A 69,636-nucleotide genomic window follows, 5' to 3' on the forward strand; every position below is an offset into this window, starting at 1 on the left:
ATTTAACATACCTTTTAAATTTTATCTCCAATGCAAAATGCCAAAATAAATGTTAGAATTGTTTACTATGATAATTTTTTATCATTAGATTTTAAAAATTCAATCATATGCTTAATAATTTTTTTTTATAATATACTATAATCACGTACAGAAGTGATGCCCTTCGGCTCGGTAAATATGAAACAAATAATCTTTTTTATTTAATATAATAATAAATTCTTTTAAATAGAATACTTATGTGAATTGATGAATTATATACAAATAAAAAAAATTACAGATTATTCAATATGTTAGCGTGTGGTCTATAAATAAAAAATTTAATCAATAGAGATCGTAAAAATAAAAAAAAAGAGCATGAAATTTAAAGTAAAAATAAATAATAAATAAATACAAAGAAAACAATGGTAGAATTTTAATTAAAAATGAATTTTGATTGGTTGTTAAAATTTAGCATATACTATAAGAGCATCTCCAATGCAATGCTAAAATGAAGTGCTAATGCCATAATTTAGCATTTAATCTTAAAATACATCTCCAATGCAGTGCTATAGTTTGTGCTAAATTTAGCATATGCTATATCACGTGCTAAATTTAGCACGGACTATAGCATATGCTAAAATTCAATAACCAATAGCAATTCACTATTAATTACAATTTTACCACGGTCATTTTTTGCATTTATTATTTTAACCTACTTTTTTTATTTTATTTTACTTTTTTCATCTTAAATTTTGTGCTTCTATTTAATTTTACAACATCGATTTGATTTTTTAATAGTAGACAATACGTCAATATAATAAAAAAATTAAATAATTTCTTTTTATATAATTCATCGATTCTTTTAATTGTATCTTTTGAAAAGCTCATTATTAAATTAAAAAAAATATTACATAAATTTTAGTTTAAAATATTTAATTAAAAAAATTATTAAATAATTAGCAATTAATAAAATTAAGAGATAATTATCTTAATAAATAATTATAACATTTCTTTTTAACTTTGTGCATTGGAGTAAAATTTGAAATGCTATGCTATCTATAGCATTTTACCACTTTTTCATGCTAAATTTAGCATAAAAAGTAGCATCCCATTGGAGATGCTCTAATGGATGCTAAATTTAACATGCAATATAGCATATGCTAAATTTAGCATGGAATATAGCACTGCATTGGAGTTGAATTTTATGTTTCGATGCTAAATTATAGAATTAGCAAGTCAATTTAACATTGCATTGTGGATGCTCTAATATGTGTTATACATAGCATTTTATCTTATTTTGTGCTAAAAATAACATAAAAAAACTACATGCAATGGAGATGCTCTAATAAAGTTTTAATTTAAAATGTTTCAAAAAAAGTTTTATTCAAACATTTATAGTAAAAAATTACTTTAAGAAAAGTAACCATATGGAGTAAGCAGATAATGAGGATGACCAAAGTTAATGACTGCACGTGTGGCGCACGGTCATCAAAGATTCAGTCACGAGACTATATTATAAAAGCCTATAATATCACAATTCCCATTCTACCCTTTGAATTATTTTTAATTTCATCGTCACTCATAGATTATTGCACTAACACTTCCATCTCTGCTTCTAGTGTTAGCCACAGAAGAGAGAGCAAAAACAAAACGCTTAAACACAAAACAATGAAGCTAGATGTTGGTAGCGGCGGCCAAGTTCTCGATCTGGACACGGCCGTCAAAGACGGCATTTTAGGCGACAATGTCTCCGTCGGCTTCATTCCAAAATCCGACAGTGAAAAATTAGATCTGAAAACAATGATTAAAGAGCTGGAGTCAACAATAGAAGTGCCGTCCGTGTTCATTTGTCCAATCTCATTGGAAACAATGCAAGACCCAGTTACGCTGTGCACTGGCCAAACTTACGAGAGATTCAACATTGTTAAGTGGTTATCTCTTGGCCATTATACTTGCCCCACTACAATGCAAGAGCTTTGGGATGACACTCTTACTCCCAACAACACTCTCCACCACCTGATTTATAGCTGGTTTTCTCAAAAGTATTTGGGTTTCAAGAAAAGATCAGAGGATGTGCATGGACGGGTTACTGAGGTTTTGGATTCCCTCAAAAACAAGAAAATCAAGGGTCAGGTTAGAGTTCAATCTTTAAAAGAGCTTCGACAGTTGGTTAGTATGCATAACACTGCTAAGAAGGCTGTTTTAGAGAATGGTGGAGTTGTGTTTTTGATTAATTTGTTGGGTCCTTTTACTAGCCATGCCTTAGGGTCTGAGATTATTGGGATTCTTGTGAATTTGGATTTGGAATCTGCATCCGTGGAGAATTTGATGCAACCTTCTAGGGTTTCTTTAATGGTGGATATGTTGAATGAGGGTTCCATTGAGACTAAGATTAATTGTACCAAGTTGATTGAAATACTGATGAAAGGTAACGACTTTAATTCTAAAAATGTATCAAGTTTGAGTCTTTTAGTTGGTTTATTGAGGTTGGTTAAAGATAAGAGATACCCGAATGGGGTATCGGCCGGACTCGGTTTGTTGAAAAGTCTGTGTTTACATGAGTCTATTAGGAGTTCAGTTGTTAGCATTGGTGCAGTTCCTCAATTAGTGGAGTTATTGCCTAGTTTGAATCATGAGCGTTTAGAATTAGCACTTTATATTCTAGATGTTCTTTCAACTGTTACGGAGGGAAAATTGGCTTTGAAAGATTGTGCTAATACAATACCTAATGTGGTGAGGTTGTTGATGAAAGTTTCTGAGAATTGTACTCAGTTTGGTTTATCAATTTTGTGGGCAGTTTGTGAGGTTGCACCAGAAGAATGTGGTCCACTTGCTGTGGAGGCAGGCTTGGCTGCAAAGTTGCTTCTTGTTATACAGAGTGATTGCACTCCTGCACTGAAGCGGCGGTCGTCTGAGCTCTTAAAGTTATGTAGTCTAAATTATACTGCTACAATCTTCATTTCCAAGTGTAAGCTTACCAGGACAATACAATGAAGAGAGATGCTGATATGTTGATGCACCGCATTTGGTTTGCTTTTTCTCCCAAGAGGTGGAGGCCCTGGCAGATGTGGGGTGGGCTTCGGACGGAATGCAGCTCGGATGATTCTAAGGTAAGGTATTTGCATCCCTGTTTAAATTTATTGCATTGTTCAGTTACTAATCACTCACCCACTGTCTATAAGCTTTATTTAGCGAAATATTTAAGCACTAACGGAAGTGATAGATATTTAACCGGTAGCTAAAATTGGTATGTGCTTCCCCTTGCTGGAGTGTGTTAGAGATAGTAAAATCATAGTTGTTAGCCGGTACCTCACCCAATGACTTGAATTTTTGGGGAATTGGTTAGCAGATGTTTCATTGAGGCTGCATTTTAAGGCATCTACGAACTACCCTCAGGGCGCCATTGACCCTGCTCTCTACAATGTCTATATGTGGTTAAATATATTTAGTCCTACCATGCAATAAGCTTTCCTAAATGTGATTCTTACAAGATTTTGTGCTATAAAGTGATTGTATGATCCCTTTCAGTTAGCACCTCATTAAAGAGTCTTATGAGCTGCGTCATTGAATCAATCAAAAATGAGATATCGGTCTTGTTGTTGGATTTTCTCAGTTATATATTTATTATTATGAAAAGTAACATGCTCGTATTGTTGTATGCTACAGAACTGAAGGTGGCAGGCAGAGGTAATGAATTAAAATGGATAAGCAAGTTTGAAATTCATACTCTTAGATCAGCTCATGGAAGAAATGATGGCTATCTCCTGACAACTACGAGACAAACTCGAGTTTTTAAATTTCAGGTAGAGTAGTGTGAATTTATCCTTTTATGACCTGTTAGCTCAGTTGAAGTTTAGTACACAAGGCTTGAGCAATTTTGTCGCTAGTCTTAATCAATGTTTTCACCTGCAGGCATGTGAAAGGATTCGAGGTGCTGCTGTTGAATGTGGAAAAGCAAATGATGGAATTGAAGGTGAATCACTTTGGAGATCTAAGGCCAAGCTGTAGAGGGTAACTGTGCAAGGATTATGATATTTTTGACTGAGAGCTTAATTAGGATGCCCTTTGTTGATATGTTGCTAATAAGCAGAGAGCAAAGAAGCTGAACAAGCAACTTATGAATTATGTCTTGTCCAAAGCTGAAAATGTTAGTTATTTTTTCTAAAGCTCCTTGGAAGCTTGAGCTCTATTCTACGAATATGTGGGATATTCATTGGCAAAGAGGATTGAAATCTAGGGAATCATAAGAAACATCACATTCACATTCACAGACAAACGTGTGGCAAAGGAAAAGTGAAGCATAAGCAGAACAATATGAGCAATGAAGTATCAAAGGGGACAGCTTTTGTACATTATATCTTCTTTTGCCCTTTACTTTGCCTTCTTTATCATCTCATATTTTCTCTTATTTAGTCAAAAGAGTAGCATTCAGATTTAACATCATTCTTTTCCTTATCATTTACATTATGAAAGATGCAATCCAAAGTTTTCTCTTTAAACTCAACTTCCTCTTCAAGCCCCCAAAAAGAAATAAGATTAAACCCAAGTCGGATTATTTTTTAAAAGAAAAAACAGTAAATGATATTGATGATGATAGTAAAAAGAACATGAACAGCGACTCTTTAGCTAAATTTACCCAACAAAGAAAACAGAAAACGACATTTGAGAATGGCTTCACTGAGAACCATACTTGCTTTTTTGGTAAACCATACCTATCCATTATACGAACGTAGAAGAAGAGACTGGAAAAACAATATCAAATCAAAATTAAACTATCTTCTGCAGCTCTTCTCCACTCCCCTCCACTGGTATGTATACGTAGCTCTTTTTCTTATGTTGTTACCTTAAGTAGCAATTTGCCCCCTCAACTTGTAAGCAATGAACAATTAACACATAAATTAATTTTGTGGACAAATTAGTTATGAACTTGCTGATTATAGGCAATTAGCCCCATTTTTAAAAAAATAGCTTAAAATTTGATGGGGCAAATTGCCAATTGAGGGACAAATAACTTACAAATTTAGAGGGTAAATTGCCAAATTGGGGCTAATTGCCCATAATATGCAAGTTCATGACTAATTTGTCCACAAAGTTAATTTGTGTACATTGCTTACAACTTGAGGGGACAAATTGCTACTTAAGTCGGTACTATTCATTAGACATTAATTATTTCAGTTTTTTTTTTCAGATTGAGAGAATGACTATTATCTAGATATAAATATGATTCCTCAAAAAAAAAGATATAAATATGAAAAAGTATATCTTTTTTTTTTAAATTAACATAAAGATATTCCTAGTAATTCGGAATGAAACCAATTACAGTGTAAGATTTAGAATAAATTTGTAAATCATACAAACAAAATTAATTATTAAAAATAATTTTTAATTTAAAGTTAATTTATAAATGTATTACACCATAATATTAAATTAATATATATATATATGATGTAATTACAAGTTAAAGTTGATTATCTAATGTAGAATACAAGTATCAACGTAGTATAATGGGATTAATGGTTAAACGGGTCATCAACTAATACTACAAGTGTACAAGAAAGTTGACCCGATATAGCCTAGACTAGAGCAAACGAATTTGGTAAGTGTGCAGCACACGTGCAGTCATTTTAACCCTTTACCTCCAGTTTTGGATAACTGAAGATCAAAAAATATGTACATTTTTATTAAATTAGAAATTAAAAATTAATTATTACTATAACTATTATATTTAATGTTTATATAATGAACTTTCAAAAATATTGTAGTAATTTTATCTCTAATTAATGTTAAATATATCCATTTTTATATAAAATATTAAAAATAACAATTTCTATTTTATTTCATGGAATATAGAGCTTACTAGATATGGAATAAGAAAGAATTGCAAAAAGGTTTTATTTTGGGTCTCTTGCCTCTATGATGGGGCGCCCTAGACGCAAAGGAAAGGACACTAAGCCAGCCTGGTCAAATGGTCAAAAGGCTTAAATCGATGCTACCAGCAAGATTAATTATAATTTATAGCATGCACATTATTTTCGCTTTGATTTAATTAATTAATTGATTTAGTGCATCTAACTGGAATTGTAATTTACAGATAAAAATAATGCAAACTGTAAGTAAATTTTATTACAAATAAATTTAAAATATTTAAATTATAATATTTAATTTATCTAAATTTATTCATATCTATCTAAAATTTTATTTTAAAATTATATAATTTTATTTAATCTAAACTCTAATACAAAGTGTTAGATTCTTTTAATAATACCCACTATATCTCATATTTAAAAGAGAATAATGATGAGTATAAAATACATAAAAAAAATTAAAAAAATTAAACTAAATTGAATTTACTTTAAATATTGTATTTATTTATTTTATTTTACAACTACTTTTTAAAATATTAAATACAAAATTTCATTTGTAGATCAATTATATTTTAGGAATGATAGGATAATAATAAATCAAATAATAAATTAGTATTGAGTAATAAATATATATTATATATTTGTCCCATTTAGAAAGTTTCTTATTAAATTAAACATATTAAGAAGATGTAAATTTTTTATTTTATTTTATCCTTATTAATTATGTTTCAGAACTATATATATTACTTAGTTATCTTATAAGATATATTTAACTATTAAAATAGATAAAACATTAAATATTTTATGTTAAAAAGAAATAATAAAATATTTAAATGCCACAAAAATAATAATTTTTTTTCTCATTGGAATGAAGGAAGTATTATTTATATTTAAATTATATAAACTTTGAATGATGATTTCATATTCAATAATTAATTTAATTAATATGAATTGAATAAATATTTAGCATGATTTGCATAGTCTTGTGAACTGCTTTGGGATCCTTTTTGATGCAAGCACATTTTTATTTTTGGACTGAAAAGTCGCCCAAATGATGCTTAAAATGACAAGGGAGCAATAGTGCTTCTTGTTGTTTTGAGGAGAAAACGAGAAAAAAAAATCGATAGTGCTTCTTCCTTTTTCTATCATCTAGATCAATAAACCATTTACTTCAATCATATATATTGGGTAGAGATTTTTGCACTCCAACAGTTGATTTTCACACTCCAAATTGTTTTCTATTGACTATATTATCCTTTTCTGATTTTCATTAATTTGTCTTTACCCTCATTTACTGGTACCATCAAAAATTCAAAATCATATATGTAGGACTTTAGTTTATATTATTTGAAATGGCTGAGATGCCGTCTATTTATTTTTTAATTATTAAAAAATATAACATTGGCTCAAAATATAATTTCTGTCAAATTTTATTAGGATAATTTATTTTGGAGTTTCTTTAAATTATAATTGGTGAATTAAATTTTAGTATTCTCATTTGGAAGATTGAAAGATAACGGTTAAATTTTTATATTTCTTATATTTTTGTTATTCTTAATTAATTAAACGCTAATAACTAAAAAAATTAAATTCTCTATTTTATTGTTTTAATTTTATATCATATATTTATTATAAATATTTAAAATATAATTTAAAGTTGATATTTGACAGACAATTTATCTACATACAATTCCATGATATATTCATATTTAAAATATAAACTATTTTATAGCAGAAAATTAATAATTCTAAATTTAGTCAAATTAAATACACTCGTAGCAATGAACTAACATATTAATGCAATTTAAATTAACTTTTTTTAAAATCTCATTTTAATAAAAACGCAACATTTTGTTTTTGACAAATAAAAGTACATAATTTAAAAATTTCAATAAAAAATTTATAATTTTTAGTCTCTCTATTGAATTTAATCAAAATAAAAACAATTATGAATAAAAATATATTTATGTGAATTAGCAAAGTTGGTGATGAATTCATCCAATAAAGAAAAAAATTAAAAGTTGGTGGGTCGGGGATGAACAGTAGAAACAAAAGGATAAAATAAAGAGAGGGTAATATAGTCTATTTATAATAAAATGGAGTGCGGATATAAATGAAAGGAGTGCGAAAATCCTCACCCTATATATTTGAAAACTTCCATTATTATTTATGTTTTAAAAAAACTTCCATTAATCAATCATATATATTTGAAAACTTCAATTATATCAAATATATATATGATTATTATACAAAAAAAATTCATTTGTAAATGACTATAAGAAATTTTCTTATATCATTTTAGATGAGCTAAAAAATTATGTTTCAATAGTTAAGATTAAAAATGGTATTAGTTAATAATAGTTTTAAATACACATTTAAATTAAACATAAATCGTCGGTCAGTAATATAATTTTTTTTATTACAATGAAAAAAAAATACAAATTTAAATTTCTCATAAAAATTTAGAGAAAAATTGAGGAATACCCAACTTATACAACAATAATTTGAAAATTACGGGGCTGTCTTTTAAAATTGAAAAATATCATGTCCACCTTTTATTTTGCAAAACTAACTTTTCTAAATTAACAAAATACGAAATTATTGAATAAGGTAAGTCTCACTTGAAAATCAAATATTCTCACACAATCTCTATGAAAATAAAATTTTAAGAGTACAATTAAGATCTTTCCAAAAATTGAAGAATCTAGATTTCGCTGCCAAAGACGAAATCCTGCCGGCGCACAGATCACCGCCAGTTGAACAGAGTATGTTTGCCTCCGTTTCCAAAAAACCATCGTTGCCGCTTCCGCTGCGAAGAACACCATTGACGCTGAAGAGAAAACCAGTGCCGCCATGAATGAAATAGAGAGCCGCCATTATTGGAGATTCTGATTTGATTTTATGTTGTCTTTGTGGCTGCCAAAAATTTTAGATCTGAAAATGAATGAAACGATAGTGTTTTGGCTAACGATTCTAATTTTCAAAGTGTCACGACCCGATTCTCGGCATCGAGACCGGCGCTAGGGAATGGGAGTGGTTGCTCCGAAACCCGTAGCAAGCCTTAAAATACATTAAAAATCACTTAAAATTTTTCGCGGAATTCAAATCATTTTTGAACATTTTAAAATCGCAGTTTAAAACGTTCTTATAAAAATTACCATTTAAAACATGCACATAATTTTCTCTTTAATTATTGCATTTTAGTTTCAAAACCATTTCACTATGGTTTATCATGCATCTCATGTGCATACCATCTTACTATGGTAATTACTGCATTTCACTATGCAGGCCATTTCTCTAATGGATTTAACTGCATTTCACTATGCAGATGCGTTCGCCGCATTTTATTCAAGTGCAGTCGCTCGGACTTTCGCACAGCATTTACATATTACATATTATCAGAGTTTAAGCGTTATAAAATATGAAGCATAAATAAGTCCAACGACTACTAGGGTATCACCGTTCATTATTCTAGCTACTGCAACTCTAGACACATAAAGGAAAGTCATTCTCACTTTATTCAAGCCAGAGATTTCCGGAACAAGAAATTGGAAATCAACACGTCAAACTACTTGCCTGTAAAAATTATAAATTCAACGGGGTCAGTTATAAAAACTGGTGAATGCGTACAACATGTACTAATAAACATTAATATGAAAGCAATGCATTCCAGATTACCGATTCATATGAAACCCCTAAACCATGATTCATGTTCCTATATGCTTTCAACACAGAAAACATAAATATTCCATTTTTTTTTCATTCCATTCGGGTTAACCTTTTATTTTTCTTTGGCCGTATTTATTTTCTCTTTTTGTACTTTTAGCCAGTCAAATCCGATTATTCTTATTTTACGTATTTGAAAGTCCCAGACTCTTCTTACTATACAACGGATTTCGGCAGTATATAAATACTGTCGCCAATTTCATTTTTTTTTTTAATAAAAGGTTCAACCTCTCAGATCTCGGCAGTTTGCTGACTGCCTTTGGTCGTCTATATTCCGTTGCCTCTGAAGATCTGTTCACACAGAGTCTAGGCCGTCGCCTGACTTTCCAGGCCGTCGCCAGGATTCACACAGCACATTCACATGCAACCCATTCTAAATGCAATACCAGTGATCACACAGCACTATTGCCGCCCAATAGTAAGCATGTTTCAATGAATCTAAATCGGTTTCAAAACTATGTATAATAGTTCATGCGATTTAAATTCAAAATAAAATAAAGCATTTGCAAATCATGTAAAGCAGTTCGCAATATTTTTAATACTAATATTTAGCAGTATAAGTTGTAAACACACTCACAGTACTCGCTTATTCCAAATATAAAAATACCACCCGTCGAATATCAAAACCTTTGCTCGCCGGTTTCCGCGACAAAACTCGCTGGATCTAGTTTAGAGATTAAACATTAATAAATGTAATAACTCTAAATTCTAGGATATACTCTAGACCGACTCGATCAAATAAACCACATAATCACAAACCAAATTTGATTCCGACTATCTATTTCCGCGTCATCGTATTTCTATACGATACACTCTATCCACATATTTTATTTAATTCATAAATAAACATAGAATTATAATTCCATATAATTCTAACACACATTCAATTCACATAATTTTCTAAAATACACTTTTAGAAAATATCAACAAACATATCACAATTCAAAAATATCCAAAAATATTTTTCCGTAAAATATTTTTGACCCGGGGCTCGGCCCCCCCTTGTTTTCTGCCAAAAATATTTCGACACTAACTGCTGCCAAATGAGTTTAGGACTGAGCCAACATGCTCTATCCCCTCTACTCATACTCCGGTCACCGTATTCCGGTGGTTTTGGCCGAAAAACTCAAAAACGCTAAAAACGCTTAAAAATCCATTTTAAGCCATTTAACACCGAAATTCGTCAAAATTATTTTTGAACAGATTTTTAATCTCATCTTTTAAAAACAGCAGCCCATAATTTTTAAAATAATTATTTTCCATTATTTTAACCATTAAAACCGAAATATCAATTAATAATCAAAACCGATTATTAATCCGTCAAAACACTACACAAAAATCATTTAAACTCAACAAATAATTATCAAACACATTTCATAAATTTTTCATAAATATTTTCTGCCCAGAATTTAAAATGACAGTTTTACCCTTTTTAGAACAATTTTGGCCGAATAGAGTTATTAAAAATTAAACCCGATTATTAAACCGCTAAAAATTAACCATCAACTATTTAATTAACATCAACCACAAATATAACTCATACATGAACCAATTTATTTCCAGAAATTAAAAATTAATTTATTTACTCTTTTTAAGCTATTTTCAAGCTTTAAAACAATTAAAAATCGAAACCCAACTAATTAAATCAACACCCGAATTAATTAACATTTTTAATCCACAAAAATTTCACTTTAAAGCATATATAAATATAATCATTTAGATCAGCCCAGAAATTTAAATAAATAATTTAATTTTTACGGAAAAATTATTTTAAAACCGTAACCCATATAAACAATTACTAAAACTAGTTAATCAACCATCAAACACCACATTTAAACCATCCTATGCATGTTTCTAACACTTAACCAACATCAGCAACTAAAAGTAAGGTTTTGAGCTTGAAATTATACCTTGATTCAACATGCAAATACACCTACACGATCTACGCAATATTCCCGACAATTTTCGTGAAGAAAGTTTTGAGAGAAATTGTAAGTATAAAGTTTTGTGTTGGGAGCTATGGTGTATTCGGCACCTACAAAATGGAGAAGATGATGGATTAACTTGGGCACCAAGTTTAAGTAGAGAAAATATCTAGATATTAATTAGGTTGTTCATTTATTTACAAGTTTGCCATTAGGGGCATTCTTGTAAATAATTCGAACTCTAGGGGCAAAATAATTTAACTTTCCCAAACACTCAAAAACATTAAACCACATCATATGGACTGAGTTAAAATATTTTTGGGCCTTTAAAAATATTTAAAATAATTATTTTTACAGTTTTTAGTGAAAAATCACAAAATTCACTTTTAACACGTAAAATTGCCAAAAATCACATTTAAGGCAAACACATAACAAATCACATTTTCACCCATATAAATTCATCACGTGAATTTATTCACCATTTTCGAGGTCCTAATCAATTAAAATCGGACACTAGCGAAAATTAACACTAATAATTCTACAGGGTATTACACAAAGGCTTCATAATTGTCATGTGCATCTTAAAAACATTATTCTATAGAAAAATGAGTTACTCAGGTGTTTGAAGAAAGCGTTGTCAGTGGTGGTCTGATTTTGATGCTGCACTCTTGGTGTTTGAAGAGATGCTTATGAATATATGTATTGTTTCGGGTGTTGGTTAACCAAAGGTTAATCTTGAGTAAACTGTTGGTTAACTTGTTGGTAAACTTGAATTGTGTATTTTGAATATATCGTTAGTAAATAGTTGATAAACTTCCTTTTTTTTAGAGAAAATTGTTGGTAAATTCAATTGTGTATTCTAAACAAATTGTACCTTTTAAAAAAATTATTAATTTTACTTTTAGTCGCTAATAAATTTATAGTCTATTAATTAGTTATCTACTGGTCAACCAAACGATAACCAACTATATACTGAATTAGTAAATTGTTGGTAAACTTGAATCGTGTATTTTAAACAAATTGTACCTTTTTAAAAAATATATTTTACTTTTAGTACTCCATTAGTGAACTGTGAGTAAAACGCTAATAAATTTATAGTCTATTTAGTTATCCAATGGTCAACCAAACAATGACCAACTATATACTGAATTTAACCAGTTCATTAGTGTTTCAGAAGTTAACCAAAATCTGATCAAATATTATACATACTGAAAAACAATTTATTTATTGGTTTACCAATATAATACAAATTGTATAATTGATACTATAGAAGAATATGTAACTTAATAAAATATAATACAATAGAAAGAAAAAAATTCGTCAACACTTCATTATACCAAATAATAACCAACTGTGTACTAAAATATTATGAATTAGTTAACATACAATTTAATTAATTGAACTTCTCATTCTACGATGAAGACATATAGCTAACAAACTCAAAATATATTACAATCTGAACTCAATGCTACATTGCTATTTATAGTATAATGGTTAACTAGCAACAAAATAAAATTCAGTAACAGTTTACTAACGATTATAATTAATGATATATTCAAAATAAAAATTATTACAAGTTAACAAACGGTCCACCCAATGCTAACCATTGGTTAACCGATACCCAAAAAACATCAAATAAATATTCTCATAAGCATTTCTTCAAACACCAAAAGTGCAGGCTGTGCACCCCAAAAAAATCGAACCACCACCACATTACAACCGTTGTTCACAAAAGAAAAACAAGAAATGACTGAAACGAGATGACGACAATAGAACGGATCTGAAACTGAAACGGAGAAGAACATATTTGAACTAACTCTTTCTCCACTGCCGTCAATTGGTCCGGTTATAGCCGGAGCACCATCGATGTCGTCTGGAAGAGCGGTTCGTCGCTGTCTTTTGGAGGAATACCCACTATCGGAGCAGTTCAGTTGCCGTTTTATTTGAAAAGAAATAGAATTAGGGGGAGGAGATAAACACGCCGAAAATTTTGCCACAATCTTGACGCGCGAATCTTATCAACCACCCGGGATCGTATTTTTCCAATTTCAAAAGCATAAAAATAAAAAGGGGAAAGTTCAATTTTTAAATTAAAAAGTTTGTATTGTATATTTCAATTTTGAAAGTGAAGCGTATATTTTTCTATATAATTTAGATAATTACCGTGTTTTCTCTGATTAACTCAAAAATTTAAGGTGAGAATTATACCACATGTTGACATCTTTCAATAATATATGTTCATAAAATTAATACTTTACACCATTAAGATATAAAAATGATCAAGAAAAAATTATCCTCACATTAGACCATTACTAACCATCTCATTGAAAAAATAAATATTTTTGCCATCACATTTTATCAAATTTGTTATTGTCTTATCTCGCCAGTTAGTTCTTGATGGGAACCAAAATATTACGAGTTAAGTTCTATGGGATTCGCCTGCCGAGACGAATCTCGAGACTCGTTGAAGAATCAGAATATAATTTTTACCGAAAATAAAGGAGATTCTAGAAGACCAATTTTCTATATGAACAGGAAACACATTCCTAAATAAAGATATATAACCCTATTTAGAAGACTCATTCCTAAATAGATTTATATATCAAATATGAATCTTTTTTCTATTTGAATTGTTATGCTAAATAAGAATTCCTTTCCTATTTAGAATCTACAAGGTGTTCTCTCACTACCACTATATAAGGAGCTTGAGGTATGCCTAAAACACGATTCACAAATACATGATTCTCCCTTAAGCCTAAACTGACTTAAGCATCGGAAAACTAATCAGACTGTTTTACAGGATTAACGCCGTCGAGATGCCGGAATCCATCAGTTCTATTATTTGATCAAGTCAAAAGATTTAATTGTTAAAAATACAATTTAATATATTTGATAAAGTATAAAATTATATATATATATATATATATATATATATATATATTTGATTTTAAATTTTAATTGTTTCAATTTAAATCAATTCAAATTAAAAATATATTAAATATTAATTTCAAGTCGAATCGAATCGAATTAAAATATAAAAAAGTTTAGTTGTTGTTTTTAATTAAATAATTGTTGACCTAATTTCAAATAAAAAATATATAAAAAAATATGTTATTAATTATTCTTTTTGTATTGTTTTATAATTTTATATATTTTATTGTTTAAATTTTATAGTTAAATTAAATTTTATTTATAATTATTATTATCATTTAATTAACAAAAGAAGAAGAAAATAGCAATAAATTTTAGGGTTAATTGTAAGAATAATTATGACCTTTAGCGTATTTTATAATTGCTACGAACTTTAAATTTGGCAAAGTCAATTACCAACTTTTATTTTTTGGCAATAACACCGACCAATCATGGATTAACAAACAAGCTGAAGTGGCTGTATAATTTGGCGTCCACATTTTTTAATAAAAAATAGCTTAGTGTTCTGATTTGCTATAGCATATTTTATATAAAAAAATATTAAACAAAAAAAAGATGTGTTTATTATATATAAATTATGTGTAAAAATAATTTGTTATGAAACATTAAAAATAAAATCCAAAAGTTTAAAACCTGTGAAATTAATTAGTTAGTTATTTTAAAACCTTAATAAATAAAGAAGGAATTTCCAAAATTAAATTAAATTGTCTTTGAAAATTGGCATTAAAATTGATTACTGATTTTGTCAATTTTAAAGTTCATGTTGTAATTATAAAAATGCTAAAATTTATGATTTAATTTGCACTAAATCTTAAATTTTATAGAATAAAAAATAATTGATACTTTTAAAATTTTAAAAATTTATAATTACAATTTAATGTCAAGAAGGTTGGTTAGAAGGTTTTAATAATTTAAGATATACTCATTACAAAAGATATTCTGCATAGAAAAATACAAGAAGGTAAAGGATATGATAGAGAAGATTAGTTGGCCCATTGAGTGATGATAACTAATCCAAAGTGTGAATGAGATGCAAATCACATGAAATAAGAAATAATTATTGACAAATCATAATGATAGGAGTATAAAATTTTGAATATGATTAATGATTTTTTTTAGAATATGATTAAAATTAAAATAAGCAGATGCTTTTAAAAGATTCCATCATTAAAATAACAGACAACGAGAAAATTTGCAATAAAATAAAATAAAAGTGGGGAAGGGCGAAAACTGGAAAACCCGTGGGGTGGGACCCAGAAGAAGGAGAGCGTGCCTTTTGTTAAAGTGCCAGCTCATCGTTTGACCATTTTATTCTTGGGTCTTGAATTCAAAATTTTATTTTTTTCTTTTGCCTTTCAAAGTTTTAATTTTGACTACTTTGAGATGCACATGCATCCTTTTGCTTGCTTTTCCAGCCAACTCTATACTGACACGTGTCAAGGGAATCGTGCTTCCTCTGTCACTGTTTCATCCCCCTCCTCCCATACAACATTTTTCAGTTTAGATATAAATTTATTCTTAATTTTTTTAAACTATAAATTTATTATCATTCATTATAACAAAATTTAAATTGGGATAGTTTTTCATATATCTATTGCTATTTTTTAATTTTGTATCTAACATTACCGTATTTTTTAAACCATTTCTTATTCAAAAGCAAAGTCTGAAGAAACTATTGATATAAAAAATATTAAATATATAACAAAAATAATTTATCAAATTTATTAATTTATATTTATTTAATAAATAAAGGAATACAGATTTACATATTCTTAAATTATTTATTTTAAACCAGAATTATCAATACTAAACATATATTTTTTCTAAAGTTTTCTTTCTATCTTTGATATAGTTTTTAAAAAAATATTATTTATATGAAATATTAATATTTATAATAAAAGTACATAATATAATTTAGAATAATAAATATAAACTAAATTTTTATTTATTAATTTACCATAATTAGAATGTATGACAATTATGAAACTTCAAACAAATATAGTACTAGTATATTTTAAAAATTCAATTTCTAGACAGTACTACTATAATTTAATTTTATTTAAAAAGGGTCCCATGCTGTCGCAACACTAACTTCAAGTCGTATTTTTCTACAAGCATCATCATTTTGATCAGCCGAGTCAAATAGTATATGCCAGTCTTACCCTTGTTTGTTTAGACATCCACATCAGCAAATAGCTTTCTCTTAACCAATCTGACCGAGGCAATAATGTAATTTCAGAAGATAGATTCTTTGGGTGATGAAGCAAAAACATCAATTTTTTTGCTACAGCCTACACAGTATGCGGCTCGCTGTATTGAAGAAGAAAAGAAATTAGCAAAGTGAGGCAGTGAATAAATAAAAGAGAGAAAATTTGTTCTGTTTTTTTCATTTCACTGAAACAATTAGTGAGTGTGACACAGTGTAGCGATTAGAGAAGTCACTGCTCATACAGTTTTTTCTTTTCTATTTGGATTATTGCTTTTCTTTTTGCCTCTTCCACAGCTAGGTCTGTGATGAGTTCTTTTTTGTCATCATAATTCATTGATTCCTATCCTTTTCTCAATACCCTTTTTCATAATCTCCTCAATTTTGCTGTTTATTTATGAGTGATTGCTATAATTGGCTTTTGATTATTCTTGCTTTCTTTTGACACCTGATCTGGGTTTCCTATTACTTCCACTCCCCTTCTTTATGGGAGCTTGTTGATGAAATCTGAGTCAAAAAGAGGGTAGTTTTGGTATTTGAGAAAAGTTCAAGATTGCATTTTTCTAAAATGCCTATGTACCACCCTAATAGTCATAGAAGAGAGGGAAACATGAAGCTTGATGTGGGCAGTGGTGGGCAGGTGTTAGATCTGGAAACAGCTGTTAAAGATGGGATTTTGGGCGGTAACGGTGGTGGTGGGTTGATTTCAACTGTAGGTGTTGAGAAATTGGATCTGAAGAAGATGATTGAAGAGCTTGAATCTATAGATGTGCCATCTGTTTTTATTTGTCCAATCTCTCTGGACCCAATGCAAGAACCGGTCACTCTTTGCACTGGCCAGACTTATGAGAGATCCAATATTCTCAAGTGGTTCTCTTTTGGCCACTATACTTGCCCTACTACAATGCAAGAGCTTTGGGATGATACTGTAACTCCCAACAAGACTTTGCAGCAGCTCATTTATAGCTGGTTCTCGCAAAAGTATCTGGCTATGAAGAAAAGATCACAGGATGTTCAGGGAAGGGCTATTGAGCTTTTGGAAACCCTAAAAAAGGTTAAAGGCCAGGCTAGAGTTCAAGCTTTAAAAGAGCTGAGGCAGGTTGTCACTGCACATTCTACAGCCAGGAAGGCCGTACTCGATCACGGCGGAGTTGCCCTGCTTTCTAACTTATTGGGTCCTTTCACAACTCATGCTGTTGGCTCTGAGGCTATTGGTATTCTTGTGAATTTGGATCTTGATTTGGCTTCTAAAGAGAATTTGACGCAACCTGCGAAGATTTCCTTGGTGGTAGATATGTTAAATGAGGGTTCAATTGAGACCAAGATTAATTGTACGAGATTGATTGAAATGTTGATGCAAGGGAAAGATTTTGTGTCTGAAAATGTGTCAAGCTTGAGTCTTTTGGTTGGTTTGTTGAGGTTAATCAGAGATAAGAGACATCCAAATGGAGTAGTTGCTGGACTCGGTCTGTTAAAGAGTCTTTCTTCACATGAATCCCTTAGGAACTCAGTCGTGAGCATTGGAGCAATTCCTCAATTAGTGGATCTACTTCCCCGTTTAAATAATGAGTGTTTGGAGTTAGCACTTCACATTCTCGAGGTTCTTTCGACAACGGCAGAGGGAAGTAATGCTTTAAAGGATTATGCTTTGACAATACCAAATGTGGTGAAATTATTGATGAAAGTTTCAGAGAGCTGTACTGAGCTTGCGCTATCGATATTGTGGACAGTTTGCAAGCTCGCGCCTGAAGAATGTGCTGCACTTGCCGTGGAGGCGGGTTTGGCAGCAAAGCTACTTCTTGTAATACAAAGTGGTTGTAATCCTGTGCTGAAGCAGAGATCAGCTGAGCTCCTGAAATTGTGTAGTTTGAATTACACGGCTGCCATCTTCATTTCCAAGTGTAAGCTTACAAGAACGATACAATGAAGTAAAATTCTAGTTTGCTAATCTATTTTTTCCTTTGTCCAATGAATCAAAATCGAAGTGCTACTGCCATCTGTGTTTATTTGTCCAATCTCATTGGAAACAATGCAAGACCCGGTTACTCTTTGCTCTGGCCAAATTTATGAGAGACTCAACATTCTCAAATGATTAATGGTGGAGTTGGTTTCTGACTGATATGTTGGGTCCTTTTACTAGTCATATGCTTTAGGGACTGATATAATTGGGATTCTTGTGGCTTTGAACTGGATGCTGCATCCATGGAGAATTTGCTGCAACAAGCTAATATTTCTTTAATAGTGGCAATCTCCTAACAATTTGGGGTCAAACTCGAGCTTTTAAGTTTCAGGTAGAATACTGTGATTTTATCCTTTAATGACCTGTTAGTTCAGTTAAATTATAGTTTGATACACGACTTTGTCGCGAATCTTAATGTTTGTGCCAATATGTTTTACTCGCAGGCATGTCAAAGGATTCACGGCACTGCTGTGGAATCTCCAAAAGCAAATGGCAATATTGAAGGTGAATCACTCGGAAGATTTAATGAATTTTTCATGTGGTCAAGCTGTATAGGTTAACTATCCAAGGCTGGCACCAACTGTGCAAGATCTGATTATGATATATTTAATTAATTGCTTAATTAGGATCCCCTTTGTTGATGTGTTGCTAATAAGCTTAGGAGCTCAACAGGCAACTGAAGTTGCAATAATTTTTGATTTCTAAGGGTTGATTGGGCTGGAAGCAAGCAAATGACTAATTTCAGTTTAAAGGGCGTTCTGTAGAATCAGTTGTACATGTTATGTGACTTCAATGTAAAATCATGCATAATCAACACCCACTTGTATTGCATATTTGATTAACTATTTTTTGAAAAACTCTTTTCCATATGGAGAGCTTATCATAATTTTATTCATTTTTTAACTTTTGGTTCAATTTCCGAATTTCATTCTCGGCTACTTCTTACTTCTCTCTTATATTGCAGTTTTTTTTTTGAATGTATGATATTCGATCAACTACTTGATTTTTAAGTATGGCTCTTCTACAATCTCCGCAAGATCACTTCAAAAACAGGCCGAATAATATCAACAGAGTTTTGTGTCTTGATTTGAACTTGACCCCGACGGAAAATTCCTGGTAGTTGTTCGATGTTGCACAAGATTGATGGTTAACATTTATTTCTGCACTGCCTGGCCATGAAAGGTTTGTGGACTACTGCCATCTCATTTCTTGTTTAGAATTTTCAATAATTCCTGGTTTATTTTCTTCTGAGTTCCGTTGCTCTGCCTTGACAAATTTATTCTAATGGGTTTTTCTTATGCTTCCATATTTCAAGAGAGATGTAAATCATTTTGCTCTAAAATGCTGGGGAATTAAAGTTTATTTGTTCACTGTATGGCCATGAAAGTCTTGTTTAAAGGTTTCGATATTTTCTAGCTATTTTTCTTTTGAATTCGATTCCTCTGCCTTGCCCAAATAAATGTTAGAATCCCACTTTTTGTGCATGTAATTTGTTAAAGTTTAACTGCTGTGCATTTTTGTGTATATCACATTGTATTATATGCCATTTTTTTATTCAATATATGATGAAGCTTTCTGGTTAACTGTGCACTTTTAGATCTAGAGCAGTGTTAAAATGCATGGATAATTCTCTTTTGATCATGTACACAATCACAACTCTTGGTGGCATCTAAAGATAATTTGATGCAAACTGCAAGATATCATTGATGGTAGATATGTTAAATGAGGGTTCAATTGAGACCAATATTGATTCAAATGTTGATGCGAGGGAAGGACTTTGTGTCTGAAAATGTGTCAAGTTTGAGTCCTTGAGGTTATATATGCTTTTGTGAAACACTGAACGGAAATAATAAAATACTGATACTTAAAACTCCATAAATTTCTATGCTAAAACAAGTTAATTCAAGTATTACAGCATGATTGTAGTAAACGGGTGAATGTGTTTGCAAAAGCTTCAGAGAGCTGTGTTGATCATACCCAACAACAACAACAAAGCAATGATGAAGAATCTGATCAGCTTGAAGAAGCTTTATAAGCCACTTACAATCCTAATCTTTTATGCTGCCTAATTTAATCTTCACTACCACCGCCCAAAGGCTTCAAAAGCCATGGTGTATCTTTAGCATGTATTTGGTGTGTTTTTGGTGTATTTTTAGTGCATCTTTTGTATATTTTTAGTTTTTAGGTGTATTTTTGATGTATCTTTAGTGTATTTTTTGTGTTATCTAAGTGTATATTAAGATTTGACTTTGATAAAAATACAATAAAAATAATAATTTTACAAGCTAACAAATTCTTAATAGTAATACGGAGGCATGTATTGTTAGTAGGTGTTTTATCCTTGAAACTATTTTTTAAAGCATGAATTCATTCCATGGCTTCCAATACAATTGAACTCCAACAAATAATTTACCAAATGCAAACGGAAAGTAAATTAATTAATATTTTTTAAGTATTTTTAGTGTATACTTGTTTTTTTAGATTTTTATCCATGTTTTATAAATATGTTTTGTAAACATATTGGATTTAAAAAATCTATAACACCAAAAATACGCCCAAGATACATTAAAAGAACAAAAAACACCAATAATACACCAATATCTTTTGTATTTTTCTGTATATTTTTGGTGTTTACGGGTGTATTTAGTGGACTGAAATAAAAATAGCAAAAAAGACATTAATAATACACGAAAAATATTCTACAAATAAATAAAAATACACCCAAAATAACTAAGGCTAAAACTTTAACATTAGATATTCGTGACAAATTAAATTTCCTCATCTCTAAAGATTTCAAGGCCAAGCATATGTAATTAAATGTTACAGTGTGGCAGCTGAATCACCTTTGCTCATTTCTCCAGCCAAGAACTTTCCACTCGCTTGAATGAAACTATCCAGCAGTTTTAACAATGCAAATATTGTTCATCATTTCTCTCCATCTCTTTGCTTCTTCCAAATTACCACAGCTTCCAGGAGACTAGAGAATCAAGGAGACGAACAATGTTGTTTTACTTAAGATGCTCTCTGTTTCTTTGTTCTTCTATTAATAATGAAATCCTCATCAGAATCTTCCTCATCGCTATCATTAGCAATCCTGCGCTTCTTAGTTCTTAGACTTCTTTGTTTCAACATTGGAGTTTGTCTTCTTTACAACAGGCGATGGTGTCTTTTTCTTAACAGTTGCAGGTTCACTCTTCTTTTTAACAGTTGCAGAATTAAGTCTTTTTTTGTAGAAGTGATTGCTTTGCTGGGAGTACTCGGCTTCTGCTGATTCTTCTTCTTCAGTTTTCTCTCGTAAACTTTCTTTGCCTCTTCTTTGGAGAGCAGACCAGATTCCATCATCCTGACATTACATTCGGATTCAACTCTCAGTTATAATTAAATATTAGTAGATAAAAAAATAAAATAAAATAAAAAGTGAAAACAGTGTGTTTGGAATAAACCTCAGATAGAGAGCAACAAATAGGTGAGGCGAAGATTTTTTACATGAATAAATAATAACTATAAAGTTTTGGAGTTTCAGAAACGTTGCAAGAAATAAAAACAAAATGCCAAAACATAGAACACTGGCCTAGTCTAATAAACTGGTGATGTCTACAACATGTATAACACGCTATAAAATTTTCAGCAGTAAAACTTTCTTCCATATCTCGTTATTATTGAGGTAAAGGCAGAAGGATACTGGTCTAGTATCGGTTGGTCTCGTGAAACAAACAGCAATTCAAATGCTCTCAGAAACAATTAATCTGGAGTTGTTTCTCCAAGATCAGATATCATAACTTAATACCAACCATGAAATAATGAAATAATAACTAAGATATTGGCATTTTCCAATAGCATGATGAGTGACTTGATGGATAGCAATACTTCTCTTTCTGATACTAATATTACTAGAGAGATACAAGAATCCACATTCCATTTCCACAAATATCAATTGACTGTCAGATATATATAGATATATACAAAAATAGCCCATCCATAAATGCCTAGATTAAAATTCATGAAACATGACAGATGATATCTTAACATGTGAATATAACAAAAGTTGCACTTGCGTTAACAGAAAAAAGCAAAGGTAAAGGATGCAAAGTATAGGTAAGAAGTATTAACTCTTATTTGATCGAATTCGGGGTATGAATCTGAGCATCACGGTGGTAAATGCCAAATATTATACATGCATTTTTGCAGTAAGAGACATTTTTCAGACAATCCTAAACAAAATCCAGATGAGAAAAACCAAAGATTAAAATATATCAAAAAAGTATTTACCTTGAATATATGAATTTTTAAAATTTCTGACATGAAATAAAAGAAAGATTTAGCTTTCAGAAAATGCTATTGGGTTGTAAAACAAGAACTATTTTTACCTTGAATATATGAGATCCGGTGTGCGCATCAACAGCACTGAAAGAATCGTCAAATAGATAAATATCAGAATCTTGGTAGAGAGCTCAGATAAGTTTATACTCCAAAAGAGAAGCAAGACTTGGTTTATAAAAGAAAACTCATTCAGGCATTTCATCAAACAGTTGGACAACAACTTCATATGATCTAAATAAAAGAATAAAACTTGTTAAGAATCTTGATTATTGGTAAAGAATTACCAAATTTACACTACTTTAAGAGTAACATTTCATCGACAAATAAATTACCAATCCAATCCTGAAAAATACAATCAGGTAAGTGATACAAGAAAACTCATAACTTCAAAGTTGAAAATGATACCAACTATTTTCAAGTTAATCAAAGCTGAATACTTGCGGCATGGTTCTTCAAGGTTCTTCATTATCTCCTTATCTCCATGGTTCTCTGCTTGGACAGGAGATAAAGAGGACACATTCCTTTCAACTAGTATGATAGCAGAAAATGATAATCAAGTAATCAGTACAGATCAAACATGCAAAGGTCAAAATTCTATGTTTTAGTTTCTTGTGGCGCCACAACTGCTGCATTTGGTGCCTGCAAAGATGGAAATCAATAATTTATTGTCCTGTTAGTTAAGCAATGATTGAAGAGAACAATCAAACAACATAAAATGATTTCAGTAATACCGTGATGGATAAACCGAAAGTATATCGAAATTAAATCGAAAGTATTCCTAAATTAAACCCCAAAGTAAATCGAAACAACATCAAAATGAAAGTAAATCGAAAGTAATATCAAAATTAAACCGAAAGTGATACCAACAATTGATTTCACTGAAACTTTGATAAACTATTGAAAACCGTAACAATGAACTAGGAATCATCGCATACATAAACTTCAAAGGAATCTTGATTTCAATTTTAAAAGAAAATTAGAGCAGAAAATGAAAAAAAAAACACCTTTATCAATCTCGGTTTCAGTTGCCATTGCTGACACCTGGGGCGGATCTACTTGAAAGCGACGGTGGGCTAGAAGCTGAGCTGCCGTCAGATAATCTAGAGAGTATCGGCGGAGGTCCGGGAAGCAGCGACAGACTTATCTCAAGGAAGAAGGAGAAGAAGAAGGAAAGAAGAATGAATAGGTTTAACGTAGTTTGTTCTCCTCCCGTTTGTGTAATTTTTGTAAATAAGTTGGCCAATTATGTAACGACAGAAGGTCTAATCTGTTGTAAATATTTTGAAAAAAACAAGTATTTTGCAAATAATTCTAAACATTTTCTGGTTTTAATTTACAATTGTTTTAAATATTTTCAATTTAATTAAAAATTTATTTTTATCTGCTAAATAAATTGAAATTGAATTAAATTGATACTTAGAATCTATCTTTCTTATGGGTAAGATATGTAACTTTTACTATTTGCGTAGAAACTATATGCTTTCGGAGATCTACCAATAAATATTAGTAATGAAGGTTCTCCGATTTTATAAAATGTAGCATCTTTCTTTTTTAATGAATAGAAATGTAGCATCTTATCTTAAAATATAGTAGTGATATTCTAGAATTTATTAAAATGTATAGCATTAAAAATTAATTACTATATTGCTTTAAAAATAGTGCTCTCTCTTCTCTCTAAAATCAAAAAGCTCTTTTTCTTCATCTTCTTTAAGGGTGGGAGAAGATGATTTTTCCGATTAACCGGAAAATCATTTTCTCTCCGCCCATAATACTATTAATTGCCGATTTATTTTTTTTATTTCAATAAGTCTTTTTTTAAGATCTATGTTTTTATAGATCTAAAAATTAGGAGATCATTTATGGATCTATATTGAAGATGGTTTGAAAAGTTTGAATCTTCAAATATTAAACGGTTTCAAGATCGTATTTTCAATTTGAACCATATATGTTTTTGGTAACCTTTTAATGGTTGAAAAAGCTCTAATTGATGATTGTATTAACAGCTCTCATCATTATTTTAGAATAGTTCTTTTAATTTGTTGAAGAACCATTATTTATATAATTTTTATTCCCACCAATGAAAATTTTAGCCTCTGTTAAAAAAAATTAATTAATTTTTTAGTAAAACTTCTCTTGAATATTTCAAAATATACCACAAGTGGACAAAATAAATGAAGATTATAGAACTATATATGTCCCCACAACTTCAATTATTGCCTTTTTGTTGGATTAGATCAACAAGATTAAAACTAAATATTAGCTACTTAAACAGACACGATTAAATTAATATCCCAATAATACAAAAGATAGTAAAATTTGAAAAAATAAAACCAAAAGTCAGTTTATTTTGCCCTGATAATATAGATTAAATTAATAATAATTGAAGCAAAGTAAATTAAAAGTTACTCTTTTTTAAACGGATAAATGGAGCATTTTTTAACAAAATACACATATGGTTATTTTTATTAAATATTCGTCTAAATAACTAGGATAGTTATATAGATATACCGAGAGTTGATAAACCCACCGAACCGTAATATTGGTTTTAAAATAATTTGATTTCGGTTGTATTGTAAAAAAGCTGTACTAGTATTTGGGTTTTGGTTATTTTGATTGGTTGGTAAATAAAAATTAGAAAAGCCACAGCAGATTGCGCCACTTCAATTGATCCCTCGCATAGTTTCTTTTTTCTCTTCTTAATAATTAAAAGCATTAGAGAAAAACCCAACCAAGTCCTGCCTGTACGGCAAAAACGACCGTCGTTTATCTCCTTCCTTCATAACCGCTCTATTCTTCACATAATGTTCTTCAACTTCAACAACATCAATTTGCGGTTTGTAATAACAACGGTTATTAAGCGGTTCCCTGACGTCCCTGCTTCAGTCCCCGCTGTTCCCACCATCTGCTTCAATCCCTACCGTTCCCCGCCATCCCCGATGCCGTTCCCGCCGTCCACTACTCTGGTAACCGCTGTCCACTATCCCTGCATCCGGTAATAAACAGTCCCTGTTTTTGTTGATTAAAATTTTACATAGAAATTAATAGGTTAATTATTGGTTCGTTTCTTAGTTTTTGTTAATTAGAGTTTTATTAGGTACGAATTTTCTTAGTTTAATTAGGGTAATTTAATATATCACTTGTATATTATTCAACTGAAGTCAATAAAATTTGAGAAGAAAGTGAGAGTCAGTTTCTTAGCATTTCTCCTTTTGGTGATGGCGACCAAATCCTTTGTTAACACGGTATTATCAATGCCTCATGGCTGTTTTTTCTCTGTTCTAGTGGTTGATTTATATTAGTTTAGTAACTTAATTTTGCTTAAACTAACGCTTACTTAATTAACCGCTTTCATGTTTCAAGAATTTACAAATTTCAAAGTATGTTTGTGGTCGATTTGTTGGTCTTGTTTTTTTTTGTTGAATTATGTCGTTTGTAGAGTAGATAATTCCGCCATTGTTGTTCCCTTTTCATATTATTAATCAATTTTAACGCTAATCCTCTTCTTCCAACCCAATCATCAACACCGATCAAAAATTTGAAAAATCAGTGTCATTCCATAAATAGTGATCAGTGTCATTCCAAATTTGAGAAAATGACTTCTAAATCTGAAAAAAATAACTTTAATTTATGAGTGTGTGTTTTTTAATATTTATGATTGATTACCCATAAAAAACACAAACAAAAGTTAAAGTAATCTTAGCTTGATGGTTTTTAATTACTGTCAATAAATCTGTTGTTTCTTCAACAATTGCAAATGATTTTAGTTATCAACAAGGAGAGTTAAAAGGAATGATAGATGTCAGAACTATAAAAATGCGATTGAAGACAATATTCAATATATCTTCATATCACTTCCCCTTTATGGGTGTATATAAATCAGTCTAAATATTTAAAAATAATATTAATTTATAAAATACAATGTCTAATATTTTCTTTGTTTGTGTTTTTTTTTTGACATATATTTCTAAACGAGAGGCCTCCCAAACACTTTTTACTCTCCATCGTCAATTGGCGGAACTCCTCTACCATCTGCTATGCGTACCACAAAAATCAAGTAGATAATTCGGGAATACTGCTCCAGTATCAGGTACAAACTTTTGTTCTGCCAATGGATTACAGGTAAGTATTCTTTTTAATATTATATTTTATTTTTCGTGCTACCGTTCGTTTAGCAAATTATTCAAGTTTGGAATAATTTAATTTGTTAAACGAATGTGTATTTGGATGGCTCTTATAATAGCCACAAAGTCCACATTGTTTTATTTATTTCAAAGAATGACTCATTTTCTTCATGAGATGGTCATTCTTCTTTCTATTTATATATTGTTATCTCTGGCAAAAAAAAAAAAAAAAAAAAAAAAAAAAAATTGATCCCTCACCTTTTTCATCAATCGCTTATAGTTTTTTGTTTACCCTCCAATAACACAATGTCATGGCTGGCTCGCTCCTTTGCCAACTCCCTTAGGCTCGACGACGACGGTGACAACTTAGAAAACGACGTCGCATCAGGCGATCCCTCACCTTCCAATCGTATTGAACAAGATATACATTTGTCAACAGATGTTGAAGAATCCCAGGCGAGAGGTATGAAAGAGGACCTTACGGAACTTAGACAATCCCTACGGCAACAACTTTGGGGCGTCGCTTCTTTTCTTGCTCCTCCTCCTCCTCCACCGCCTCCGCCTCCTCCTCCTATTTCCAAGGAACGATTGTTAGTCTCTAATTTGAATAAAAGTCAATCGGAACCGTCGGATCTATCAGAGGGAGGAGAAGGGTCTGATTGTGAAGAAACCTCGAGGATCAAACAGGATTTTGTGGAGATTGGGGGCAGATTTAGAACGGAAATTTCTAAAATGGCTTCTAATTATTTCCCGTTTGGATCGAAGGAAATTCAATATGAGATTGAAAATGGTGAGGAGGAAAATGAAGGAGAGGAATTGGAGATGGAGGAGGAGTATGAGGATTGGGAAGATACAGCTACCGGGATTACGGATGAGGTGTTGGCATTTGCAAGGAACATTGCAATGCATCCTGAGACTTGGTTAGATTTTCCTCTTGATATAGAAGATGATTTAGATGGTGCGTCCTTTTTAATTTTATACTCACAATTTGATTATTTCTTAACTAAATAGATAATTGTAGCTTTATATTTGCTAATACATAAATACGAACGGTTCTTGTCTTATTGCACTGTGGTTAGTAGTGAACTTTGGCATGATGTTTTGTTAAGCTCTTTACAGTTTGTTTCACAAAATAATGTGCACATTAGTAAGCGCATATTCGACAAAAAGACTGATTACTAAACAAAGCTGTGTTTTGGATGCAATGTTGCATATACTGCTAGTTTCAGTGTTATTTTGTATTTTAGTTAGCACTTTCATTCTTAGTATAATGCAATTAGCTGTAGCATATGCGTAATCATTCAAAGTAGGTGCTTCAGAGCTTATATTTTATGGTCAAGAACTGTAAAGAATTGAAATTGTTTTCATGTTTATGTTTCAGGTTCTGTCTTAAATATTCCGTAAATGCCTTGTTTTTTTCCCCCTAAGTTTCAGTTTGTTGTCTAGGTGCTCCTGTTAGTACCTGAACATGTATGACTTTGTTTTATCTATTCATTTTACATCAGCGATAAATCCATATGATATTGAGATGTTGAGTTGAGAAATCCACACTCTGGTCTATTACATGTAAATGAGATTCTTTTCCCCTTTTGTTGCCTTGTTTAGATTTTGGTATGTCCATTGCCCAACGAGAGCATGCTTTGGCCATTGAACGACTTGCTCCTAGACTAGCTGCTCTCAGAATTGAACTTTGCCCTTGCCATATGCCTGACAGTTACTTTTGGAAAGTTTATTTTGTTCTTCTGCATTCAAGGCTCAATAAACACGATGCAGAAATTTTATCTACACCTCAGGTAATTTTTTTCATCTGTAATTTCTTAGTTACATTTGGTATCTATTCCTTTATTTTGATAAAAGATTCTTTCTAGCGTTTCAAAGTTGTAAGTGCCGGTGGATAAACTTGAAATTACCAATGTTAATGTAGTCAAAGTTTGCGGCTTTAGGGTAGTTCATTTGTAGGTGTGATAGTGGATATATGAATTTTTGTGAATCCTATCTTTGATCTAAAAGATATTTCTGATTTGCCTTATGATGAAGGTCCTGTTCGAATAACCTTAACTTGATGCTTGTTCCCATGCTCTTCACATGCATTCCATTCTGAAGGCATAGCCGAGCATATGACTACATGAAGGAAATGTGATGGAGATGATCTCATTTATGTTGATCTCTGTCATCATCCATTTTGATCTTTGTTATACGAATTTATAGTTGAATATTATCATTTCAAGTTTAGGTTTCTTGCAGAATTTGTGCGAGGTACTATAGCCAGTGCAATTGTGGTTCAATGGTTATATTACATGCATCCATTGATTCGTAATAGATTCATTGAGATTTTATCTAGTTCTATGATGTTCAAATTATTTAAGGATTAGAGACACAGGTTGAAGTATTACTGTAATATGTCTTATTGCTTGTAGGTAATGGAAGCCAGAACGATGTGGATGCAGGAACTACATAAACAAACAAAGCCAGAAAATGACTGGTATGGAAAAAGCACTACGTATGAGAACGACAACAGTAATGTAAGGCATGGAGATATTGGGTATGCCAGGACATTTGGTTTAGAATCAAGAACTAGTGCTATGGAAGATTATGAGACAGAGAAGCACCCAATTGTAAATACAGAGACGCAATTCATTGATAAAACTGTTGTTGAAGAGATAAAACACGAGAATAAGGATTTATGTGCTGGTACATCCCCTAAAGCAGAGCTTCCTTATTATGAAGATGACGACGATGATGATTGGCCAGAGGATGAAGATTTGGATTTAGGCAGTTACAAAGCCACCATTCCGTTGGGAAACGAAGACGACTTCTCTTTCAGTGATCTGGAAGATGATACCAACAGCACTATTCCCATAAAATCTAAGGTACATTCAAAGGATACTGAAAGATCAACAACGTAAATCCTAGCTATATAGCGTAAGCATTGCTGATTGTGAACAGTAAGTGTGAAGATCCTATAATTGCAACTCTCCGAAGCATCCAGAAGTATGATATGATTTGATAATGAGTCATGAGCTCCGATTGTTGTTCAGTTCCAAGGTTTTGATAGAGCGATGATTATATGTTGACTTGTTGTGCATAAGTTGTAAACAAAACATATTATAAACTGGGCAGAATATCATGATTTTTGAGTGGAAATGTCTAGATTGTTCCTCAAGCTGGGAGACGTTATTGACGGTATAAGTTAAGATGAGAATAGGAGTATTAGCTATGGTGGATTTCGTGCACTTACAAAATTAACTGATCACTTACACTTGATACCTTTACCAAAAAGAAGTGCTGACTTGAGCATAGAAGCAGTTATATGCCAAATTAAGATTGAGGCTTTCTTTAGTTCATTTTATTATTTGAGCAGGAAATTGCCATTTGAAGACTTTGAAGAACTCTGTCATTTATAAATACCATTTGATATAAATGAAAGTAATTCATCCATTAGTAGTGGTAATAAATAAATAAAATAAAATATCTATTGTAAAAAATTAAAATAATTATAGAGAACAATATAGTCTGTTCTTTTTTAATATTTTTCATCAACCTAAAACAACTAATAATCATTCATGCCTCTTGACTTTTGGGTCCCCTTATAAAAAAAACCTAATGTTTAAAAACGATCAAGAAATCCTAATGTTTGTGCCGACCCTCAAAAAACTGGGTTAATGACCAGTAAATTAGATTTTTGTTAATTATTTCCAAAATTATTACCCAAAATCATAAAATACCCATTTTATGGCTTCCAGACCGCGGAACTGTTCCGCGGTTTGTGTAAACCGCGGAACAGTTCCGCGGTCTGCCCTACGTGGCTCCTCGCTGGAGGAGCCACATAGGCAAAAGCAAACCGCGTAACACTTACGCGGTTTGCATTGCCAACGTGGCAAACCGCGTAAGTGTTACGCGGTTTGCTTTTGTGCAGCCAGGGAATTAATTCCCTGGCTGCACTGATTGGGAGAAAATTCTCCCAATCATTAAAAAAAAAATTAATAAAATAAAACAATCTTTGGTTAAAAAAATTATACGTTTTAATTGTTAATTTTTTTAAATTTAAAACGTCTGAATTAGTTAATTTTTTTAACATTCTACAAAAATAAATTTATAAAATATAACAAAATAATTATATTAACAAATATAATTTCTACTTCATTACAATAACATATTTAATAAACTAAAAATTTCAAATTAAAAAAGATTACTACATCAGATAATAATGTACAAAGTACAAAAAAGAAATCACCTAGGAGTCCTATCGTCATATCTGCTAGTGACCGGGAGGTTCGAGCGTAAGTTGTTTCTGTTACGGTTCGCCCGACGGCCTGTACTGATGGTGAGGTAACGTCGACCTGGGCGGCCATCACCATCTCCCTCTCCTGCATCGCCCTCCTCGTCGTCGGCTCCGTCGTCACCCTGCTGGTCCTGTGGAATGGCCGTACTCGTCGTAGCTGGTGGCGGGGTAACAAATTCTCCTTGTTGGCGGAACATCATCGCCTCCATGCTGTCTAGACCTAACCAACTGCTACCATATGACAGAAAGTCTGTAGTCCCAGGTGTCTGTGGAAGTCCCTGTGAAGCTGCAAAGTCCTGTGTACCCTGTGTAGGCTGATCCCACTGCACCTGAAAAGGAGGCACCGTAGGTGGTACATAAGCAGGCGGCGGTGGAACAAAAGGCGAAGAAGGTCCTGGTGGCACTGGATATGAACACGACCCCTGAAAATAGTGATGTGCCGAATCCCCGTAAAACTGGCCAGAAGAAGAAGGAGGACCCGATGAAAAGGGTGGCGGTGCAGAGCTGGACCCCGCGTAATAGTAATGCCCTCTGAAAGGATGAAAAACCACTGGGGGAGGCATAGGATCGGTAGGACGCTGAGGTGGTGCAGGGGGGTGACGCCGCTCTCGCCGTCGATGTCGCAGTGTAGTCGGATCTATCGGCGCGTCAGGTATGACTGGTAGTCGATGCGGCGGTATAGAAGGCTCGATAGGGGGCGATGTAACATCACGTCGGTCCTCTCTAGTGCCTCTCTGTGTGCTGGCTGCGAACCGCCGAAGCTCAGTGTCAACAGGAGCATCCCTACGTACACGCTCCACAAAATCGGCCTGCACATAAAGATATAATACGTTAAAAAAAGTAGAAAATTAACCCACAATTTATTGATTAATTAATTGAAAAACATATAATTTAAAAAAATACCTGTGCTCCGAGCTCAGCGCCCTGTCGTGTGATCCAGCGACGCGTGACATACCGAAACCAATCCATATACTCGGAATGATAATGAGGTGGGTCCTGGAGGGGCTGTCCTGAAATTACAAACCGGAGTCGGTCGTCCCACACACGAATGTAGTGAGAGTGTGTCTGGATCCAAGATGAGCTGCTCTTCAGGGTAAGGGAGTGTAGTGAGTGGTCCTGAAGTGGGGCGTCTGGAATACCCTGTTGCAGTCCGAACTGCTGCAGAACTCTGTCTGCCTGGTGCCACTCCACAATATGAAAATAAATAAGTGGAACCGTGGCCCGCCAAAAAGCACGCCCATCTAAACAGTACGCTGGGATAGTGTCCAGCATATCATCAGTGTACGGCTGCCAGATAAACTGCATGTATAAAATATAAGACATTTAGTATTAAAACATTCCCACAATGAGCTATTTAACATACGAGATAATAAAACCGAAACATAATTTCTTACATCTTCGTAGCGAGATGTGTCAAGCCGAACACGGATGTCAGGCAGCGAGTGTCGAGCCGCACGGCTGGCGTTTCTCCGGCCTCCCCATCTGTTATTCAAGAACAACAACACATTAATCCGTCAATATTTAAGAAATAGAATAAAATTAAAAAATATTAAATAACAGTAAAACACACCTGTCGCCCAGTGGTAGATGTGGTGAAATAGTGGGATCGGCAAGAGCGGGAGCAATAACTCTAAGTCGGTCCAATGCCCACAGCTGCAGTATCCACAACGGCCCGCCCATGTTGCGGCGATTCGCAGACCGCAACGAACATGAGCAAAGCTCGTGATATAAGTAAGCCAGTGTCGCCGATGCCCAGCTGTAGGTCCGAACTGCCGCCAAGTCCTCTAAAAGTGGAAGAATCCGTAACGAAGTCTTTCCACTACCGAGGTCAGTGAAGCACAATCCTGTGACAGCGAGCAAGAGATACGCCCGTGTGTACCGATGGACAAGCTCGTCAGTCGCCTGGTCTGGTAATGCACCGAAGTCGGGGAAACTCTCTAGGATCCAAGAAGTCCGGACTGTGGAATTTGCAGGCTTTTTAGGATATCTGCCCGCAGGAATCCCTAAAACCCTCTCTGCCACTGCAGCCCAATCATGTACAATACCTCCTGTAACAGCATGACCGTCTACTGGTAGTCCGGTCTGAACGGCGACGTCCTGTAGTGTAACTGTGCACTCTCCGCCGGGTAAGTGAAAAGTGTGGGTCTCCGGCCTCCACCTCTCCACAAGGGCTGTGATCAGCTGCATGTCGACGCTGTAATGACGCATAGCAAAACAGCCTGCAAATCCAGTAGGCTCGATCATCGACCGAATACGGTGGTCCAACCTAGCGAACGGCAAAACAGCGCTCCTTCTAGTCGTACAGCTAGTGCGAGACAGAAATCCCTCGTCAGATCCCTGAAAAAAATAAACATTAAGTTAGTTCAAACATTTAATTAAGTTGCAAACGTAACTGTTGACAAAAAATAAGATACAAACGTAAGTTACCGTGCCATCCCAGACATCCTGAGAGATATGGTCATGCTGTAAAAAAAGTAGCGCCGGTCTTTCAGGACCCGACTGCATGTGATCGTGAGCAGCTGCCATGCCTGCAATTTTTTCAATACAAATTATTAAACAATTAAATCATAATAATATCAAACACTTGTTCACAAATAATATGAAACAATTAATTAAAAATAACTTCATCAATTAAACGGTCAAGTAAAAGTGTTACAAGAGTTTGTTATTTAAACTAAATAACTAAACAAACACAAAATAGAATGAGCTGCCAGATTTTCAATTTTAATAGAACACAAATGGAATTACAACATCCTTAGTACATGATAAATGGAAACAGAAATTCTCACATCACTGAACTCTAAAAGGACATGAACTAAGGTTATGACCATATGTAAGACATCTTCTACAGTAGTTGCTATTCCGCCTGTCCCTAAATGTCTGGTCCATTTCATTCCTACGCCTACTCTCAACCGGCCTACCCTTCTTTCTCATCCACTGTCTGTTAGGAACAAATGGAATTTCAGTGGAATTGATCCAACGCTTTCGATTCCATAAGGGTTCAAATGAAACAGAGGTCCACGCTAAGATTCCGTACTCGCATTTGTAATACCATGAAATGTAGTCACGGTAGTTCTCTCCGTATTGGTTGCAGGCAGCTATCGCATGGGAGCACGGAATTTTCCACTGTTGAAATTTTCCACAGGTGCATGTCCCGTCCAGTAGACGAACTTGATGTGTATTGCCACCCTTTTGTCTTACATTGTCGCACTGGGTCAAGACATTGAATACCTTCTGTGCCACGTTGAACTGTGAAGCCGTATGAGTCCTTGACTTATTTTCCCAAGTCTCAATTCTGTGTGCACAGACTGGGGTCCACATGAAACCGGATGCCAACCACATTTTGTAGTCGTTCACATGCTTGATGAATACGGAGTTGACCTTGTTAAATATTGCTTCCAACATGGCTGTGATAGGGAGCCCCCGAATGTTCTTTAACATCGCGTTGACCGACTCCGCGTAGTTTGTTGTCATCACACCATGCCGCATTCCAGACGTGTCGCCACTCATGCTCCATTTTGTAACATCAAGGCGGTCAAGATACGCATAACCCTCAGGTGAATCCGCCTCTATCAATGACATGTACCGATCTCTTTTATGCTCTTGGTATGCGCGTCCTACACGTCGATTAAACCGTCAATATTTTCCCATCAACCAAAAATGTATGTATTATATTAAGTAACAAGAAAATTACCAGCTTTTTCAGCAAGCTTTTTGAGATATTTTTTCTTGAAGGCATTGTGGAAGTTGCTCACTAGGTGTCTAATACACCACTTGTGGGTATCACCCCCCCACTCAGGGCCCTCCATGACACTCATAATACCGGAGCCGCGATCAGATATGATACACACCTTTCGCTCACCCAAAACATACCTCTTCAACATCCTCATGAAATACCTCCAGGATGCGGCAGTTTCTGACTTCACAATTGCAAAAGCTATCGGCATGATGTGATTGTTCCCTTCAATTGCAGAAGCAATCAGCAAAGTCATTTCGTATTTTCCATATGTGTGGGTGCCGTCGATGTACACCACAGGCTTGCAATACTGAAAACCCTTCACCACTGGCTCGTAAGTCCAAAACATATGCTTGAAAGTTCTGAATTGTGGATTGTTTTCAATTGGTGTACCTGTGCATACACCGTTATTAGTAATTATTAAATCGAACATATTTTTAATAGTCGAAATTTTTTAAAAAATTACCGGTAGCATGCCAGACTGTCCTGGGATTAGCAACGGTGACATTCGTCATAAAATTGCAAATCTCCTTGAAAGAGTCGTCCCATTGTCCGAACCTGTTTGCAATGGCCTTTTCCTTGGCATACCAAGTTTTTTTGTATCCAGGCCTAACTCGCAGTTTTTGAAAAATGCCCTCTTGAAGCGTTTTAATCCTAATGTCACGTTGCAGATGCAATTGCGTGTCGATGTGGTCAGCTATCTGTCGCGCTCTTAAATTGCGATGGTCTTGGTTCATTGATTGGCCGCTGCATTGGTGGGGGCCGTTATATCTTGTTATCATCCAGTCTGACTCGCCTTTTAAAAGCGACGCACGCAACCTCCAATTGCAAGTGTCATTGTTCACACACACAAGAACTATTGTTTTACCAGTTGTTTCACTGCTCTTGTATTCTTTATTAGCTGCAATGTGATAACTCGCCGCGCATGTCTGGACAGCATACCTCGAACTAAAAACCATCCCCAATTCAAACTCTTTGCCTGCTTCCCATATTGCATTTTCTTTAGGCCACAGATTCATATTGACACACATGTCGTCAACATTCTGATGCGTGTACTCATGAGGAAGGCGCGACTCAAAATGATCTGTATTTTGTTCCGACCGACCACCGACATTCTCACCATGGGTGCCATCTCCATTATCACCACCGATGTCATCATCATCATCATTCTCGTTGTCATCAGCAACGGCCCCGTAGAAGTGTTCTTCTTCCTCATCCTCATCACTAAAATCATCACCATCGTCTACATCCGCACAGTCGTCTACATCCGCACAATCGTCTACATCCACAGAGTCGTCTACATCCGCACAGTCGTCTCCATCCGCACGTACTTGAGATAACGGATTGTACACAATATAAAACTCAAGTACCCTCATTTGTGGCGTCCGCGAAACATTACGCCACATTGCTTGCATATGAACATCTGTTTCCATAGGAAAACCATCATATTTTTGAAATCTTCCATGTTCATCGAACCGAGGCACTCGTAGATAAATCTTCACTATCTCGTCACCATCCTTCAGCCCAATTACCCTTCTAATTACGACTTGTAGTTGTGCAAAATTCACTACACTCGTCAGCTCAACCAGTTCTGATTTACCGGAAACATAATCAACTCCACCCGGAGTCGATAATATTGTACCATCCCAATAAATTTTTAGGGCTGGCAGCTCATTTGTCGTCATTACTACATTAAAAAAAATATAATTTTAACTACATTTTTAGGGCTGGCATCTCATTTTTCAAAATTAATCGTACAAAATTTATCACATAATTAAAAAAAGAGGGTTACTCTCATTTAAAATATAATTTGAATATTCTACATGTCAATTTCAAATTTTTAATAATTAGCCGATTTAAATGTAAATACGAATATTTTATGTTAACTTTTTTCACAAACCTACAGTTATAAAAAAATTATATTTTCTCTAAATACTGTTAAAAACAAATACCTATTTTTATATTTAATTTTTTAATATTTCGAATCTATTTATATAATATAAAAAATAAATTTTAATATTTTCACTAATTCCAACCTAATTTAAAATATTTTCATATATTCGATTTTCTAATTTTAATATACTCTATTCATTTCTATAAATTTTATACACATTATTCTAATTTCATTTACACATTAATCTAATTTATTTTATAACACATATTTTCAAATTTTTTAACTAAATTTAACTATGATATTAACTAACTACATTTCAAACATTATTTTAGTCTAAATATATTTTAAACATCATTTACATCTAACTACATTCAATAATTAAAAATAACATATCTATATATTTTAAAGACTCACCCGATAATTCCGCCAAAAAATAATATTCCCCGCCAAAAAATAATATCCGCCACGAAAAATAATATTCCCCGCCAAAAAATAATATCCGCCACGAAAAATAATATTCCTTTCCGAAAACCAACTCCGCAAAATCTTGTCGATAATATCTCGATTTAATAATACCCGGATCCGTTCCCCCTATCTCTCTCTACATTTCTTTCTCTCATACCTTTGTTTTTCTAAAATTTATGTGTGAATAAGAGAAAGGGGGAACGGATCCCCCTTATATAGGGGATGCAGACCGCGGAAATCTTCCGCGGTCTGCACCTGCCCAGTCAAAGGGAATTTATTCCCTGTCAGAGGGAATAAATTCCCTCTGTAAACCGCGGAATTGTTCCGCGGTTTACAGTGACGTGTCACTGTAAACCGCGGAACAATTCCGCGGTTTACGCCGACGTGGCTCCACCTGCGTCCAGATGGAGCCACGTCTGCAGACCGCGGAACACTTCCGCGGTTTGCTCTAAGCCGCAGAAATGTTCCGCGGTCTGTGTGATATAAATTAAGAAAAAACGTTAATCTAGGACTAATTTAAGAAATTTTTTTAATTTTATAAATAAAAACGTCATTAACCCCAAAAAACTTCCTGATACTAAAAATCTCCGAAATTCATTAAGATTGGTGACGTGACAGCGATTTCCTTAGTTTTCAGGAAACGACGCTCCATGTGTCCCTACTCCCATGTCAAACATGTGTAAGATATGTCAGCTGATGCTTCGCCAAAACCTAAAATATCCAAAATATCCTAAAATTCAATTAAAAAATAAAAAAATAAAAAAACTCAACACAATCAAATCAAACCCAACCTACTCAACCCCTAACCACCACCCACCGTTCTCCGACCACCGCCACCCACCGACCGCCGCCTCCACTGCCAAATTTTTTTTCCGGACCTTCTTCTTCGAAGGAAGAACAGATCGTTCTTTACGAAGAACAAACTCATCTGTATATGTTTTTTGTGAAGAACAGAGGTCGAAAGGCGGCTGTGAGTGAGTAGCGGTGGCTGGAGAACGGTGGCGGTTAGGGGTTGAGTGGGCTGAGTTTGATTTGATTGGGTTGAGTTGAGTTTTTTTAAATTGAATTTTAGGGTATTTTAGATTTTTGGTGAGGTGTCAGATGACATTTCTTACACATGTCTGACATGGGAGCAGGGACACGTGGGGTGCCGTTTTCTGAGAAACGAGGAAATTGTTGCCACGTCACTGATTTTAATAAATTCCAGCAATTTTTGGTCTCAGAAGGTTTCTTGAGCGCCTTCACAAACATCAGGGGATTTTTGATCGTTTTTAAATATTATGAGATTTCTTGTAAGGGAATCCAAAAGTTAGGGACCAAGAGTGATTATTAGCCAACTAAGACATAGGTTTTAAACGACAACGTTGAGATTTATATTTTGCACTAGTCTAAAACATCTTAGTTGGCACCCGCGGTTGTGGGAAAATAAAAAATCCATATCACAAGATTCAAGGTTGTTATCCAATAAAAAGAAGTGTCTTTACTTGAAACGAGCTTAACCATATTTGTCAGTTAACGATATCGCATCAGCTTCCCCAAACAACCACCCTTTCTATCTCTCTCCCCTCTGTTTGTTTTTTTATGTATTAATTTTGACTGATTTGCGATTAATAACCTCATCTGCTAACATACCCCATACCATTCAATTCCACAATTTAACATCCTCATCTACCACCCCCCCCAACCTAAGCTAAATTTACTCTTTATATTTCCCCATCATCCTTAGCTCTATATTTATCCAATCCACTCATTTCCCTATTTCTCTCCCTAAATTCCAAGCCCTAGGGTTTTCAATTTGTGCTGTAAAACTCGCTCTAGGGTTTGGTTTCGGTCATGGGTTTTGATTTGGTCAATAAGGGTTTTTATTTGCCTCCAAGGAGGAAGAGACTGCTTCTTCTACTTGCTGCGCTCGGTGTTTCTGGTTATGGAGCTTATAAAGTCTACCATTTGCCTGCTGTTGTCAAGAAAAGGAGGAGATTTATGAGACTCGTGGGGGCGCTGATTTCAATTGCTGAATTGCTCTCTGATTCTGCCGACGCAATTGGTATTCTTTCTAGAGATTTTAAACACTTTTTACACTCTGATTCTGATGAAATTCCTAATAGTTTTATTCAAATTTCTAAAATTGCCAAGTCAGATGAATTTTCTGAGTCTTTGACTAGGGTGTCTCAGGCTTTGACTTTTGGGGTTTTGAGAGGTTATAGTAGATTTGAGTCTCAAAATAGCAAGGGTCAGTTAGCTTCAGGTTTAAACAATTCTAGTTTTACTGATAAGGTTATGGATAGGGTTTTCTCTAAGGCGGGTACTGGTTTTGCTTCTGTTGTTGTTGGTAGTTTTGCTAGGAACCTTGTTTTGGGGTTTTATACTGGTCTGGATCAAAGTGGATCTGCTTCGCCGGATTTAAGTAGATGGGTCGGTGTAGTTTGTGATGATCGGAGTAAGCAGCTTATAGGTGATTGTATTGAGAAGTTTGTGAGTACTGCTGTTGCTATTTATCTTGATAAAACAATGCAGATCAATACGTACGATGAGTTGTTTTCTGGGTTGACTAATCCCAAGCATCAGACTAATGTCAAGGATATTGTAGTTTCTGTTTGTAATGGTGCCGTTGAAACACTCATTAAAACGTCTCACCAAGTTTTGACAAGTTCGAATTCAAGCTCAAATGTGAATTCGAATTCCAATGGCTACAAGTGTTCGATTGTTAAACAGGGTGGTGAAGGATTGAATAGGAGTGGAGATGATTTTCTTAAGCAAGAAATGCATTCGAAAGATGCCAATTCGTTCGATGGGGTTCAGAGTGATGGATGGATTGGGAAGGTTTCATCTGCTTGGGCTGTGCCAAGTAATAGGCGGTTTGTGCTTGATGTTACGGGGAGGGTGACCTTTGAAACGATAAGATCTGTTGTAGAATTCTTGATCTGGAAGATACAAGATTGTTTGAAAAGAAGTGTTGATGTGGTTCGTGAAGAGGTTGTAGACAGGGGACTCCAGGTTGTTAGATATTTTGGGGCCAAGTCATCTGTTATCGTTACTCTTTGTCTTGCCCTGTATCTACACATTCTGGGCGGCACCAGAGTTCTTTTAGCTGCTTAAATTTTACAAGCCTGTCCATTCCTCAGGAATCAGACACCTTTATTAAGATAGAGATGTTGAGTATGTATATCTTTCTACCCTTAGTTCAAATGCAGTATTGGTCTCACATTGTTGTTTTGATGTTTGGCTTTAGCTTCAGGAGTTTCTTTCTGTTGTCCCGCGTTGTTGCGATAGTTTCTCGTATATGTAATTGATTTTAATCATTTTTGTTTAAATGTAGAAAATTATCAAGATCCTCTATATTTGCTGTAATGTTGAAATGAAAGCAGGAGTTTTATGTGTTTGGTCTCATTTCATTTACCGGTGTACCCCTATTCCCCTTATAATTGCCGAGTCAAAGAAAGTTAATGCTGTCATATATAGATTAAGAATGCTGACGAACTTTTTATTAAGGAGTAATTCTAGTGATCTGCTATGTGGATTTGCAAGTGTGTGGGCTAATAATTATTTGAGCGCTTCTGTTTATGTATTTATAGTCCAAGATAGGAAGTGTAGCTATTATCTGATTGTTCAGAGTTTTCTGGTGGTTCTTGATTAGCCATCTTTAACCGATGAAGCAAAACATAAATGACATTCCAGACTTCACATTTTAATTGTGAATTCTAAGAATTAGAGGTGTGCTTGGTATGTAAAGTAGGTCTTATTTGATTCGGAGACATATTTTTGCTTTTATTCTTGATTATTTCACTAGCTCCATCCTTTATATATTTTCTTGAAGTTTTGTGAATTAACTGTGGCTGTTGGTCTGACATTAACAGCTGAATTTAGGAGCAATCCTGGTGGAGTTTTCTTCTTTTAATCATATAATTCTCCATTTGCCATAAATTGTTTGCATGGGCTTTGCCTGATATAGGATTTATAAGGAAACGTCTCTGTAGATTTGTTTTCTCTATGGATTAGTATTTGATAGTAGTTGATATGGTGGATGTTGAAAGTATGGCTGTGTAAAAATCTAATCAAACCGAATAATCTAGCTGCATCAAAAAATTCAATTTGGTTTTGTTTGTAATTACCAAAAAAAAATTATTGTTTCGGTTCAGGTTGGTTAGTGAATAAAAAAATTAATTTATTCTTAATGCAAACCGAACTATTGATTTAAAATAAAAAAAATTGAAAAATGAAAACAAAAATTTCAGTCCAAATTTGAATGAAATGTACATTCTTAGTGGGAAGGCATGACTAATCTTTCAGGGACATAACCAGAATATTGATTCTCTTTCGTTACGACAGAAGATCAAAGATTTGTTCAAATTGGCCATGATTAATCTCAAAACTTTTATATATTCAGAGAAAATAGAGCGGATTTGGGTTGTTTGGTGTCAAACATTTGAGAACTCTTATGATATTTTTATTCTCGCAGATATACCTCAATGGACAATGGTAGAGACGTTTGGTACATCAATTTTATGATTTATATATTATCTCATTGTAATTTTAGAAAAAGATAAATAACTTATGCACCGTTTGGATTGAGGGATTTTGGAGGAGCAAAATCATTAATCCATAGATTTCATGAAAATCCATCGTTTGGTGAAAAACAATAGCATGAGAATCCATGTATTGTAACAATTTCTCATCCTCTAAAATTCATCGTTTATTTTTTGAATTACTAAACACCGCTCCTTTTTTATTAGGTACCGCCCTTTTTTTAACCAAAATACCCTACCTGTTTCTAATTCTAAAACTCATATTCAAATCCTCTCAACTCACATTCAAACACGAACAACGAATCACAAAAATTTCGAGTGAAAATGTCGGAATCTAAACGAGAAAGAAACAAAAATTCTCTGGTAAGTTTTCGTTTAATTTTTTTAATTTTTTTTAATTTTTTTAATCGGGGACGTTCCCGGAGGTGATACGTTTCCCGAAAACTTTACGGGGAGACGCAATTTTGGGGACGTCTTCCCCTCCCCCTTCTGGGGAGACGTTTCCTGGGAGATAAAGCCAAACGAGCTATTGAAGAAGGTGGATCATCTTACAAGGACACAGAGGTTTTGATTCAGAATCTCAAATCACTCGGGGAAAATTGAGACTTCCCAGAAGGGGGAGGGGGAGACGTCCCCAAAATTGCGTCTCCCCTATAACCGGGGACATCCCCGGTTAAAAAAATTCAAAAGAAATTATGTTGACAAAATTTTCGGAATTTTAATATACGTTCATTATAGCTAGGTGGAATCGTAATCAGAATCGGCCATTGCAATTTTAGAATTGAAATGAGGTTGAGAGAAAAAAAATTTATGTTTTCATTAAAAGGACAAGAAGGTAATTAAAAGGGGCGGTACCTAGTAAAAAGGAGCGGTATATATTAAAACCCTTTAGTTTCCCATCTCCTAGGTGGGAAAGTTGAAATCCATCATTTTTAATGAATGATAGGTTGTATTACAATTTAAATATTTCAAATTTATCCTTATAAATTCATGGATTTTGTAATTAATTCAAAAAGTGGAATTCATAAATCTATTGATTTACATTAAAATCCATCGATATAATAAAATACATGGATTTCAAAACCTCTCAATCCAAACGGTGCCTTAATATATTCAACATTATTGTGCAATTGATAAATATACCATGAATGTAAAACTATAGCAGTTTGCTACATTAATTTTAGGGTTAATGCCTTATAAATCCTTGACCTTTTACTCCCTTTTTAATTCTATCATGACGTTGAAAAGTGATCAATTTTATCCTATTTCATATTTTCTCGTTTCAATTGTACCCAATTTTTTAATTGTTGACATTTTTTTTACTTTGAGGATGAAATCATTCAAATAACTAAGTTTAAGGATAAAATTATCATTCTTTTCCACTCAAAAAGTAGAAATAAGTCCTTCATCTTTAAAAACTAACAAAAAAATCATAATCAAATTAAAACTAATTTAATTTTCAATTAATTTAACTAAATCTAAATAAATTTAATACATATATAATTAAATTTTTAAATAAAAATATTCAAACTCATCCCGACGTTTAAACGCCTTCGTCCACCCCGCAACCGTTCAACTCCGACTCCTAAACTAACCCCGAAACCAAAGAAACCGACCCGCCTTCTCCATGGAAGACGGGTCGGTTTCATGTCGTTTCTGGGTCGGTTTCGGGGTCGGAGTTGGGCGGTTACGGGGTGATCGGAGGCGTTTAAACGTTGGGATGAGTTTGACGTTTTTTATTTTAAAAATTAATTGTGTATGTATTAAATTTATTTAAACTAATTAATAATATACAGAGAAGACGAACCGGTTATGGGTGTGAGGTGGGCGATTCTGGAGTCAAAAAAGGGCTAGATTGTGGTCGGAGGCGGTTGTAGTGTCGGAAATATTCATAAAAAGTTACTGGCATTATGTTATATTAAATTAAAAATTATTATTATTATTTAATTTTATGGGGAGAATAACATTTTGTCTATTTATAATATTAAATGCTATTTAAAATATATGTTAAATACGAAGAACGTTTTTGAATGTTTTTCAAATCAAAAAAGGTCAATTCAATGTTTAAGGGTACAATTGAAACAAGAAAGCGCGAATTTAGATAAAATTGACCATTTTCAACGTCGGACTAAAATTGATCAATTAAAAAGGACAAAAAGTATAATTGATAACAATAAAATATATTTGTCTTAACTTATTTTAATGAGGAAGGTGTCTCTGTGGATGATCCTTCAATGGTGGCTCCTGCGATGCAAGACCACCGAGATCAATAATCACCTAGTATGGAACGTTCATAGATTAAGCTCTTCTAAAACGTTCCGGAAGCTGTGCGAGCATGTTAATAAAATTAAGTCTAATCTTTTTCGGGTGACCCGCTTGGTGGTTAGAAAAGCCCTAGTCGATGACTGTATTTTTACAGCTCTCACCATCTCTTTTAGAATAGTTCACTCAATGTGTTGAGAAATCGTTCATCTGTAATTTTTATTATCATTATTGAAAATTTTAGCCTTTAAAAAAAACTTATTTTAATGATAAATTAGTCCGTTATTGAATACAAACTCAGGCAAAAATTAAGAAATAATCTATCCAAAATTTTATAACAAAATATTATTATTAATTTTTATGAGATTTTCATCAAATGTGATTTATTTTGTCATAAAAATAACTTAAAATATTGAATTTATTTTATTTTTATAAATTAGATATCATGTCTCATTTGTTTTCTACTTGGAGAAAACTATTCGACCAAATTGATAGTATAATTTATTTCATGGTATATTTATTAAATTCATCATAATTGTGGATATATTAATTTATTTGTCAAAAGCTATATTATTGGATAGCTTAATCTTACCTTATTTATTTGTTCTTCATTTTTATCAAACAATAATTATATATAAAAAAGATACACATAAAACTAGTAATTTATGTTATTATCAAAAGATGAAATTTGATGACATTATCGAATGTAGTGCATCAACAAAACAGTGAGAATAGCCATCTTCAAGGATTCAGTTTCTGTGTATAGATGTAATCAGTATGAGCCGCTTCAGTTTTGCTCTTCAAGCATGCCTCTTCGTCTTGTCCTAGGCAATTTTTGTCTTTAGCTTCAGCCTTGTCTGCGCTAATCTCCTACACACCGTACAGATTAAAACAAAGTTAATTGTACATGGAGTTAATTCTAATGGCACTAATCTTACAAAATCTAAATTTAGTTAAAATTGTGAATGAAACAAAAATCATCTTAAAAGAAAAAGACATATTATAAAGGCTTCATGTCTTAAAATACCAAACATCTACGTTTGAAGTCAATTATATATAATCAAATATTTCAAAATCACCTCATTTGACCCGTTTTGAAAGTTTGTGTGTTTAACTATAGCCAATTTCAAAAATAATCAAATTTTTTGTCAACGTGTTAGCCATTTGAAGAATCTAATTTGACAAAAGATTTAATTATTTTCAAAATTGGCTATAATTGACACACAAACTCCCACACGGGCTAAATAGAGTGATTTTAAAAAAATTGGTTATACCATAATTGATTCCAAAAGCAAATGTTTATTATTTTTAAGACATTAAACCTATTATAAATTGAAGGGTTATTAGTAAAACAATATGAACTTTAGTATACTTTTTAATTACAGTGCAAATATTAAATTTTAGAAATGAAGAACAGTCTTTATTTTATAATACGGAACACCGAGTAATTTTTTGATAAAAAAATGTTAATATGAACATCACAATATATACAGTTATAGCGTCCACATTAGCAATTTTATCAAAATATTGATCGGTGTTCCAAATTTAAAAAAAATTAATAATTTATCTTTGAAATCAATAGGATTTAAAGCTCGTGTGGTAATGCAAAACACAGTAAAAACTCATAAGTTTGCGTTTAATCCTCAATTGAGTCAACAAAACCCAAAAAAATGTGTATATGCATGACAAAATGTATGAATTTAATCAATTGGTACATAATGAAATTAGAAAGAATAATATTGTTTTAGATATCTTACAGGACCAGTGCTGTCTGGAATAGAACGACTGGCATTAGTAACCACAAAGGTGAGAACTAGGGTTAGGGTAAAAAAGATGCTGAGCTTAGACATGTTTTTGTTTTTTTAAATACAGAAAAGAAGATAATGCCCTAATTTAAATTAGAATGTAATTAAAGGGGTTGATTAAATAGTATCAAAGACATGCATGTGGATATGGATTTTGTTGGTAGAGCAGATATTGCATACCAAACTGGCCATTCAAATAAAAGGAAAATACAGCCATGCATTTACCTATTTTTGGAGTTGATGATAAATTTTGGGATTCGGGCCGGGGATTCATCCAATTCTATGTTTGGATTTCTTTTTCTATTCTCTTAATTAGTAAATTAAAATCACCAATTTGGTTAATTATAATTAACTATGGTTAAATTAAACAATTTTGACCTTTTCTTCTTATTTATTACACAATAAAATTGTTGGCTTCAAATCCTCCCACGGTACTAGTTGAGGCCTAATGTTTTAAAAAAACCCTGACTTTTTAGCCGCTTTTCGATCCTATCCTGACGTTAAAAACTGGACATTTTTATCCTATTTTATATTGTGTTTCAATTGTACCCTGAAATAACCAATGAGCTATAACTCAAACGATATAAGCGCTCAGCAACAAACTACTAGATCGTGGTTTCGATTTCTCCCGCAAGCGCTCCCTCTTCCTCAATTATAAAAAAAATATACTCTGAAATATTAAATTGACGTCTTTTTCATTTGGAATTAAAAACATTCTCCATGTTTAGCATATAATAATTATATATAATTATAATTTATTTAGATTTAGTTAATTAATTTTAATTTAATTATAGTTTTTAGTTAGTTTTTTAAAATAAAAGACTTATTTGTATTTTTTAAAATAAAAATGAAATTACTTTTATCTTTATACTTACTTAACTGAATGATTTCATCATTTAAATTAAAAAAATTAAAAAATTGGGATACAATTGAAACGATAAAATGCGAAATAGGATAAAGTTGACCAGTTTTCAACGTCAGAGTAGGATCGAAAATGGCCTAAAAAGTCGGTTTTAAGATATTAGGCCTATCTTAAAAACTTCTCAATTTTGGAAATAGAAACTTCCTGAAGTTAGATTAGTTAAAATGTATGATCATAAGAACAACCTATCTTATGAACCTAAAATTCATGTGAACTCCAATACATTTCAGTGATTAGATTCATGTATAACCTGCAGAACTGTAAAAATGAGAGAGTTTCAGAATTTTTGTTAAGCAATCTAAAATTTAAGTTAGTAATTTTTATAAAAGAAAATAATATTATGAAAAAAGTATCTTGAATTGTAGATAATTAATCAATAGTTTTTTAATTGAGATAGAATGTCGTCAATATTGGCATCAGAGTAGTTCTTGATTTGTAATAGATTTATATTTTCAATTTTTGGAGGATCGGGTCACTATTTATTTTAATATAGGGACTCATATTGTAAATTTTCAATAATTTCCTTAGAGGGGCTGGGCCTCTTTAGAATTGTCATTGAGTGTATTTTTATGGGCCGAGAATTGCATCTAATTTCTTAACAATATTAGCCTAGACATAGAGTATTGTTTTGAGAAAATTACAGAATTGGGCCAAAACCGGGCCTTTTTTACATTTTTGCTAAGGGTGTCCAATTCTTTCACCTATGCTAACTTTTCTTTTACATTAAATGTCACTAAACGGTAAAATATTACATCTTATGCTAACTTTTGTATTTCCTTTATCTGACTAACCTCCATCCCTTCCACATAGCTTTTGTATTTCCTTTCTTATTACTGTTTTTGCCACTAAATTTAACTCCGGTTTCACAAACACCTTACCACCGGGTTGGGACCGGCCTGAGATTAACGTCGGAGAAGCTTCTACGTTCGGGCCAAACACCAGTGTCGAATAACCCGATAATGACGTCGGATCCGTAGTCGGATTCGGACCATAAACCGCGTTGGTTCCGTAGCCCAAGGAACTGGGGAGAGCGAGTGGTGTGGAGTTGGCGCCGGCGGTCCTCAAGGACAGTGAGAATGGAGGGGTTCTGGCGGAGGATAGAGGTGTGGCTTGGAGTTACTGAAGCGGAGAAGCCGTGGAAAACGGTGTCGTATGTATGGAGAATTTGGAAGGGGTCAACGAATAGTGGAAAACGGTGTCGTATCTAATGACACTATATGGTAATTTATTTTTGTTCAGAGAAACTAGTCAACTGACCAAAGCTGAGCTGACCAACCAGCCAAAGGCAGCTCTAACTCTCTTCTCAACAACTCAACCTTTCTTCCATTAATGGGAGCTAAATCGATCAAAAAACGATCCAATACAATTAGGTCAATCCCCAAATCACAGAGTCCCATGCCATCTCCTTCCAAATTCACTCTCAAAAAATTGCCACTGTTCGTTTTATTCTTCATGGCTCTCAGTATCATCGCTCTCTTAGGCATTTCTCCAATTATGTTGGCCAGTTTAGGGTTTGCTAATCAATCACCTAATATTTATGTGTATTTTAATTAATAATTAAGTGGGACAAGCATTAAATGGGGTAGTTCCTATGTGTGAAAGAAAAGAGATAAGGAGGGAAATGGAAATAAAAGAGAATGTTACTTTTGTGTATTTTGATTAATAATATGTTATGTATTATTTATGTATTCGAGATGTATTATGTATTTATAATATTTAAAAGATGTATTGTTTTTTATTTTTCGTGCATTATGTGATAACTATTATAATATTGTTTGCTAACATCTCTCATTTATTTTTTAATTGTAATTTAAGATTTCAACAATGTCTTTAGCGAGAAGTTTAGTATACCGTTATACATCTCAAATGCATATCAGATACATATGTTATACATATCAAATACATGTCAGAAACAGCTCAAATACATTCACTTTAAAATATATATATTAATTCATTAAACGTGTTTGACATGTTTTTTTTAGTTTATTTGCTACATTAATTTTTAATATATAATTTATACATGATAGATATATCCTTATTAGTATACGCGTCATCTCGTCAATGGTGGTACCTCAATGCCTTCGAGATATATTTTCGATACATATTTGATACATTTCGGATACATAATCAATAAATATCAGAAACAACTTAAAGAATATATATATATATATATATATATATATATGTCTTTTAGATGTATTTGTTAGATACATTTTTCATATACAATTAAAACATGATAAATATATCCTTAATACGTATCATTGATAAATGTTTTATACAATTTATAGAGCATGTGGCATATTTTTATTTTAATATATGTTATAGATACATTTCAACTACCCGTAAATTATATATTTAATGTGTTAAATATACAACTCACATACAAATACTATACATATACGATACATATCTTATTTATATCAGAAATAGTTTAGACGCATAATAAGAAATTTTTGCAAATAAAGAGAAAAATATATTTTCATGGTAATGAAGTGGACAATATTGTTATTAGTTCTTTTTTTTTTGTGTATATATCATGTATATTAAAGATATTTATATCGATTAACATATAAAAATGTTATTGATGCGTGAATTTCAATTAAATTATGTGATACATATTGGATACATCAATGATTACATTATAGATACATCACCTGATACGTCATAGATGTACCACCGGTACATTATAGATACATTATTGATACATCATAAATACATCAATAATACATTACCGATGAATTTTTGATACATCGTCGATACATCAATCGATTTTTAAACTAGTGGAGTAGCCCATACAAGTGATAATTATATGTTAACTTTAGTTCATCTTTGATCACAAGTCAATTTAATTATTATGCTCGAGATAGTGTTAGAAAATGAGAACATGAGTAAAGCATTCCCTCTTATGATACATTGCAGACTAAATTTTTTTTAAACTGTAATTTTATTATAATAAATGTTAAGTTATGATACATTATAGATACATGTTTGATGTATAATTTATACATTGTAATTTTTATATTAAAATTGATGGATTATTCTAAGAGGCTATTGATATTATTTAATGCGTGAGTTTTAATTAAAATATGTGATACATATATCCTTTAATTTTAAATATATTATACATACACCTTCGAGACACATAAATAATACATATTAATAATATATTTATTTATTTATTTATTTATTTTTATTAAAGAAAAATGAAAAAATAATAATCAAATATGTCCTTGATACATATCTGATACATAACAGATACATAAATGATACATGTTTGAATAGTTTTGACAAACTGATGCGTGATTGGTGCACAGCTCTGATGCGCGTGGCAGACACATGTCAGACGCGTTTCTGACGCGTTTTTGACCTATTCTGACGCGTTTTTGACTTTTTTTGACTTATTTTTTGTGTGCCATGTGTTGCATCCTCATTGGGAAGGTATTAAATGTAAAATTTCAGCTTTTTGAGGTGCTCATGTAATATTTTAACAAATTTAGCATTTTTGTTATTTTCTTTCATTTTTTGAATATTTTTGTTATCTTCTCTATTGTTTTTGTAATTAATTTTTAACTTTTATATTTATTGAAAACTTTTATTTTGGCAACATACAGTTATTATTATTATTATTATTATTATTATTATTATTATTATTATTATTATTATTATTATTATTATTAACAAACTTTTTAAAAGAGTTTAACTCCTTATTTTAGAGAGTTTAGTGTTAAAATAAAAAACCAATAAATTCTCTATAATACAAATTTTAAATATAGAGTGAATTTGACTCCTATATGTGGAAAGCCAAACTCACTCTCTATTTCTTATCTCCTTAACATAATTTCAAATTTAAAACACATAAATTATCTTTTTATTTTTTTTAGAAATATTTTTTGATTTTTTTCTCAGCAAAAAATATGTAAAAAATAAAATTATAACAAAAAAAATATATATAATAATTAAATATGTTAATTTTTGTTAAAAAATATAATAAGATGCTATATTTTAAAGAGTAAGAAAAAAAGATATTCTTTACTTTTAAAAATATACTATTTATAGTAAACAATATAATTAGAGATGCTCTAACAAGTTCAACCAATAACATTTGAGTTACTTTATATCTATAATCTATTGAAGCAGTATATAAATTGCATGAACAAAGTCGTTAATATGGAAAAGAAAAGTTCCCCCTCTTTCTTTTTAATGCACGCGCACATATCAATAATTAATTTGACAAATCAAGGTGTTTCTATTAAAATTAAAATTGCTCAAAATCCAAGAGGCCAAAAAAATTAAAGAGATGTTGAAGTTACAGAAATTTGCAGCCAAAAATCTCCAATTGCCGATAGCTCTGGATCTCCAATTTTAACATGTATAATGACAATTTATTAAAATGACAGCTTTTTTATGAAAGTAGGGAAATTGGAAAACCTGAGCAATTGAGAATAAGTGAGCATCTAATAGTATTTGAAAAAACGCTATAAAAATAGAAGAAGACAACGATTAGAACCTCCAGTAAAATCAACCAAAAATTCAGAAACTCTCAGGAGAAAAGCAATGTCACAATCATTATTTATGTGAATTCATGTACTGTAATTTACGTTTTCTTATTTCAATCTTATATTTTCGACATTATTTTCAATCGCAATTTCAATTACTGTGTGAAGTTTAGATTTTCAATTACAGAAGCTCTTTTTCAAATTTAAATGCTCTATATAGATTTATTTAAGAACTCTTGAGGTTTTTTTAGTCCTTTAAAAACCGGTATAATCGATTGATTTTATTTTAAAATTTCTAATTTTAGGTATAACCTCTGACACTCTCACACGCAAAGACCATTACCATTTTCTAAAAATTCATAGGTCACACAAGGTAATTACATTTTTGGTGAGTGGATACGCAAAGTGTCGGTGCGAATTAGGCATAACGATGAATTGATAGCATATGTTTTGGATGCATTTTGATGAATAGATATGCAATCCCTTGCAACTGAAATTAACCTATACTTTTGGTATTTGATATGCCAATGTTTAAATAATTTTAAAATGGTTTTATATGACTGTTTTGATAATGCACACAAGGTGATCGATAAAATGTCGCAATAAACGTTTCAAATACTACCTTATGTAAATGTTGTTTATAATGAAAGAAGTGTTAATTTGAATATATATGAGTATTTGATTTTGGTAAATCTTTTATCTTTTATTATATTAGTTATTCGTTTATGAATGTATTATACCTTTCGGTAATTTTGGCAGTCAAATGTTTTGGAAAATGGCTTGTGAAAGTGTTTAATTTGACGAATATTTTGAGATTGGTTTTTTTGCCAAATTGTGATTTAGCTTTGTGATCAAATAATTTGTGATTTATGTTTGTGATATGTCTACTCTATAATGATATATGTGAGAGGTGCTAAGTTTGTGATATGCACCTGATTATGTATTGAAATTGTTATATGCATATGGGAGATATTGTTTCTGTGTCTATGCGCATTTTGAAACAATGCACTTGATTGATAGTCGGTGTAGGGAGAAGGGTCGAGCCGTACTAATGATAGGAAAGGATTAGCCGTTAAGTGTGCATATATATAAAGGTTTGGTTAGGCTGTAAGCCAATGTTGTGCTCCTGGTTACATATCTAGGGTTCAGTGGATTATTACAGGTACAAATATCATGATGAATATTGAATTTTTGATATTTTTTTCGTAATAAATTTTAAAGGTGATATGCTTTATTATCGATGAATATTTTATCCATATGTTTTGATGACTCTTTTAAAGGTTTATAAAAGTTTAATGATGTTGGTATTTGAAGTTTATATTTTAAATTAAAAGAAATAATTTTTTATACTTGGTATATTTATTCACTGAGTTTTTGAACACTACTTCATTTCAATTAGCAAGGGATAGTATAGTAGGAAGTGGTTATTGTAAAATTTTGGGACTCTCTCTCTAAAAAAAAGCTCTCCCTTCTCTCTAAAACCTTTTCTTCATTTTAATCTTGTAGAGGGTGGGAGAAGGTGATTTCCGATCTTAATCGGAAAATCATCTTCTCTCCGCCCAACTTATTACTATTTCTACGGCTTTCTTTATATTTATGTCTTTTTAGATTTACAAATTTTTTTTAGATCTAGAATTTTATTAAGACTTGTTGAAGTTTTTGTTGAATGTTCTTGATGATTGAAGGTGTTGTGAGGTAAAAAAATTATCTTTTTGAAGATGAAGATCGGAAAACATGATTTTTTAAGAGATCTAGCTTTCAAGAATCAAGCGGCTTCAAGATCGTATTTTCAATATTTATGTATTTGGGTAACCTTTTGATGGTTGGAAAAGCCCTATTCGATGACTGTATCAAACAGCTCTCATCATTATTCTAGATTAGCTCTTCAATTTGTTGAAGAACTATTCATTTATGTAATTTTCATTTTATCAATGGAAGTTTTTAGCCTTTGAAAAAAAAAAAAAATTTGGAGTGCTATAGTTCAAGGATAATAAAGTTGGCTACACTTCGTTAGAGTGTCGTTTTGTATTTTGTACTATGTATTTTATATACATACAATATTTGTCTATTATATACTCTTTCTACATTTGTAATTTTTTTGTATAATAATAAATAGTTTCAATATGAAAATAGTAGTTTCAAGAAATTTTTAAATTTTATAATATGCTTACATAAGTAAATAAAATTATTTTTAAATTTTTGTTTTATAAAAAAATAAGGCTAATAGGTTGAAAAAACCCTGACCTTTCTTTTAATTTTCAATTCCACCCTGACGTTGCAATTTTTTTTAATTTTACCCTATTTCGCATTTTTGTTTTCAATTGCACCCTGAGATAAAAAAATTAAATAATTTTCTTATCATAAGGATTAAAATATATAAAACAAATATATTGAAGGATCATTTCATACTTTTTTTCATATGAAAAAAATTCAATTAATCCTTAAACTTAAGAAAGTTTCAAATAAATCTATAATAAAATCTTAATTATAATTCATTATTAATTTTTAATACACCTCACTCCGCTTTCATCGGACCTACCATCACCGGACCAATCGGCCGAACTCCGCTTATCACCTACAATCAGAAACCACCGGAAAGCCATAATCTCAATAAAATAAAAATAAATAAATTAAATTTAAATAAATTAATTATAATTTTTTTTTAAATTTTGAGAGGAGCAGCTGCTCCTCCTCCCAATTGTTTTTTTAAAAAAATTAATTAATTAATTTAAATTAAATTTATTTATTTTTATTTTATTGAAAAGATGGCTTTTTAGTATAATTCATAACTTTAAAAAGTATTTAGATTTTTTGATAAATATAAAGGATCTATTTTAAATATTAGCCAAATAAAAAGAGTTCAATTGAATGCCTCAGGATGCAATTGAAAACTAAAAATGCAAAATAGGGTAAAATTGAAAAAATTGCAACGTCGGGGTAGAATTGAAAATCAAAACAAAGGTCAGGATTTTTTCAGCCTATTAGCCAAAAAATAATAATGATTCAAAACAAGTTAATTTTAATAAATATTTACTAAAATCTATTTTGTGTTCAGTTAGACGAGGTGTGACACTTAATATATATGAAAATGAAAAAGTACAAACTAAATGGAATGAAGGTGACATTCTTTTTAACACATCTAAAAGTATAAAATGTGACAAACAAAATGACACGGTGAAGTATATAAAATTTAATTTCTACATTTACACAAGATTTGATAATTTAAAATATTTTTGATTTTTTGTAAAACAATCTAAAATTTTCATATACATTTATCATAATTTAATAATTACGCTGGAAACCTAACCAAATTTTTCCAATCAACTTAGTTGTTTCTAGTTGAATTTTTATATTAACCCCTTAGTTAACAAAACTCATTTTGTTAAAAATTTAATTTATAATATGAAAAAGTTAAAAAGAACGATAAAACTATTAATTTTAAATTATTTATCATTGAGTAGTTGAGAGAAAAAGAAGAAGCAGAATTGAAAATTAAATTAGATAAAAAAGGCAAATAGGTATTATACCGAGATGAAAAAAATAGTATAATTGAATTGATTGAAAAAATTGGATAAATTTGCAACGACGTTACTAAATTGGAATAGATCTGCAATTTTCGAAAGTTTTAGATAAATTTATAAAAGTAAAAAAAATAGTACCAAAAAACTAATTTTTTTTCCGACTTTTTGAAAATCTATCCAAACCTTTCAAACATTGTGAATTTATTGCAATTTGGGCAGCTCGTTGGAAATCTATCAAAAAATTAAAATTAATTTAATTTTGCTTATGTAGCAATGAATGTGTATTTTTAGAAAATTGGAAAGAATAAGAAATGCCGATTAAGATGCCACGTAGTCCGGATAAATTATGATTTCATAATTTAGCATGTCAGCCGCATACAATTAAATCGATTTTGGAAAAAGAAATAAATTTTCAGTTTCAACTTTTTAAAAAATTGACTGTATCCCACCATTATTGCACTACATTGATGAATAAAAAAAAATTGCACCACATTGATGAATAAAAAAGAATTGCGCCATATTCTTGAATAAAAAACTATGTATTTTAATATTTACATTTATGACATAAATAATAATGTATTTTATAATTAAAATAAACTATTAAGCTTTAGCTTAGCAATCAAACTGAAAGTAAGATTGATTTTTATGAAAATAAATAGTAAAGTAGGTAGGGTTTGTTAGATTGGTAATGTATATGGGGTCACCAGAGTGGCCAGCAAATGATGATATGCACTCCCATTTTTGGGTATCATCATTATTTTTAATTTCTTCTTTAATTATATTTTCCCAGTCTTGCTACTTTTAATTTGAGTATTGCATTTGATTATATCCATTATTTTACGTTTCTACTTTTCAACTCTACCAATCTTAATATTACACTCTTATATTACTATGCTAGCGTACAAATCACATTATATCATGGGCGAATCTATTATGATATAGACAATTTTCTGTTCTGTAAATTTAATTTTTTCCTTTCAAAATTAAAATAATAAAAATATATTATTAGTATAAGATTTAATAATATGGTTTTATCTATTAATTCTTATTTATTTTATCATTTTTATAAAATTATACTAAAATATATATCGTTTTATGCTTTTATTGATCTTACAGAAAATATATTAATCCGCATTTTATATATTTTTAAACTGAATGATTATAAGGTCAACATTCAATTAATATTCCTTTTTTTTTCTTGAATCTAACTTTTTTGGCTATTTATGTGCTGTTTTGTAAGGTTTACATTAACAGTAGAGTTACTTACTAATGAATTATTACTTGAAAAAAGTTGTTGATCCATTTATGCTGAAGAAAAGGGTAAATATGTTTATAAGTAAGAGTCCTTCTCTAATAGCCAAAGAATAGAGTAAATTTCAATGCCAGTTTCTCAATTATTACCTTGTTTTAGTCTTTAAATTTTGATTTATAATTATATTTTTTTTAATTTTTAGTTTATAATTGTTTTATATATGATGTCAATTGGGGGTCACGTTATTAAATTTTAGTAAAAATTGAATTGGAGTGATGTTGGAGATAATATATTTATAAAATAAAAAATCATGAAAAATATAATAGTAATAATTTAAAAGTTGAGAATTCTATGCAAGAGAGATGAAAATTAATAAAATTTAGAATAAGAAAAAAATCTTATACTTTTTTAAAAAAAAAATTGTAAAAATTATGTAAAAATATCATATACTTTTTTAAAAAAAAAAATCTACTGCTTTAAGTTTTATTTTCAAAAAGAAACTTTTGTAAAAATTAATCAAAGAATTGTAAAAATTATGACGGCTACTAAAAAGCTGCTAAAAGTTTATATTTTTTAAAAAAAATCTGAAAATTACCCTAAAAGATAAAGGAACAAAGGGTCAATGTGCCCCCTGAACTTGTGACACGGGATCATCTAATCCAATTTATACTTTTTTGAGTAATTAACCCAAAAATCTTTTGGGTCAAATAACCCCATAATTTATATTTTTTATCTTAAAAACGGATTTAAAATAATTATATCGCAATAATTAGGGATGTATCTAATTATTTGTTTGCATCCCTCAACTCCGATTTGTATTTTATGCATTTTAAATGTAATTATAGAGTTATTTGATCCAAAAATGAAGAGTTTTTGGTTTAGTTGTTCAAAAAAATATAAACTGAATTAGATGACCCCGTGTTACAAGTTCAGGGAGCGCGTTGACCCTTTCTTCAAAGATAAAGTTTGGCTTGGCAAGCTAAAATCGTTTAAGGCAGCGAATCTCAACCTCATTTGCAGGCCTACGAGTCGGGTCCGTTTCCATGAATAATGGTTTTCATTAGGTGATTGTGGGTTGCTTTACATTAGTTTAATTTCAGCTTTAATTATTGTTATCTAATTCATTTTTAATCTCACGGCCGGTCCACCCAATATTAGTGTTATATAAAAAAAACAAAATTATTTCCCAAAACGATTTCATTAATTGAGTTCTTAAAAACTCATACATCAATGTATTAAAGGAAAATTTATCAACTTTTAAAAAATCAAAATCAAATTCTTCTAATTAACTAATTTCAATGCAAAAACTTAATCGTGAATTAGTTTATATAATATATTGAACTAATTGTAAGAAAATAAAAAAAAATTGCGTATGTTTGCAATTTAAACCAATTTTTTGATTTTTGTAGTAAATTTGACAATTTCACTATAATTTTATCTGATTTTTGTTAACTAATTTAATTTATTCCAATCTTTAATCTCAGTACATGTTTGCTTTATTTTGAGGTTTTGATTACTTTTAGCTTCAAATTTATATTTTTTTTGTTTCAACCACCAGAGAATTTAGAATTAAATTTGGACATTATTTTTTAACTTTTTTAGATTAGAAGTTAATTTTTGAAATTTAGAAAAATGGATTTGCTAATTAGAGAGCTAGTATATAAAATCAACTAAATATTATGATAATTAAGTTGATTATAAAAAATTAGATAGGATTGCAACAAACAAAATGAAATTTGATAATTTTACAAAAAGTAAAAGGTTTTGTTGAAATTGCAAAAACATGCAAATGTTTGGATTATTTTTTACAATTGTGTCTAACATATTTTATTTTGTATTCAATTTTTTAGATTTAATATTCCAAATGTTTTTTTTCTTTCCGACAAATTCAACTAATTTTATTAATTTCAGTAATTTTATCTCATTTTTAAAGATTAACAATAATTTAAATATAATTGTAACAATTATTCAATGTGAAATGTGTTTGTAGTGTTCCGATAATTTTTTTTAAAATAATATATTCATTTCTAACATTCTATTTTATTTTTATAATTTTATACATATGACTTTCAAAAATTAATTATTACTGCCATGTCAATTAAGTAATTTTTAAATTGAATTACAAATATTGTTACCTTGTATATACACTATGGATGTTATGTTCAAATTTATAATTACATAAATCCATGGAAGTCATTAAAAATAAATCGATGGAAGTCTTTAAATACATAAATCGATGGAAGTTTTTATAAATACTTTATCTTTTGAGAATTAGATATCCAACATCTTATAAAGTCGCATTCATTTTGGCTAATAATTATCCATGTATCTTGATTTTAGGATTTCTTTATAAAAAAACTCTCGAAAATATTTAAGAGCAACAAAAAAACCTCCTAAATTTTATGGCGGCGCTCGAGAAACCCCCTAAATTCTAAATATGACTAAAATATTCCTAAAAATCTGTAATTAAAAAAAAACAGATGCAACAATACCAAATCTAAAACCACATATTTTATCCAATCAAATCTAAAATCACCCATCCAACTCCCTAATCGGAAACACCCACCTGCTGACGCACACTCACAAAAAACCACTGCCGCTATTAGTGTCGTTGTTGTCACTTTCCAGGGAGGACTTGCTCCTCTTTCGTTTGCTAGAAAAAATTTGGTTGGACGGCAGCAAGTGTCTCATGCCGCGGAGGTGGGTGGATGGGTGCCGATTAAAGGTTAGTTATGTTGTTTTAGGTTTGATTGGGTTGGATGGATGGGCGGTTTTTAGTTTGATTAAGTAGAAATTGGTTTGGTTAGATTGTTTTTACAATTATAGATTTTGGAGGTATTTTAGTCATATTTAGGGGTTTAGAGAGTTTTTTGACCGCCGTAAAATTTAGAATTCTTTTTTATCGCTTTTGAAGATAAGAAGGTTTCTTGTAAGTGCGGCGCTAAGAAGAGGGTGTATTGAGTGATTATTAACTTTCATTTTGAGAGTTCTAAAAAAAACAATATTTAGATAAATGTATAATAGGCAACAAAAACATTATGATATTGACATATTCATAATTTGCAATATACTACACTACTACGAGAATATAATAACAATAGTAATTAATTAACAACCTTAAATTATGACGCTTCCCTTTGGACCTTAAAATCGAAGGTTAAAGATTTTGTTTTTCTCTTCACACTGACACGGTTCTCTCTCCTGTTGTCTCCTACAATATCAGATCATCCTCCAGTTAATGGCTACCACCTCGTCCACAAGTTGCACCGGAGTTTTCAATTTCCGATCAAACTCCGACGACGTCAGGGTCCGAAATTCATCGAGCCATGGGTGTGGTCGAAAGCTGGATGGGGTGGCTATGTGGTTCATAAACGGATTAGCAAGTGCGTTCTTTGGATCATTAGAGAGATGTTCATGCATACGTATAGCAACAGAAGATGATGACGGAGATGAAGCTAACGACGCTCCTTTAATTCTCAACGATGGTAATATTAACAGGCATATCAACCAATTTAATGGTGTCCGGAGAAGGACAGTAGCAGAGAAGTGCAAGAACCAAAGTGCAGCGTCTCATGAGTATTAATTGGTCGTTCTGCAAGGAAAACATCCAATTAAGAAAATAAATATGCATTTTGGTAAGTAAATTAATTATGGGGTTTTGTGTAGAGAAGTTTGCCTTTTTTTTTGGTTAATTTTGAAGTGGGTGAGAAAAAAATGGTAATTAAATTGAAGAAAAAGAATGTTGTATGTTTGATCCACCATCAAGTGAAACTAAATTAAATATATAGGCGAATTAAGTTTTTTTAATGGAGTTTTTTTAATTATTCCGTTTCGTGCTTCTCGTTTTTTGGTAGTTAGTCTTGTGATCTATCAAATTTTAGACAAAATCTTTACATTAACTTTTTTGACAACATCATCCGTATAGATTTTTTGAATGATATGTTATAATATCATTATATCTTGATCATGAATGACGTATTGAATTGAGTGCGTGTAAGTATCTCTTAAGTTTTGATTTTTTTTTTGCATATGATCGTTATTATTAAGACATTACAACTATATATGTTAAGACATATGTTTCGGGCATATGACGTTTCAAAAATTTTGAGAACGAGTCTTTTAAATTTTTGAAATTCACTCTCCAGTAAAACTAGACAAATTAAGGCTATTTGATATATGTTTTCACACACCTTAAATTTTAATTAATTGTTATTTACAGAAGTTGCTTATTAACTTAGCAATGTCAATTTTGTGGTTTACAGAAGTTATAGTTGCAGTTATAGTTATAAAATATTCTTATTTATCAGTTTATTTTCTTATAGTAATTGAATGCACTACATGCTTATGATATTTTAAAATTTTAAAATACATCTTTAATGAAATCTAAAGAAATAGTATAATAGATGGGATAAAGTTTGGTTTAAACTAAATATTGAAAAAGATGTTTTTGTGTATCCAATTTGAAGGATGTTGCTATTTGGTTAATCATAATGTCTCTTATGATCAACTTTCTTTTGCTTTTGTTTTATCTTTTCTTCTTCGTACTGTCCACACTAAGGAAGGGATCCAAAGATGGATGTGATAGGTGGAAAAAGATAAGCTTTTTACATGAGTTTTGTTGGCCAACATCAAATCAACGTCAAATTAATTTCTCCTAAATATTATTAATTAATATAATATTTACCGCTTAGTCAATTACATTTAACAATAATATTTTATATATAATCAATAAATAATTTATAATGTTATGCGTCGAACTAAGTTTATATGACAATTATTTTTTAGATTTTTTTTAAAAAAAAATTGGAGCGGGCTGGAGTGCTTATGGGAGAAGTTGAATCCACCACCTAGCAATTTGCTCCTTAACGCTTGTATTATTTGAGTTATAATTTATTGGTTATATTTTTTAATTGAGAAGATAAATTTTACAATCTTCTCTCAATTAGACTGCAAAATATTGCTTTTAGACTATAATTGAGTGGATTTTTGTTAAAATAAAAGTACAAAGAAAAGGGATATTATAAACTTAAAAGTATTCTACAGTAGATTGTTCAGTATTCATGAGAATTTCTCGCTTTTTTAGGGAGCTGCTAGTTAAGATAAGGAGCGAAATCTGAGAGTTTAAGCAACTGGAGTGGAGTGGAGATGCATAGGATACTTGTGTCTTCTTGTTGAACAATGGGCACTAACATTGAAAGCGGGAAAGAAACCAAACAAGATTTAGGCCCCAACACTACTGTTATTTCATAGACTAGGCCATTTGTATTTGTGGTCGTAAATTGATCTAGCCTGTTTAGACCCAATATACAATTGATCTAATTACTACCGGAAAAATATAAAAAAGATTGGGCCATGCAGGTTTTTCGTAATAATTATGATCCATACTCTTAGCCAATTTAGCCCTTAATATAGCATCATTCAAGTCATGTCTTTTTGTTATTGGGATAGATGAATTTTTAGAAATCCATCCTTCGAAAAAACCAGATATGATAACTTTTCATCATCCGGTTCGAGGAAGAATCAACCGAGTTAAGCGGATCCATATAAATATCAATATGGTACAACATATAATTATATTTGATATATAAAATTTGGCTTTTTTTATAGTTATTTTATTTTTAGTCTATTTTGTTAGTTTCATTATTGGACGAAGATGATAATGATTCAATTCATCCGACTATAATAAATAGATCAAGTAAGATTTATTTTGTAAAAATAAAATAACTGTAGAAACACCTATAAAATTTATGTGATACATTTACAAAATATACTATAGGACACCATATATATATAAATAGATTTAAATAAGTGTGTAACTAGGGACCAATTTGTTTAAAGTGACACTATTAAATTTATTTAGTTACCAAATAATATGTTAATTAATTTAGGATAATACAAATGGAACTATTGATACTTGTTAAAATAAATAATATTATAATTATATATATAGTATTAAAAAATAGATATAATTAAGGATTAAAAGAAAAGTTAAAACTTAAGTTTAATATTATTTATAAACATGTAATCGTATTTAAATGGATTAATTTGATTTGTTTAGAGACAAAACAAATTACGTTACAAATAGATTGTACAGTATATCAAACTCAATTTTGTTTAACTTCGTATTGTATCGTAATATTTCATTCTACAACGTCAAAAATTAATCCGTCTATTGATCATGTCTATCTGTCGATTAATGATAATTGATAAATATACATGCCTTTGATTATTCCACCAATAAATCAAGTTATCCATTTGTAATTAGCTCTCCTAACTTTTTTTAATCAACTTGACAAAAAAAAAACTTTTATTAGTGAATTATTGGATTAACTATAAAATTAGAAATTTAGAAATTTAATGAAATAAAATTAAATATAAGAATCCATTTGAAAAGAGTATAAAAGTATAAGAATATGTTATAAAATATAATCACTGCTTTCTATGATTATTTTATTTTTTATAAAATAAATATTATTGTGTTCATTATTATTATTAAATCACAACAAAATTAAACATACAATTCATTTTTATTTAGAAAAACTATTTTTCTAAAAAATTATTTTTTTTAACTTTTTAATTTGTTACTCTAAAAATTATTTTTGTTATTTTTATATCTAATCCATTTTTAAAAAAAAAACTCTAAAGTTTTTTTTTTTTTTACATTTTACTCTTATCAACGATGAATATTATTCTTCTTCTTTTCTCTTGAATTTTCATTGCTCTTTTTTCCTCAAATCACTAATGTTTTTTTATTTTCTTTTATCTATTTGTTAATTGTTATATTAGAATTTAGAAGGTGGCTACATTTTTTTTGAAATATGATAATCATATTTGAGATGTTGATAATTTATTTGTACGACAGTGATAATTTTTTTGATTTGTTAGGTATTCTGATTTGTTTTGGTTTATTTTTATTTTTGTTTCGGTGTATCGTATGTTTTTTTGTTTTTAATTTTAGTCGCAATGAAAACAAAAGATTAACAAAATCAATAAAAAAATATATATTAGATTTAATAACTGTGATGTATTTATTATTAATATATATTCTACTTATATAAATATGTAAAAAAATTACATGAATTATTATCATTTATGTGATTGTAAAATTAATATAGTAAAAAGATAAAGAAATTGCAGACAATTACTTTACTTGTTTAAAATAAAGTTTAGTTTGAAGTTAACTAAAAAAACTTAGAGAAAAATAGGTATTTATCTAAAATAAAAAAATAATAGGAAATCTTACTCTAACACGGAAAATATACCAAAAATAATTTGGCTGTTTTATTTTCTAACTCTCCATATCTAAATATTTGTACTTTTACTCTATTATATAGCACATGCAATCTGACACATTCTTTCTCCCCTTCCTCCTTAGTTTGAAGGTAGCTTTAGAGAAAATTAGGCATTTATTTAAAATAAAAAAATAATAGAAAATTTTACTCTAACATAGAAAAAATACCAAAAATACTTTAAAAATTTGGTTGTTTTACATATCTGAATATTTGTACTTTTACTCTATTATATAACACATGCAATCTGATACCTTCCCCTCCTCATACTTGATGTTTCTTTCTTTTTTTCTTTTTCCAAATTTTTATTTTGTTTATCTGTTTCAAACAACTTTAAATTAGATATTTTTTATTTCTTCGTACTCTAAATAAACAAATATGCCTATTATAAATTACCAATAAATAAAACATTTTCTTTTCATTTATTTCAGTATTATCAAATATTTTATAATTTAAAAATATATACTACTATTTAAATATTTTATTATATTAATAGCATGTTCAAAAATTATATGAACTAAATAAAAAATCACAGTATCACATTATCATATGATTATCACTGTATCATCTTATCATATGATTATTATAGTTTCATCTTGACATGTAATTATCAGTGTATCATATTGTATTGTCATCTTATTATCATGTCATTACCAATATCGTATATAGATTATCATATGATAATATGATAATACTGCTGGATAATATAAGACAAAGTCACATTATCACCTTGTCATGATTATCACTGTATCATCTCATCATATGATTATCATAGCTTCAACATACCATGTAATTATCAGTATCATATTGCATTGACGTCTTATTATCATGCCATTATCAGTATCGTATGTAGCAGATTATTATATGATAATGTGATGATACTGCTGGATAATATTAGACAAAATCATATTATCATATGATTATCGCAGTATTACATTATCATATGATTATCAATGTATTACATTATCATGTGATTATCACAGTTTCACCTTATCATATAATTATCAATGTATCATATTGCATTGTCATTTTATTATCATGCCATTATTAGTATCATATGTAGCAGATTATTATCATCTCGTTATCATAATTTTTCTGTAATTTTTTTTTTACAAAAAATCGTTTTTTGTACAGATTTTTTTTTATCATAACATCGTTTCTTATGCATATTTTTAGATCTAAAGTTGAAAAAAATTGAAGAGTAATTTATTTAGATCTGAAGGTTAAAATAAAACGTATTTATCACCACAAATCAAGGAAAAAAATTGCTAAAATCAAATATGAAAGGACGGTAAAACGATGGCAGAGCGACAGAGGAACGACGGAGAAGAAAAAAATAAAAATAGAGAAGAAAAGAAGAAATAAAATTTAAAAAGAAGGAAAAAATGGCGAAGAAAAAGAACCAGAGAAGAAGAAGAAAGAGAAAAAAAGAGAAAAATGACATGTGTCATTTAGAGTAAAATAAGTATTATTAGAGTAAAATAATAACAAGTAGTAAGTATAATTATAATAGAAATATATGTTAGAATAAAATAATAAATATATTAAAAAAATGAGGTGTTTTTTTTATTTAGGAATGTTATAAATTTAATGATAATATAGATAATGCTTGTAGACTAAACTAATGAATATTTAGTGAACACTTAATAATGCAATAAGAGAGCAAATATTTGGGAGGATTTTACTACTTTTGTAAGTATATTTTCACTTGTAAATTTTACATGGAATGGAACCTATTTATAGGCAATTTCACCCACCATGTAATTAATGCATTTACATGCATGTCAAATATGGAGGGTTGAAATATTTTCACCTAATTAGATAGGTAACTTTGAATTTGTCATCCATAATATTTCACACACTATTCATAACACTCCCCCTTGGATGACAAAATGTTTATTCTAAATTACGCTATGTCGTACTGCCTCATTAAAAACCTCATTAAAGAAAAACCCAATGGGATAAAAACTTTAGTTAGGGAAAAAGAGTGCAGTGCGTAATTTCTCCCCCTCATTGCAACAGAGATAATCCTTCATGTATTTCGCAGATGGCGCATTCCAATATTATGAACATGTTTTCTAAATATTGCTGTAGGAAGTGCCTTCGTGAAGAGATCAGATGAATTATTATTTGATTGAACATACTGGATGTCAATTTCTTGATTCTTTATAAGTTCTTGAGTGTATGAAAAGAATCTTGGAGGTATATGTTTGGTTCTGTCACTCTTGACGTATCCTTCCTTGATTTGTGCTATACATGCAGCATTATCTTCATATAGAACAGTTGGACTCTTATGGACTGGAAGACCACAAGATTCTTGAATGTGTTGTGTTATTGATCTGAGCCACACACATTCCCTACTTGCTTCATGTAATGCAATAAGTTCAGCATGATTTGAGGAAGTGGCTACAATTGTTTGTTTCCGTGACCGCCAAGAAATTGCAGTACCTCCACTTGTAAATACATATCCAGTTTGAGACTTAACCTTATGAGGATCAGACAAATAACCTGCATCTGCATAACCAATCAATTCTAGATTTGAATCGTTAGAATAAAATAAACCAAGATCAGTGCTTCCACGAAGATAACGTAATATATGTTTGATTCCATTCCAATGTCTCTTCGTGGGAGCTGAACTGAATCTTGCTAATAAATTGACAGAAAAGGATATGTCAGGACGAGTGCAATTAGCGAGATACATAAGTGCTCCGATTGCACTGAGATATGGTACTTCAGGACCAAGAATATCCTCATTTTCTCCACAAGGACGAAATGGATCAGTTTCAACATTCAGTGATCGATTAACCATAGGAGTACTTAAAGGATTTGCTTTATCCATACCAAAACGTTTTAAGATCTTTTCTATATAATTTGACTGATGCACTAATACGCCATTGTGCATATGTTCAATTTGTAAACCAAGACAATATTTGGTTTTTCCAAGATCTTTCATTTCAAATTCTTCCTTTAAGTACACACTTGCTTCATTGATCTCACTGTCTGTTCCAATAATATTTAAATCGTCAACATAGACGGCTATAATCACAAATCCCGATGTTGATTTCTTGATAAAAACACATGGGCAAATAAGGTTATTCACATAGCCTTTATTTATCAAATAATCGCTTAAACGATTATACCACATGCGCCCTGATTGTTTTAACCCATACAAAGATCTTTGCAATTTGATTGAATACATTTCTTTGGGTTTTCTATTTAATGCTTCAGGCATTTTAAATCCTTCAGGGACCTTAATATAAATATCGCTATCTAGCGATCCATACAAGTATGCTGTTACAACATCCATGAGACGCATTTCTAATTTCTTAGAAACTGCAAGACTGATCAAATATCGAAATGTAATTGCATCCATGACAGGAGAATATGTTTCATCATAATCAATTCCAGGTCTTTGAGAAAAGCCTTGAGCAACAAGTCTAGCTTTATATCTTGTGATTTCATTTTTCTCATTTCGTTTTCGTACAAAGACCCATTTGTAACCTACCGGGTTCACATCTTTAGGTGTGAGGACAACAGGTCCAAACACACTTCTCTTGTTAAGAGATTCTAATTCAACTTGCATAGCGTCTTTCCATTTATCCCAATCATGTCTATTTTGACATTCAATAACCGATCTCGGTTCGGGATCCTCATTTCCATTTATGATATCACATGCAACAGCATAAGAGAAAATTTCGTCAATATTTTCCATTGTGTCTCGATTCCACACAATCTTTGTATTATTGTAATTAATTGAGATTTCTTCTTTATTCTCATTTGTGTCCTCTTCTGGGGTACTGTCTTGATTAATTACATTCATATCCTCTTCTGGGGCATTGCCTTGGTTAACCTCATTTATTTCCTCTTCTGGAGTATTTTCTTTATCTTGTGTTTCTTCAGGAACACCTTTCTCTTTGCTAGCATGATCAAGATTTTCTGCTCCTTTTCTTTTCCGAGGATTTTTATTTTTTGAACCGATCGGTCTTCCACGCTTCTGGCGTGTCTTTGATTCATGAGCGACTTTATTTTCAGAATTCTCTTTTGGAATCTCAACTCTAGCAGGGGCATTAACTGCTGGTATATATGATTTAGTCACTCTTTTTGTATCTGTAAATGCATCAGGTAATTGATTTGCAACAGCTTGCAAATGCACAATCTTTTGTACTTCTGTTTCACATTGTTTTGTGCAAGGATCAAGATGCAATAATGAAGGTTCACACCATGAAATATTTTTATCAGATTGTTTATTTTCTCCCCCTAATGGTGGGAACTCTTCTTCATTAAAATGACAATCGGCGAAACGTGCTGTAAAAACATCACCTGTTAAAGGTTCAAGATACCTAATTATGGATGCGGACACATAACCAACGTATATTCCCAATCTTCTTTGAGGACCCATTTTTGTGCGTTGTGGTGGTGCAATTGGCACGTATACAGCACAACCAAAAACCCTAAGATGGGCAATATCTGGTTCTTGACCAAATGCTAATTGTAATGGGGAGTATTTATGATATGCACTAGGTCTAACACGAATTAATGATGCAGCATGTAATATAGCATGTCCCCATATAGAGATAGGTAGCTTAGTTCTCATCATTAATGGTCTAGCAATGAGCTGAAGGCGTTTAATTAGAGATTCAGCTAAACCATTCTGTGTATGTACGTGTGCAACAGGATGCTCAACTGTGATTCCAACAGACATGCAATAATCATTGAATGTTTGAGATGTGAATTCACCAGCATTATCAAGTCTTACCCTTTTAATTGTGTAATCAGGGAATTGAACACGCAATTTAATAATTTGAGCAAGAAATCTTGCAAATGCAACATTGCGAGTTGATAATAAACAAACATGTGACCATCTGCTGGATGCGTCAATCAATACCATAAAGTATCTGAATGGTCCACATGGTGGATGAATTGGCCCACATATATCACCTTGAATTCTTTCAAGAAATAAAGGTGATTCATTTTTAATTTTAGCCGGTGAAGGTCTCACAATTAATTTTCCAATAGAACAAGCTGTACATGACATATGACTTACTTGGGGAATTTTCTCACCTTTTAGTGGATGTCCTCGTGCACTGTCAATTATTCTCCGCATCATTATTGATCCTGGATGACCCAATCTTTCATGCCATAATTTTAGTATTGAAGCATCACAATATTTTTTCTTTTCAGCCATATGTGATTCGACCATATTTATATATGTATAATATAAACCAGAAGAAAATGTGGGTAATTTTTCAATTACATGTTTCTTACCTGAAACATTTGTTGTAATATGAAGATATTCCATATTATCATCATTTTCTGTCTCAATATGGAATTTATTCAGACGAATATCTTTAAAACTTAACAAGTTTCTTTGAGACTTGGGGGAAAATAATGCTTCATTAATGGTAAGTACAGTTCCCCCTTGTAATAGAACAGTAGCTCTTCCGGAGCCTTCAATTAATTTTACCTTACCAGATATTGTACTGACATTTGTCTGACATCTTTTAAGATTTGAAAAATATTTTTGGTGTTTGAGTATAGTGTGGGTTGTCGCACTATCCACAAGACATATGTCTTCATTACTGAACTTGGACGAAATAACATGCTGAGAATTATCCATATGCTTTGGAATACTTTACCGAATTTTCTTGAATTAGGGAATAGTAAACTAATAGAACGATCGTGCTGATAACGTGTTATAAATTTAATGATAATATAGATAATGCTTGTAGACTAAACTAATGAATATTTAGTGAACACTTAATAATGCAATAAGAGAGCAAATATTTGGGAGGATTTTACTACTTTTGTAAGTATATTTTCACTTGTAAATTTTACATGGAATGGAACCTATTTATAGGCAATTTCACCCACCATGTAATTAATGCATTTACATGCATGTCAAATATGGAGGGTTGAAATATTTTCACCTAATTAGATAGGTAACTTTGAATTTGTCATCCATAATATTTCACACACTATTCATAACAAGGAAATCATATTATTTTCAGTACTTTTACTAATTTTCTAAAAAACTTTAAGGTAAAATAACTGTAGAAAAGGCCCCCTGTAAAGAGCAACCTAAAAGTCCTAAAGAAAAGGGTAAACTAAAAGGCTAAAACCCATGCACATTGTTTTGAACGCCCATTAGCATATGCCC

At 31.4% G+C, this 69,636-nt stretch overlaps 7 protein-coding genes and 2 long non-coding RNA genes across 12 annotated transcripts; 5 read left to right on the top strand and 4 right to left on the bottom strand.

Moving 5' to 3' along the window:
* The first annotated feature begins 1,551 nt into the window (after positions 1 to 1,551).
* LOC126666127 (U-box domain-containing protein 30-like) lies at positions 1,552 to 4,422 on the top strand. Of its 2 annotated transcripts, none has more exons than XM_050359081.2 (3): positions 1,552 to 3,094; positions 3,646 to 3,782; positions 3,892 to 4,422. In XM_050359081.2, the coding sequence occupies exon 1, from the start codon at positions 1,648 to 1,650 to the stop codon at positions 2,971 to 2,973; it is 1,326 nt and encodes a 441-aa protein (XP_050215038.1). In that variant the 5' UTR covers positions 1,552 to 1,647; the 3' UTR covers positions 2,974 to 3,094; positions 3,646 to 3,782; positions 3,892 to 4,422. The 2 variants fall into 2 exon arrangements, with proteins under 2 accessions (XP_050215038.1, XP_050215037.1); XM_050359080.2 differs by having other exon boundaries at positions 1,552 to 3,089.
* Positions 4,423 to 10,084: 5,662 nt separating this feature from the next.
* On the bottom strand, positions 10,085 to 11,723 carry LOC126686827 (uncharacterized). The gene is made up of 2 exons (XR_007644002.2): positions 11,480 to 11,723; positions 10,085 to 10,233 (listed from the first exon to the last, which is right to left on the bottom strand). It is a non-coding gene; the product is annotated as an uncharacterized LOC126686827 (long non-coding RNA).
* Positions 11,724 to 16,667: 4,944 nt separating this feature from the next.
* LOC126686767 (U-box domain-containing protein 30-like) lies at positions 16,668 to 19,494 on the top strand. Its single transcript, XM_050380998.2, has 2 exons — positions 16,668 to 18,922; positions 19,035 to 19,494. The coding sequence occupies exon 1, from the start codon at positions 17,200 to 17,202 to the stop codon at positions 18,556 to 18,558; it is 1,359 nt and encodes a 452-aa protein (XP_050236955.1). The 5' UTR covers positions 16,668 to 17,199; the 3' UTR covers positions 18,559 to 18,922; positions 19,035 to 19,494.
* Positions 19,495 to 21,248: 1,754 nt separating this feature from the next.
* On the bottom strand, positions 21,249 to 23,438 carry LOC126686818 (uncharacterized). 2 transcript variants are annotated; one of them, XR_007644000.1, is made up of 4 exons: positions 23,317 to 23,438; positions 22,959 to 22,995; positions 22,702 to 22,802; positions 21,249 to 21,934 (listed from the first exon to the last, which is right to left on the bottom strand). It is a non-coding gene; the product is annotated as an uncharacterized LOC126686818 (long non-coding RNA). The 2 variants fall into 2 exon arrangements; XR_007643999.2 differs by lacking the exon at positions 22,702 to 22,802.
* A 2,161-nt stretch (positions 23,439 to 25,599) lies between these two features.
* LOC126686775 (uncharacterized) lies at positions 25,600 to 30,195 on the top strand. The gene is made up of 4 exons (XM_050381008.1): positions 25,600 to 25,903; positions 26,887 to 27,990; positions 28,638 to 28,825; positions 29,450 to 30,195. The coding sequence occupies exons 2-4, from the start codon at positions 27,339 to 27,341 to the stop codon at positions 29,936 to 29,938; spliced, it is 1,329 nt and encodes a 442-aa protein (XP_050236965.1). The 5' UTR covers positions 25,600 to 25,903; positions 26,887 to 27,338; the 3' UTR covers positions 29,939 to 30,195.
* Positions 30,196 to 31,246: 1,051 nt separating this feature from the next.
* Positions 31,247 to 35,116, bottom strand: LOC126686757 (serine/threonine-protein phosphatase 7 long form homolog). Of its 2 annotated transcripts, none has more exons than XM_056104256.1 (5): positions 33,742 to 33,833; positions 32,885 to 33,651; positions 32,709 to 32,796; positions 32,218 to 32,613; positions 31,247 to 32,123 (listed from the first exon to the last, which is right to left on the bottom strand). In XM_056104256.1, the coding sequence occupies exons 1-5, from the start codon at positions 33,817 to 33,819 to the stop codon at positions 31,263 to 31,265; spliced, it is 2,190 nt and encodes a 729-aa protein (XP_055960231.1). In that variant the 5' UTR covers positions 33,820 to 33,833; the 3' UTR covers positions 31,247 to 31,262. The 2 variants fall into 2 exon arrangements, with proteins under 2 accessions (XP_055960231.1, XP_055960232.1); XM_056104257.1 differs by lacking the exon at positions 33,742 to 33,833 and adding an exon at positions 34,352 to 35,116 and having other exon boundaries at positions 31,248 to 32,123.
* LOC126673809 (uncharacterized) lies at positions 34,379 to 36,735 on the bottom strand. Its single transcript, XM_056104847.1, has 4 exons — positions 35,517 to 36,735; positions 35,009 to 35,443; positions 34,696 to 34,931; positions 34,379 to 34,582 (listed from the first exon to the last, which is right to left on the bottom strand). Exons 1-4 carry the CDS (start codon positions 36,733 to 36,735, stop codon positions 34,379 to 34,381), a joined length of 2,094 nt encoding a protein of 697 aa, XP_055960822.1.
* A 2,145-nt stretch (positions 36,736 to 38,880) lies between these two features.
* On the top strand, positions 38,881 to 40,796 carry LOC126686784 (protein PHLOEM PROTEIN 2-LIKE A10). The gene has a single exon (XM_050381022.2). It carries the CDS (start codon positions 39,243 to 39,245, stop codon positions 40,503 to 40,505), a length of 1,263 nt encoding a protein of 420 aa, XP_050236979.1. The 5' UTR covers positions 38,881 to 39,242; the 3' UTR covers positions 40,506 to 40,796.
* Positions 40,797 to 59,249: 18,453 nt separating this feature from the next.
* On the top strand, positions 59,250 to 59,997 carry LOC126686811 (uncharacterized). The gene has a single exon (XM_050381062.1). The coding sequence runs from the start codon at positions 59,429 to 59,431 to the stop codon at positions 59,771 to 59,773; it is 345 nt and encodes a 114-aa protein (XP_050237019.1). The 5' UTR covers positions 59,250 to 59,428; the 3' UTR covers positions 59,774 to 59,997.
* The last annotated feature ends 9,639 nt before the right edge of the window (positions 59,998 to 69,636 follow it).

This window comes from Mercurialis annua, linkage group LG1-X, assembly GCF_937616625.2.
Source record: "Mercurialis annua linkage group LG1-X, ddMerAnnu1.2, whole genome shotgun sequence".
Classification (NCBI taxonomy): domain Eukaryota; kingdom Viridiplantae; phylum Streptophyta; class Magnoliopsida; order Malpighiales; family Euphorbiaceae; genus Mercurialis; species Mercurialis annua.

Coding starts and splice junctions, on each gene's coding strand:
- LOC126666127 (XM_050359081.2), top strand. CDS start 1,648: ATGAAGCTAGATGTTGGTAGCGGCGGCCAAGTTCTCGATCTGGACACG.
- LOC126686767 (XM_050380998.2), top strand. CDS start 17,200: ATGCCTATGTACCACCCTAATAGTCATAGAAGAGAGGGAAACATGAAG.
- LOC126686775 (XM_050381008.1), top strand. CDS start 27,339: ATGTCATGGCTGGCTCGCTCCTTTGCCAACTCCCTTAGGCTCGACGAC. Junction 27,991..28,637: donor TATAGAAGATGATTTAGATG/GTGCGTCCTTTT, acceptor TGCCTTGTTTAG/ATTTTGGTATGTCCATTGCC. Junction 28,826..29,449: donor AAATTTTATCTACACCTCAG/GTAATTTTTTTC, acceptor TATTGCTTGTAG/GTAATGGAAGCCAGAACGAT.
- LOC126686757 (XM_056104256.1), bottom strand. CDS start 33,819: ATGCAGTCGGGTCCTGAAAGACCGGCGCTACTTTTTTTACAGCATGAC. Junction 32,797..32,884: donor CATCTACCACTGGGCGACAG/GTGTGTTTTACT, acceptor CTTGAATAACAG/ATGGGGAGGCCGGAGAAACG. Junction 32,124..32,217: donor GCGCTGAGCTCGGAGCACAG/GTATTTTTTTAA, acceptor CTTTATGTGCAG/GCCGATTTTGTGGAGCGTGT.
- LOC126673809 (XM_056104847.1), bottom strand. CDS start 36,735: ATGACGACAAATGAGCTGCCAGCCCTAAAAATTTATTGGGATGGTACA. Junction 35,444..35,516: donor GACAGTCTGGCATGCTACCG/GTAATTTTTTAA, acceptor GTGTATGCACAG/GTACACCAATTGAAAACAAT. Junction 34,932..35,008: donor AAAGCTTGCTGAAAAAGCTG/GTAATTTTCTTG, acceptor ATCGACGTGTAG/GACGCGCATACCAAGAGCAT.
- LOC126686784 (XM_050381022.2), top strand. CDS start 39,243: ATGGGTTTTGATTTGGTCAATAAGGGTTTTTATTTGCCTCCAAGGAGG.
- LOC126686811 (XM_050381062.1), top strand. CDS start 59,429: ATGGCTACCACCTCGTCCACAAGTTGCACCGGAGTTTTCAATTTCCGA.